Source organism: Pteropus vampyrus, unplaced genomic scaffold (assembly GCF_000151845.1).
Source record: "Pteropus vampyrus isolate Shadow unplaced genomic scaffold, Pvam_2.0 Scaffold129, whole genome shotgun sequence".
NCBI lineage: Eukaryota > Metazoa > Chordata > Mammalia > Chiroptera > Pteropodidae > Pteropus > Pteropus vampyrus.
In genome coordinates, this window is record NW_011888910.1 from 4,428,940 (window position 1) to 4,501,028 (window position 72,089).

The following is a 72,089-nucleotide window of genomic DNA, read 5'->3' on the forward strand; positions in this document are numbered from 1 at the left end:
TTCTCTGTCCCTTGTGGTTAGGCATGGTTACTCTCAATCTATTGTTAGAGTTGACTGTGTTTTCATATCTCTACCTTCCTTTCAGACACAATGCTCTTAACTGCTGGAAATCATTAGCATATTTCAGCAAAAATTCCTACAGCAGATATATGCCACATGATGATAATTCTTTTCATCAGAAGAATGAAATTGGAAGTTTGGGACATTTCTGTTCATAAAGTTACATATCCATTGCTTCTCTCTTTGATGATTTTTTCCCATTAGTCCATAGTCCATATAGGCTAACTAAATCAAGGACAAGAAATATGTACATGAATTATATAAAGAGAACGTGAGATATTTGCTATGACAAATTTAATGCGTTGTTTTAAATTTACTAGAAAAATCCAAAACAGGGGTCTCTCAAGATATAAACTCAATCTGTGAGTTCATTACCATGGAGAAAGTGTCCCTTAAAATGAGTGAGAAAATTGGTGCAGAAATAAATGGTCCAACGTCTAAGCATGTAGGAGAACAACAACAACTTTATTTTCCACGTAGCATTCTACGAAAGGTATAGCTAGCATGGCTACCTCGTAAACATGAAACGGCTCTATAAAGAGCTCACATTGATCACAGTCAGGGATGTGGCAAATATTGCTTACATTATCCTACAAATTTCTTCTACTTTGAAAATTGAACCTTGTGGAATTAAAAATTGACATGAGCTTATCAGAGGTACCAGATGATCAACTTCTAGAATATCATCTTTACTTTACCTCAGTTCCAAACAGCCAGTAATTCATGAGCTCTTAGGCTAACAAATCTAAATTTTAAAAAGATAAATGAAAACCCTGACACCTGGTTACTTCTCAAGGCCCAAAGGGACTTTTTATCTTTTATAAAGAAGCAGCCAAAAGTACAGAATTCTCTGCTCATATTGGTATGGTATTATTCTCACTTGATTTACTATCTTAGCAATAAAAGCTGTTGAATGAATGACTGGTGTAAGAGTGGAAATGTGGGAAAAAAGGAACTTTTACAGGGAGGGAAAATGATGTTGATAAATGAAATTGAAAAGGTGAAAAAATTTTACACATATAAAAACATAACTGGTTAATTGGGTAAATAGTCACAGGTTTTGCACCTGAATTTAAAAGCAACACACTGCGGGGGAGGGAGAGAATGGAACCCTTCTCTCAAGATCACCAATAAAGTCACAGAAGCATTTCAGAGTTTCATTTCCTTAGGAAGTGTGCTCATGCATACCACGTTGTCATAGAGACTTTTAAAAAATGTTTTCTGGCCATTTTGTTGTTCCACTGAAGAACCTGGGGGACCCCCAAGTCCTGGATTAAGAGTTGATATGAAAGACCCCACCCACTTTTACCTTCCTCCTGCCCTGAATTAAAAGAAGTCTGTTATTCCTCTCTTTGTCATAAGAGTTCCCGAAAGTACCTTTTGCTTGAAAACACTGACTACTCCCCGCACCTAGGAGCCAATTCAGAGGAACAGTCCAGCTATTAAGGAATAAACCTTGTAGGAAGAAGAAGATGGGCAGGCAGTGAGAAGACAGTGCAAGCTTCCTATACAATGAAGTATCTCATTTAAGATACAGTAGTCCCCCTTATCCGTGGTTTCTCTTTCCATAGTTTCAGTTTCCTGGGGTCTACTTCAGTCCAAAAATATTAAATGAAAAATTGCAGAAATAAACAATTCATAGGTTTTAAGTCTGTTCATATCTCACTGTTGCCACTGTTCTGTGTATCAGGATGAAATCTCAAATTGCCTTGCTCTAACCTGCCCGAGACTGAGTAGTGTGATGAGATCTTGCATTATCCTGCTCTGTCCTGCCCAGGACGTGAACCATCCCTTTGTCCAGCATCTCCATGGCTACATACTCTCCCCAGCCATTAGTCACTTAGTAACGTTCTTGGTTATCAGGTCAACTGTTGCAGTATTGAGGACTTTTGTTCAAGTACTCCTTATTTTACTAACTAATGGCCCCAAAGTGCAAAAGTAGTGATGCTGGCAATTCGGATATGCCAAAGAGAAGCGTAAAGTGTTTCCTTTAAGTGCTTTCTTTAAGGTGAGTATAGTATAATAAGTTATTGAGAGAGAGAGAGAGAGAGGGAGAGAGAGAGAACATTCACTTAACTTCTATTACAGTATATTGTTATAATGGTTCTATTTTATTATTAGTTATTGTTGACAATATTTTACTGTGCCTTATTAATAAATTAAACTTCAGCATAGATATGTATGTATAAGAAAAAACATGGTACAGCAGATCCTCGAATGGTGTTGTTTTGTTCAACATTGTTTCATTATAACGTTGAAGAGAAAAAAAAATCAGTTCCAGTGGGGGACACAGTCTGTGTGGAGTGTGCACTCTTCCCCAAGTCTGTGTGGGTTTTTGAGGGGGACTCCAGTTTCTTTCCGCATCCAAGAGATGTGTACATGAGGTGAACTGGTGTGTCTACATTGTCCCATATGAGTGTGGATGTGTGTGTGAGTAGCCCTGAGACAGAAGGGCATCCTGTCCAGAGTGAGACAGGACCTTGCACCCTAAGCTGCCAGGATGGGCTTAGCCCCCCATGACCATGAATTTAAATAAGCAGGTTGGAAAATAATGATCTTATTGGTTTTTATTAATCTTTCTTAAAAGTATGTATAGCTCACATTTATTTCAATGTTTCATATTAAAAGTATTTTTGGTCTTTAGTTAGAAGTTTGGTGATATTTTTGTGAGAAATATGCTGTAGGAATTTAACTCTTATTTATAGCAATCAGCCTATGGTAAGATTGGTCTCATCATACGTCGTTTTGCTTAAAGTCAGAGTTCCCAAGAACCTATGGACAACATTAGGTGAGGATTTACTGTATGTATAGCGTTCGGTACTATCTGCAGTTTCAAACATCCACTGGGGATCTTAGTCATATCTCTCTTGGATAACAGGGGACAACTGTAATTTAAGATATGTACAAATATTTTTACCTACCTTATTAAATTACATATTTGTATGTAATAGTTAAATGATGTGAGAAATGCCCTAAATAATATGCTCAGATTTGTTTTCCCCGAATCCTATGATTTGCACAGGGTATTCCCAGATTCAGTGTCATTTCCCCTGGCCAAATACCCTTCCTCATTTCTTACAGCTCATGAGGTAAAATGAACAGCCAAAAAAATAAGGAAATGGAATCATTCAGCAATGCTTGGTTTTTATCCAATATCCTTAGCTATTAATTTCATTTTTTATTCATTGTTTGGAAGCCATTCAAACCCTTTTTGGAATGAAATAGGCACAATAAATAGTTGAACAGTCTGTAGTTGCGTTCTAGGAAGAATTACATTTCTTCTAACATGGGACTTAAAATCACTGAAATTAATTGGAAAACACTCTCTTCCATTTTCTTTCAATTTGAAAAATACTATGTGTCAAAACCTGTTTCCCTGAAAGTGACCAAAAGCACCAAAATTAATCACTGAGAACTACTATCATTGAATATAAAATTACCTAAAGGCCTCTGAAGATTAGACAATGCTTAAACACCCATGACCAGGGTGTGATCATGAGTGTGAAATATGTGGATATCATGCGAGTTTTGGCTGTTTGCCCAAAGCATACCCACACAGTCAAGTCAGGTACACCAGCTATCTGGGAGAGGCTGCCTTTAAGTAAAAGCATCTTACAATGTGGTCTGAGAAGGGGCTGTGTGGGCCTGTCACAGCAGCTTCTTTTGTGTTAAGTCTGTCTTTCAAATGCAATGGACTAGCAAACCAAGGAAACAATCTCCCTTACTGTCAGACTGGGATCTGCTGATGCTGAACTTGGAGTGGAATTTTAGGAGTATAATCAAAATCAAAGGAGATACCAGTCTACTGAACTTTAAAATAGGTTATTAACAAAAGCAAAATCTGCCAGAATAGTCTGCAATTGCCCAGCTTCTAAACTATAGCTGTAGCTCAAAGTCAGTCATCAGAACTAGTACTGGTTTTTTAGAATATATATATATATATATATATATATATATATATATATATATATATATTTATTTCCAGAATATTGCATCTCATATACATATAGGTGGTGGTGGAAAGAGAGTCCCTCAATCATAAACTTTCCATACATATACACTCCCCTCACTCAGAGGTTTAATAGAAGCATCATAAGCAATTTTTTTAAACATTTAAGTAAGGAAGTAGCAAACATTCTAGTTATTCTCAGCTCCATCTCAATCACCAGTGCAAATTGGATGTTTTTGGAAAGCAGTGCTTTCTCTATCTCTTTAAAAAAGTTTTTATTTATTGTTTCAATCTTATGACTTCTGCTCTGGACTAACTAAGGCCAGGTTATTTTGACTGTTTGAGTTAAAGAGCCCTAGGGAAAAGGAACTTCAATTATTTTCCTGTCTGGATAAGTGTCAGAACAATTCATCATAAGAACTAATACAAATATATTTATTTCCTCATATTTACTTCTATAAACATCAATTCCTTGAACCCCCTGGCATTTGTGCTGTTGCCTTGAGCTTCTTTTCTGGTTTTGGCTCACTAAACCCTTTATGTCTGGGCAGAATTTAAGCCCCATTGATGAAGTAGTCACAGTCATGTGACAATGTACAGCAGAAATTTAACAATTAGCTGAACTATTTGGGGTGCGCAGACAAGCAAGTTAAGTAATTTGGGCTGCTACTTGGAAATAAATATTCAAACCAACTAGGGAGAAGAAGAGTTGGGTAAAATTAGAGGCTTTTATTCATTAATTTGGCCATAACCTGCATTGAACAAAACTGGGGGTGAAAATATAAATAGACATGAGAGCCAAAAAGGAAACCAGGTTGTAATTATTTGCTTTAGAAAAGAGAGTCAACTAGGACTCTAATTTAAAGTTCTCTTGACTTGTAGTAATATCTCTTCAAACATTATCTTGTGGTAAACTTTTCCTCATTTCCTCTTTTCCACAAGAAGAACTAGAACTGTTGTGTCAAGATGCCAAAGAGAAATAAACAGGGGTTTCCCATTCCAAAATGATGTTCTTGAGATTCCAAGAAGAAAGCCACACTGGGAAAGGAAGAACCTAAGCCACCTGGGGGGTATGATAGGGAACATGTGGCAGAGGTGCTTTGCTGTAGGAAGATAGAGGAGTTGTTCTTCTCGTCCTCTCTGGGCCAGCACCCTCATGGACACCTGCTTGCACACAGCCTGTGGACAAGATGCCCAGCTCTCCAACCACCTGCATCATATTTCCTCCCTTGAGCAGGCAGAACTATGTAATTCCCTCCAAACATAGAGCTGCTCTTTGCTGTTCAGCAATACCGTTGGGGTCACCTGCATGTAGGTGAAGTTGAGTGGAAAAATACACCCTCAGTTCAAATGAGCAGGAGCTCATTCTACTCAAATGGACAGAAATTTAGTCAATCCACGTCTTTTCAGAAGCATAACCTTGATATTCTTAACCAAGAATTCTTAACTCAGGCTAAGTGGCTGATGATGTGATTAGACTGAGGGTGCACAAGACATTGGTCATATAGATATCAAATGAAGTAAACATCAACCCAAATCTCCCCCAACAATTTCTTGAATGAATGTAAAGTACCTCAATCTCTTTTTCATTCACTCATAAATTAAAATGTTTACTGGGTACCAATCTAGAGTCTCTTTGTTATGTGGTACAAGTACATTCAGGACAGTATCTTTACCCTCAGGAGCGTTAATAATTTTACAATCAACATTCAGTACAGTTAAATTATCATTAAAGTCCTTTTGAGCTAGCATATGAATTGATTCTATTAAAGCTTAATTGACTATCTAACTTGGGGGAATTGGGGTATAACATGCAATATTCTGGACTTAATTGGTTGGGGCTTGTGTCCCATGATAACAGTGATGTGCAACAAGCCTGGCATCTCAGGACTAAGGAGCCTTTAAAAATGGCTGTCATACCCCCCTGAACAAGCCTGATCCTGTCTGATCTCGGAAGCTAAGCAGAGTCAGGCCTGGTTAGTAATTGGATGGGAAACCACCTAGGAAGACCAGGTGCTGTAGGCATAAAAAATAAAAATAAAAAAAGGGATCATAAGCTGACAAGGTCCTTGCAATCTGTGAGGTCAACCAAGAGTTACTTCACCTAAAAAAAAAAAAAAAAGGCTGTCACCACATTCTTTATCATCTCATGTCTAACTCTACAAATTACCCACAAAATGCAGTACCAATTGATTTTGCTTTTTCCTTGACTTTTAATTCAGTGAATAGTAACCAGTTTGGGACTAATTTTAATGTGCTTGATAACAATCCTTAGCCACTGTTGCTTATACAGAATGTGAGAATATCAACAGAAATAATGGTTTCTCAAAGCAGAAAACAGTACTTTTAATTTCTCTTTTTGTTAATTTATAGCTTATTCATTTGAAATCACTTTTAGATTATCTGAGTACTATAAAGGAGTAGGAATAAAAATGTTATAAAGCTACTATAAAGAAGTAGAAATAAAATATTAACACTTTGCTATATTCACTGTATCTATTTATCATGGAGCCAATTGAAAGACAGTTTTTAACATTATGACACTTTTTTACTAAGGACTTTGTCATACAAAGCTTAAAAACAAGGATAATTTCACTACAAAATACTATTACATTTAAGAAAACAGAAAATATCTGAAATACTATTTACTACCTTGTTTGTAGTTTTTCTCAATGGTCTAAGAATTATTCTTTATGCTTATTATATGTCTTTATTTTTATGTACTGGGAATGACTTATCAATACTTGATGTCAGTCTACTGTCAGAAAGCATGGCTTAAGAAACTGTTCTAATACCAAAATTCTCATTTTTGGTAAATGTCCTCCCAAACTCAGTCATTTAAACAAAGTCAGCCTGGTGGGATCACCAGAAATCTCTGTTGGTTATTTGTCTATATGCATAGACATGCAGCAGACAAATTAGTAAATGTTTTTTGGAAACTTTCCCAGACCCAAATCACCATGGACCAACTTTTGGGCGGACTACACTGGGGTCTTGACTGTTCTTTTGTTCATGTAGTAGAGTAGCTCCCAGGCTGTGGGAAATTTTAGTTGCAGATTCTCCTGCAGCATCACCAGGTAGAGCTGGATGGTCCTCAGACATGGTCGTGGTGAAGGTTAATCAGATTCAGACAAAAGTTCTGTTTTGTTGATTAAGGGCATATTCATGTGCTTAAAAAAAAAATTCCAACTGAGCACTCAGAATGTAGAATGAAAGTTCTTTCATGCAAAAATACTTGCACTTTGGCCTTAGCCAGAGCCTAGAACCTTAGTCACTTGCTGCTCTCATAGAGTTTACGTGCTAGTGAGGGGACAGATCACTCAATAGTATAATGTTGTGTGCTGTGAAGACAAATAGAACATGAGGAGGAGTTAGTGATGGGCAGAAGTGTGTTCCCTTAGGAAGGGTGGTGGAGAGGGCCTCTCTGATAAGGTGGTGAATTGAGCAGAGACCAGGGAGGGAGGGAGCTATTGGGAGGACACAGGGCAGCTTCAGGACAAAGCATCGGTAACCACAAAGCCCTGTGATGGGTCCTGTCTGTCATATCTGAAGAGTAGACTGAGAGCTTGGGAGAGTGGTAGGGGATGAGATGTGAGCTGGGGTGATAGGATGATGGAGCAGGTCACATAGATGTCTAGGAGGCCAAGTTGAGGTTTTAGAGTTTAACTCTGTGGTGGTAAGTCATGGGAGGTAAGTCATTTGCAATCCACACTTAGTAACTGAATAAGGTTCAATGGCCCACATAGCTGTATGCTAATTTTCCTCTGCTCTTTTTCTACTATATTTCCCTAGGCCTTTGATTTTAACATATGCATTTTTATTGTATATATATTTTGGCAAGTCATCTTAGCTTTTTTGTGGAATCATATAAGACATTTATGTCTTCATATCTATCCATGCAGTAAAAATTTTAAATTATATTACTTGTTTTGGGCTAACATTGCTGGTTAATATTAGAAGCTATGTTAGCTCAAAACAGGTAATAATGAAGTTCAGGCATGGAAATATTATTTATGTTCAAAATATAAGGAAATGTAGAATCCTAGTAGTAACAATGATTCTTTATCTAATCTAAACATATGAAGAAGCCTGATGTTTTTCTTAATATAATAGGTAGTCCTCGTATAAATATTATGAGCAGGCACTATATCTCAAGCTGTAATATTGATCTCTAACGATTTCAATTTTGATCTTTAAATTTTCCTGATTTTTCCTATATAGCTTCCACATATGAGCTAGCTAACTCAGCTCGTAGAAGCCTATAAAAGCAGATTGCGTGGATATTTCAATGAGCTAATAAATGTGAAAATGATATTTAGGTTCAAACCAAAAAATTATGTTAAATCATTTCATATCTTCATAAATTCACACTACAGAAAAAAATGAAGTTGGTGTGGGGAGGAGGTATAAATGCTTTGTCCACAGGCTGTTTGCTGAACACTCTCAGAATATTTACTGAATGCCAATAACTGAAAAGCATAAAACCCTAGAAGCCCTTCCAAGTGGGATTATTTAGTGCTGTGACTAACACTGATAATCTTAAACAGTCTTTGGTTCTTACTGATTTTTCAGTGTCATGTTCAAAACATGCTGACCTAAATTTATGCAAATGCATCAGCTGCAGCTAAGGGTGAAGTCTGTTACCTAGGCTTTAAATAACAAAGTTCCATCCTCAGAAAAGGGGCAGTATGAAACAATATTCAGGTTGGCAGGAATGTGCAGAGAAGAGGTCTGGAGGAATGGTGGTAGGATTCCTTGGGAATAACAAGGATGAGAAGAAACACTTGGATAAAAAGACAGATTCAGACAGAATTCATGTCTAAGTGAATTCAGTGGTCATCTGGAGCCCAACCTTACTTTGTAGTCAGGAAACTGAGACACTGGGAGCACAAATGATTAACTACATAGCTAGTTGAGCATCTGCAGTGACAAAGAAGTGACCATGTGGATAGTACAAGAATCTGCTGATATGAACTTTTATTTATTTATTTTTAATTTTTTTTTCCTGAGGCTAAAATTTTATTCTTTTTTTAAAAATTTATTTATTTTAATTAGTTTCAAGTATACAGTACATTGGTTAGACAGCTATATAGTTCATAAAATGATTCCCCTGATTGCTCTCTCGCCTGACCCTCCACCTAGCCAATGTATTAATACTAACTACATTCCCTATGCCGTGCTCCCCATCCCCATAACCATTCATCAGCTACTAATTTTTACTTCTTTAACCCTTCACCCTGTTCTCCCAGCTACCCAACGCCCCCTCCCTTCTGTCCGTCACCAAATTGTCCAGTATATTTGTGATTCTGTTTATCATTATTTTGTTCTTTTTATTTCTTAGATTCCACATATAAGTAAATCATATAGTGTTTATCTTTCTCCATCTGACTTAAATACCTTCTAGGTCCATCAAAGCAATATCTTTTCCATCTCCTTCCTTTTAGTCTGTGTATGTCTTTTGATCTGAAGTGAGTCTCTTATAGGCAACATGTAGGGATCTTGTTTTCCTTTCCATTCATCCATTCTATCTTTTAGTTGGAGCACTTAATTCTTTTCCATTTGAGTTACTTATTGATAAGAATATAGTTGTTACTATTCTTTATTCCTGTTTTTGATACATGTTTTTTCTTCTTGAAGCAGTCCCTCCAATATTTCCTGTAATACTGGCTTGGTGGTGATAAATTCCTTTATTTTTGTCTGGGAACCTCTCTATCTGTCCTTCAACTCTAAATGATAGCTTTGCTGGATAAAGCATCCTTGATTGTAGATCCTGGGTCTTCATCACGTTGAATATTTTGTCCCAAGCCCTTCTGTCCTGCATAGTCTCTCTTGAGAAATCAGCTGTCAGTCATGTGGGTATTCTCTTATATGTAATTATTTGTTTTTCTCTTGCTGCTTCTAAATTTTTTCTTTGTATTTAACCTTCGGCATGTTAATTATGATGTGTCTTGGTGTGGGCCTCTTTGGATCCCTGTTTTTTGGGATTCTCTGAGCTTCCTGGGGTTTTATGTCCATTTCCTTCACCAAGTTAGGAAAGTTTCCATCATTATTTCTTCAAACAGCTCTTCAATATCTTGATTTTCTTCACCTACACCGATCAGACAAATATTTGGAGCCTTAATATGCTTCTTAAATTATTTTTATAGTCCTGGCATATTTTTTCTTGCTATTTCAATTGAGTGTCCAACATCTTGTTTTCCTTCAGGTATGCTGATCAGATAGATATTTTTGACCATTAATAGTGTCCCATATACTCTTTAAATTATTTTTATAGTCTTGGCATCTTCTCTCTTGCCATTCTGATTGAGTGCCCTTGGCTTTCCTGTGCTCTAGATAAGGCATTTGATCCTTTTTTTCACTTACTTTGTTTATTCCTTTGTTTATTCCATTTGATATACTTCTCATCTCGGATAATGTGTTCTTCTTTTCAGAATGGTTCCCTTTTATAATTTCCATTTTTATTTTTATGTTTTTTATCTTTGTTGAAGTTCTCACTGACTTTATCTACACTTCCCAAAAGTTCATTGAGCATCTTTATAATCAGTGTTTTGAACTCTGCATCTGTTAGATTACTTGACTCTATTATATCTGGTTCTCTGTTCTGTTCTGTCATATGGTTTCTGCTTCTTTGTCTTCCCATTTTGGCTGCCTTTCCGTGTCTGTTTCTATGTACTAAGCAAAGCTCCTAAGTCTCCCAGTCTTATTAATGTGGCTTTGTGTAGTAGGTGTCCAGTGGCACAGTCCTGAGAGGGGTTCAGCTGCAGGCCAAACTTATCCCAAGCCTCTAGCCCTCTGGGGCCACCTGTTAAGATTCAGCAAGCAATCCACAGATGCTGTGCTTATAGTTGCCTCAAAGGCCACACTGGAAACCGAGGCCAGCTGCCCCCGATGTGAGTCTAGTCATTGCTCAGCAAGGAGCACCTGACTCGCTGAGGATATACCTGGATGTGGGGTGCAAGTTGGGGAAGGCGGGGTTTCAGGGAATCCTCTGGGCGGAGTGACCTCTGTTATCCAGTTTGATGATGTCAGGGCTGTGGCGGCACTATGTTCGCACACTGGAATGGAGGAGGGCTCAACAGGGAACAATGGATACAGCCGGCACTTCTGTAGAGTGAAAGTCTTGCCTAGGCACTCATTCTGACAATGTCTCCCTGTAAGTCCCTGGTGCCCTGCGCTCAGTCAAATCCGCACTGGTGCTCAGAGCAAGATCTGTCTCTACGAAAATCCGCTTGCAGACACGGCCCCTTAAAGAGGAGTCGGTCGCTGCCATAGCCTCCGTCTCACTCAGCCGCTGGAGACTGGGCAGCCCCACATCCTTGCCCAGTCCTACCTTCTGCCATTGCAGAGTGCTTTCTTGGATTTCTCCCTAGTTGTATGGCTTGTTCATCAAGATCTCAAGCGATTTTTCCTTGCTGCTTGCTCTTTGTTTCCATCACAACTTTGATTTGGTTGCCAGATGGATGAACAGAGCCTCTATCATGTATACCATATTTTTCCCCTCTGAGATGAACTTTTAATACTACTTTAGAATTTCTGCAACAATGCTTGCTTATTGCATTAAATTTAGAAAACACAAAAACTGCAGAAAAGAAAAGAAAAATGTAAATCCCATTCCCAAGAGACCATCACTATGAACATTTTGATCTGTCCCCTTTTAAGAGGGTTCATTGGCTGGCATTTGGGACTCCAGGAAAATCTAGATTTGATAATAGGTTATAAAATCTTCCCAAATGTTCAATTGTGGGAATTTGAAGGATGGCATCATTTTGGTGGAAAGAACAGTGTTGGCTCTCTGGCTCAGTCATTTATTCATTTTCTTCACACACTTATTAATTGAACAGATATTTGGAAAGCATTTCCATGTGCCAAGCACTCTTAGACATTGGCTATACAAACATGAATGAGATTTTTATTATCCCTGTCCTCACAGAGATTATATTCCAGCTGGGAAAACATAGTTAATGCTTAGTTACAATTATGAGCCAATGCAGACACTATGAAATTGTACAACAGTGTCTCCTGAGACTTTCCAGACTCATTTTGTCTGGTGTATGCTAAAATCAGCCTTGCTACTCAGAGCAGTCTGCAGACAATGAGGTCTGGGAACAGAAAAGCACTCTCAGGCTCCACCCAGATCTACCAAATCAAGATCTGCTTTTTAGTAAGCTCCCGGGGGATTCTTAGGAACATTAGGGTTTAAGAAGCACAGGCCAAAGGATGAGCAGGACTCGGGAGTGGGGGAAGGTAGTAGAGGGAGGGAGAACACCTGCCAGGCCTGGGACCAGGCTCTAAGTGGGAAGGCACTGGGGCTTCGAGATGGTGAAAGAGAGCCAAGTGCAGCTGGGAAAAAGGCCAGATGAGGCTGGTGGGGTCAGCAGGGAGGCCTTCAGTTTGGGGCTAGCCATGAGTTTGGGACAACTTCAGACCCTTTTAGAGCCCTTGGTTTCTTCATCTGCCACGGGGCAATTATCTTCCACCTCTCCATCCCAGAGGGCTGTTGTCAGGATCAAATCAGTTAATGTGTCTGAAAATGTTCATAGCTATGAGACCCCTTCACTGCTACTCTTTTGTAGAGAAATAGGGAAGAGCTGTAGTGTGTGGATGCTCACTGATTGCCTTACTGTGGATAGAACTGGTGAGGCAGAACTCAAAAGTCAATCATAGTGCTCCTATGAATAGTTCATCAAACTTATCCTAAGCACAGGTAGTGATGAAAAAAGACTCCTTAGCTCTAACTTTGCATATTGGGGGTGGTTACAAATTGTGGGACTTGTGGGGTTTCAGTCACCCTAGGGCCAGGATCACCTCCCCTATTCCAATCTCGCTTTGGTTTTTAGGCTGAGTGTTCAATCTTATTTTTCAGACTCTTGCAACCTCCAGCTTCCTACTGTGTTGTCAAGTCCAGAATGAGCAGAACACAGAGGGTGACCTGGAGGACTGACTACCAACTTTTGCACTGTCTTTCTCTTAACTTTGAGGGCTAAGGAGAAAAGATAAAACTTAAAAAAAAAAAAAAAAACCTAAGCCAAAACAAAACAACTGTAGAAGAAAAATAAACAGAAAAGTAAACATCCCCTTGAAAGTTAAGGCCTTGAATTTCATGAAGTCTTTTATTCCCCTTATTTACTCTTTATTAATCGGATTGAGGTATCTGGTTTCCAAAGCTCTTACCTACAACCAGGGCTCCTCCTTTGATACACCTGTGTAATTCTACACCAAGCTTGGAAGATAAACAGTGACCCAGAGAGCTCCTCTTTGTTCTCCATTTTCACATTTTATTATGTAGCCCGAGCCATTGAACTAGCTAATCAGCTTGACTTACAACTTGAAACTACTCTGGTGCCTCTGTATCTGTTCCTAACATTTATATAACACAGGTCCCCAAGGGTGTTTCGGCCATCTACCAGTTTATTTGTCCTCACAACAGTATGGGCTTTTAAATTTTTTGTTTTAAATTCCTAATTCATAGAAAGGCAAATCCTAGCAAAGAAAGTTCAGGTGAGCAGTTTGAAATTATATGACCGGAGTTAGTGACTGGGCAGAACCAGGAATCAGAAGTTCTAGTACCTATTTCAGAGATTTTCATCATTGCCATGAGAAAACATTTTTAAAATTACACAATATGTGCATTTATTTACTTCTGAAATGTATATAAGAAAGCAAAAGTCTCTCTTGACACCTCCCCATCTTGACTTGTTCACCAATCCAAAGGCACCTGTATGGTTTTGGCAGATATCTTTACAAATGTATTGTTTTGTCATATATATGTATGTGACATATATATACACATATACTTATATACACACGTACATACATGCATGCACACACACATGCACACACACACATATATACATATATAAAATCATGCTATATCCATCAGCCATTTCCACTGACATTTTTTCCATTGGCATTTTGTTCCTGAGATCTATCATACTTTTACAACAGATTCATTTTTGTGGCTGTATAGTATTCTATCATATTTATGTGTTACTAACTTATTCAAAACCCTTCTGATGAACAGTTAAATCATTTCCAATTCTTCACTCTGGCAAACACTGCAACAACAAATGTCTTGGTGCCTATGTGAACACGTTTCTCTAATATTGAATCTTAGAAAAGGAATTGTTGGGTCACAACTTACGCACATTATCAGTTTTAACAACTACTGCTAAACTGCCTTCCAAAGAGCCTTTCCAATTGATACACCCAAAATCAGTGTATGAGGGTTCATGTCTCTCCATAATCTTGCAAAAATTCTTGTTCTTGTCGGACTTGTCCATGTATTTTCAAAATTAAATATGACTCTCAAATATATTTCTACAAACACGGAATGTATGTGTCAAGAATTTATTCAGCTCATTAATTAATGAGAAACTTTGTAAGATCAAAAAGCTATTTCAAAGACCATTTGAGGAATTAGGTTAATATAGTCAACAAAATATGAAACAACTGCTAGGCTAGATACAAAAATGGTTAATGTACACAGTGCAATAAATCATAACTTTTGAGGTTATCTTTTCTTTGGGACAAAAATTATTTTATTTGCATCTCTACCAGGCACAAATTTACATCTTATAGAGTCTTAGCCGTTCATTAACAGTAAATAGCAACATCAAACAATTAAGAAGTAATCCTTGGGCTTTTAAATGATTCTTCAATATGACATTGAAAGGAGGACTATCCTCTTGGCCTTATATGCAGGTTTTGGATAATTTTTCTTAACAAATTTTTAAAAAATCTGTGTCAATGCAATGGATTTAAAAATGGCAGTTCATTGTGTTTTAATCTAAATTTCTGTAATTATCAGTGACTTAAGAGCATGTTTTTACTTTTTTTTAAATTTTACTTAAGTCCAGGTCTCTTTAAACAAATATCAGTGATATGAAAATACCTTCTTCTACTTACTGACTAGGAATGCCTGGCACACACTGAGGGGCAGTTTCATAAAGTTAGGCCTGTTAGGTAACTGGGGAATGAAGACCTAATTTTTCCTAGGAAAGATTTTACACAGCAAAGGGTGCCCCCGAAACTGGATGCATAAAAGCACTTTAATTCTGTCCTTGAAAGTCTTAGAGATGCTTCCTAGGCCAGAGGCAGTGAATGAAAAGGGGGGCGTATCCAGGGAAGATGAGTGGAGGGTGACTCAGTGCGGCTTTGTTGTGGAAGGCGGAACTAAGCTCTGCTCAGCATCCTCAGCCCCTCCCCTCTGATCCCTTCCAGCACAGGGCCACCTCCCTCAGTCAGTCTATCAATCACAATATTTACTGATTGTCCGCCAGGGACCAGGGCTTGGCAGATTTTTCACAGGGCAAATGGGGAGCATAATCAACACAGGAAGCTAAAGATGGACTTAGAGGGTGAACTTTGAAAACATAATATCCACAAGTCTGAATAAAACCTGGCAGTGGTGACGTGTGTGGGCGAGTGGGGGTGGGGTCGAGCATCTCGGTCTGGATTGAATCAAGTGACCAGCAACCTGCCCTCAGTCCTAGTTGGGCTTTTGAGCCTCTAAAACGCTGCAAAACGCTGTAGGGCCTTGCCCTGGCTCTCCCTCTCCTGCCAAGGGCTATGTGACACTTCTGGAACCAACTTCCAATTCTTAAACTATCGCTTCTAATTGTTTTCCAGTTACGAACAGCCTAAGGAACCGGAAGTTGTTAATCTCAGCTGCTGTGTATCCCAGTTTTCTCTCAATGTGGGCAGCTTCCCCAGGTTAACTTCCGAAATCCCTCCTTATCACTCGGGAACACCCTTTCCCACCACTGGTTTTTCGCACGTCTAGCAGAGGGGTCTCCTCCTCTTCTGAAGGGCGACCCCTTGGCTGCTGGCCAAGGTCCTAGGGGACGCCCCTTCTCTGGCTGGGGCCTGCCCCCTCGTGTGTCTTTCCGGCCGCGTCCCGGTCTGTCTGCAGCCAGCCTCCGGCCCTTGGCCCGGCTGTGGAACGCCTGGAATGCGCGCGGGGATGCGGGGCGGGGAGAGGACGCGGGGCGCCGGTTCCCTGGGTGGCTGGAGACGCGGAAATGAGGACGAGGCAAACAGTCCCAAAGGCCGGCGCATGGGTCCCGGGTGCGCGGTGTGCCCCGCTGCCTCCCTCTGCGCTCAGCTCAGCCCGGGCCCCCAGGCGGGGGGGCGGACCCGTGCTGTCCCATCCGCGTCGCAGAGACCCCGGGCCCGGAGAGTGGCCAAGGATCGAGAAGCGGAAAGAGAAAAAAGTCTCCCCCGGGAACTCCTGAGCGTAGGCCCGCCACCCCTCCTCTCCCAGTTTCTCGTCCAGTCACCCGCCGGCGGCTCCGGGACCGCGGGAGAAGGAAGCGGCGGGGACGGGGTCGGGGGCGGGCCGGGGGGCGGCGGGGAGCGCGGAGGCGGGGCCGAGCGCTCGAGTTTCTGCCCAGCGCCCGGCGGCCCGGGGTCCCAGAGGCCCCAGCCGCGCGGGCTCCGGGCGGGTGGGGTGGGGTGGGGTGTGGGCGGCGGGCCCGGCCACCCCTCCGCGCGCGTCCTGCGGCGCGTCCTCTCACCCGGAGGCGGAGGAAGGCGGACCTGCCGCGGCCTCGACGTCGACGACCGCGCCGCCCGCGGAGGGAAGTGCCTTATAAAGCCGCAGCTCTGCCGGACAGACAGACTCTCGCTGCGCAGTTTCGGGAGTGCGCTGAGGCGGGGGGGCGGATCCGGGACGGACCTCCGACGGACCCCGCTCCCAGGCTGACACCAGGCAGACCCCGGCCCGGGCCGGCGCGGACGCGCCTTCTGCCGGCGGGCGGCGGGGGCCGAGGGCGCCCCGGCGGCGGGGGCATGCGCGGCCCGCGGCATGGCCTCGGCGGTGTTTGAGGGCACCTCGCTTGTGAACATGTTCGTGCGTGGCTGCTGGGTGAACGGCATCCGCAGGCTCATCGTCAGCCGGCGCGGGGACGAGGAGGAGTTCTTCGAGATCCGCACCGAGTGGTCGGACCGCAGCGTGCTTTACCTGCACCGCAGCTTCGCCGACCTGGGCCGCCTGTGGCAGCGCCTCCGCGACGCCTTCCCTGAGGACCGGCCCGAGCTGGCGCGCGCGCCGCTGCGCCAAGGTGCGGGGGCCGCCTTGGATGGGGGTGTTGGAGTAAACGTGATTGCGGGGTCGTTTTAAAGTGCAGTTAAGGGAGGAGGGAAAGACAGAGGGAAGTTACTTAAACCGATATTGCGGCTTTTCCCTTCGTCACCGGCTGTGGACAAGGGACACTTCGACCTTCCGCCCTCAAATGAAGGGCGCCCTGGGCGCCTGTGGTCAGAGGCCGGGGAGTCGGCCTATGGAGCCCCGAGGCATTCCCAGCCGAGCTCAGCAGTTGGGCTGCCCTGACCGTCTCCGAGGGCGAGTCACCGACCAGTACCAGTGCAGCGGCCAATGTCGGGGTGGGTCCCAGGACACTCAGCCTCAGCCCGTGCTCCGGAGTGGCGGCCGCCTCCCTCCTCACCCTAGGGAGGGTTGACTGCAACCCTCTGGCTCGCCCTGACAGGAGTAGTAGGGGGCTAGAGAAACGTTTATGACGAGTTGACGACAGTGTCCAGTTGGGGTTCACGTCCTGTCTGGCAGCCACCCCTCAGAGTTCTCCCCTGGGTAGGGCCGCGCCTTTTCTCTAGTGACAGAGGAGCCTGAGTGCGAGGTGCCACGCAGCCTTCTGTCACTGCTTGGGAGGGGCCGCCCCATGGGCAGCTGCAGGGGAAAACTTCATTTTCCACCCCAGGGGTGGATCCACATTCGGGTTTGATTAACTGCGGTGGCCTCCTTCCCGGCCTTGTGACTCGTCCTAATTTGTGGGGACTCGCGTTTTCAGAGAACTGCTGTGGCTTCCTATTTTCTACTGCCTGGCTGACGCCCACCCCAGGACTGCCCTTTGGGGGCCAAGTAGAGAGGAGGTTGGAAGAGGGAAGAAAGTGCAGGAGAGGCTAAAGTTGAGATGAGAAGAAATGCTGCGGGAGAGAGAAGGGGCCAGGGAAGTCTGTAGGGCTTCTGTGAAATCCCCCTCCCCTTGTTCTCACTGTGTGATCACCTGCAGCTTGGTGACATATCGCCCAGAAGCCTTCCTTTCTGTTCTCTAAGCAGAGACCTGGTGGCTCCTTTGGGGGCATTTACTGAAGTTCACTGTGAGCTAGATAGAACAAGTCTCCTTAGCTGCAGGTCTGCCTGAGGTCTTAACCTCTACCTACGCCTGGTGATAGCCCCCCACCCTAGACTGTGAATTATATGGATCATTAGCTCAGTTCCCATGACACATCCTCTGGCAGACACATCGTTTGGAAAGGTTCCCAAAGCCAGCAAATTTGAAAGCCCCAAGCGAGACAGCCTGCCTTTCAGGCTTCTCTTTGCTTCCCAGATTCTCACATCTGTAGCCATTCTGGATATAAGTTTAGTATTATTTCAAGCATGGCAGCAGTGTTCTTTGGATTTGCTATCTGGATGTATATGTTATTATATTTTTTTAATTTGGCAAGTGAATGCCCAAGTCAAGAAAGCTTAATTGAAAGAACAGCAGTTTATTCAATGACTTACATCCTTTCTAAAACAAGGCGGGCCATAAACAAATTGGAGCCCTTAGGGGCTACAAACAAATTGGAGGCCCTTAGAGCTGCCAGAGCCCTGCCTTCCCCTCTGCCCTCCAGGTCTCACTCTGGTTAGGTGGTTCAGCTCAGCTGTTACCCCCGGTACCCCATTTGGCTCCTCCCCTATAACATAGTACCTATTGCCTACTTTTTGTGTATGTGAGGATTAAAATGCAGAATAGAGTGTCTAGCACCAGTAAGCCCTCTGTTAATGCTCGTTGTTCCCCTCAGTATCAGCTGCTTCTGGTGAGACTTGTAGATGGTGGGTGGGGAGGAAGGGTATGGCTTTAGCCACCTCAAGACTTGGAAGTGAAAAGTATTACCTGGAGCAGAATGGAGGTAATTTTGAGGCACTTGACTCACCTTGCACATGCCCCTGGCTCTGTTGCTTCTGTGCTCATTCGATTCGTGCTAGGTCATTTCTGGGTTTCTGAGCTGTAGACACACAGAGAGTACCTCTGAAGTGTGGACCACCTCAAGTGAAGAAAGGTTTAGGAAGAAGGTGATCACTGGGGAGAAAAGACTCAGAAGGGATATGATAGCTGCTTTCAATTATCTAAAAAGGAGAAAAATTCGAACTGGGTATTAGACATGGTGGTAGTGGTAGGGGCAGCAGGGATGGTGTAAATAAGGACCAGTAGCTGGGTGTAAGGGACTTTATAAATGGCCCACGATGGAACTGTTGGCACCTTTGGCTGGACTGCAAGGGCAGGCTCAGTGCTTCCTGGAGGGGAAATGGAGGCCTGGGACCAGAGGAGGTGTGACCTTAATTCTCCATCTAGACCTTGATTCTCTGCATGGAGGCAGGCTGGTCCTTCCCCACCCCCACTACCTGAGTTTTGTTATACAATCCAAGGAAAGTCCTTTTCCTTTCTCAGGAAAGGAAGATCATTTGCTAGTAAAATACATCACAGTAATGCAAAAGAAGAATCCACCTTATTTCCATGCAGGTTTATTATTTGCATAAAAAGATTGCCTGGATATACAAACAATACAAAAGGCAACGAGATGTGTGTGTTGTATTGGAAATACCAGTTGTTTTTTTTTTCAGTATAATTTCCCATCAGATTTCCTTGGTTTAAATTTATTGAAATATTTATTGTCTGGGTTAGTTTTGTGTTCTCTAGTTTCATTAAAAGTCTTTGTGAGGAAATCTGGATTTCAGAGCTCTTGTTGGCAGCATGCTGGTAGCTCTTGTAAATGTACGATTGAACACCCTCAGAGGGTGTGAAAGCCTTGACCCCTATTTACTTTGAATCTGCACACAGTTGAAGGGATGCAGGGCACTTTCTATTAATCCCTCAAGTATTGTAATGGGGGAGATATTTATTCTGCAGAGGGGAGAGAAGATGATTTTTCTCCCTTCTGCACATACACTGTGATGTTAGGCTTGGACGACTGTCAGTGGGCCTTGTATGCTGCATGGTGACACATGTGCAGAGATACTTAAACCGCTGTATGGAGTTGAGGCACAGTGCTCACTAGCTTACCTTCCTGGCCTTCTGTTTAGGTGAGTCTAGCCTCAGGACTTGTCCTGCTTCTGTTCTCCATCTTTTCTCCTTGGAATCTTGGTCTCTTGACTTGTCCTCTTCTTCATCTGAGTCTGATGTAGCCACCTGTTTCTTTCTTATGCCCTAACTTGAAGGGACAAAGATGGATACTTCCTGTTGGTTATTAGCTCTGGGTGACCAAGGTGTCCCTTTTCGCTTTTTCCATGCTCCGACACCAGAGATACTGAGTCTGTAACTGAAATCCCCTCTATGCAATACTTAATGTGGTTCAGTGTTTCCTGACCTGAGACCAAGGTCTCCTGCCTATTACATCTCTCACATCTGTCAAGGTTTACATTTTAAAACATAAACATGCAGAATTTCCCCGTTGTTTGGGACTCTTAGATTATTTTGATCCTTTTATATAGCGCTTATTTTAGGCCTTTTGAAGTCTGAGCTGACCTGGTCACCACTGCGGCAACAGATTCTAGTTCCAAAGTAGTCAGGTGATCTTTGATTCCTGATTACTGTAGAATTACCATTTTTGTTTTATATTCATTCATTCATTCATTCATTCATTCAGCAAGTATCTGCTGAATGCCTACCATGTGCCAGGCATCATCCTAGGTGCTAGGGACACAGCAGTGAACAAAATAGACAAAAAGTTTCCCACTCTCATGATTCATATATTATGGGAGAAATCCAATAAAAAACAAGATAAATAAATAAATATGTTAGTGATAAATGTTTAGAAGGAAAAGTGAGCAAGGAAAGGGGCTATAACTTGGGAGGGGAGGGATTAACTTTCAGGTAGGGTAATTGAGAAGGTCTCAAAGGAAGTGAGCTTTGAGTAGAGACCCAAAGGAATGGATGGAGCAATCCAGGTCAATACCTGGGGAGGAAAAAGCATTCCAGGCATGGGCAAGAACACGTGCAAAAGCCCTGAGGCCTGCGCATGCCTGGTGGCTTTGAGTAGTGAGGAGGCCATTGTGGCTAAGTAGAAAGAAAGACGCGGAGCGTAATAGGAGATCAGGGAGGCAGGGAGTGGGCAGATCATGCTCAGATTTGGGCTTCTATTCAGAAGTGGAGAGTTTTGAGCGAAGGAATGACTTAATCTGACATGCACCCCAGCTGCTGTGCTGAGAAAGACTAGGCAAGGCTGGGAGACTGGAGAGAACTACTGGGGCATTGTGCCAGGGATAGCAGAGTAGGTGTGGGAAGTGGTCAAGCACTGATATGTCTGGAAGGGAGAGGCACAGCATTGACTGAGAGACCAGATGTCGGGTGTAAAGGAGTATTAGGGCTGACAGCAGAGCTTTAAGCCTGAGAAGTATAATTGTCATTCACTGAGATGGCAAGCCTGCAGGAGATGCTGGTGTAGGGGTCCAGCTTTGGATGCAGTATTTTAGTATTTTCTCCAAATAAGGCCTGCCATGGAGAGCCTGTGTGGTGCAAGTGCACACATCTGTGCTCACCTGTATCACTGAGGACATTAATCTCCCTGAGCTTTTGTAGACTGTCTATTCTTAGATTTGAGACCTGAGGAATGGAAGTTAAGGCATCCAGGCTAATACTGGGAAGGTGTGGACACTCACTAGATACGCTCACTAGACTCTCACAGCTCTGATAGCTCTAGCAAGGCATGTACTTTGCTGCCAGGCCCTGAGCCTGGCCACTTATTCTCACAGGGGCAGAAGTGGGGAGAAACTCTGTGCTACCTCTGAACCAGCAGGGGTCCTGACACAGGGGCGAACTGCAGAGCCACCAAGTTTACTTTCTTAGTGAAAGTGGCTGAAAAAAGAGTGGAGGCCACATGGGTCCTGGGCGGCAGATCAGGGACACAAAGCCCAATCCCTGCCCAGCCTGTTGGGTGCTTGGGTGAGCCTGCCCCTCACTTTTGACACAGCCCCCACCCTCATGCATAGCTTCACTTTAGGGTATCCTGCCCCTCCTAACAGGGGCAGTTTTTATTTTTCTGGGGGATTTGGGGTATCCTTTCTGATTGACAGACCTATTTTGAATCTCTTCCACATATAGAGCTCCCAGACCGGGTGCTTTTCCCAGGCCCCGAGGGCAGCATGGGCAGCATGCTCTGCCAGGCCAGTCAGGTGCAGGACCATCCCTGTAACCTGCTTTCTCTCTCCCCCTTCTGTTTTATCTCTCTTTCTCAAATCTGTACCCTCTTGCTGCCCAGACTTCATTGTGGCTTCCTTGTTCCAGTGCTCCTAGTATTTTTTCCTTTCTCTGTAAGTGGTTACATGGCTGAGTTTGGTTTGTGGTCCTGTGATCGCATCCCATTTCAGATTGTGCCATGGGGCCCAGGTGACCTGAGCTAACCTCTTAGCTAGAGAAGGAGCCAGCCAGAAGTATACACAGGTGGTTCGTTAGTGGGCATCTAGGTCCTGGTACTTTCCACCAAATTTCAAAGGGGAAACTTGGTTCCGCTTCTAGATCAAACAGCATCATGCACCCACTAGTAGCATCCTGGGCCACCCTCAGGCTGGCCCCCAGGAAAATGGGTTCCCTTTCCTTTTTAAAACAAGTCTAGGGCTCATGTTTCTCTGCTCTCTGTTTTTGTGAACACTTTTCCAAAAGGTGAAAGTTATTTCTGCATTGTGAACAGTCAAGGTAAGGAAAGATTCAAGTGCCAGTTTAAGGTGATTGTGCCACACAAAACTAATAGAAGGTTAGGCATTTGATCGTTTTGCCACTTGTGGATAAAGCTCAGCTTGGAGTTGCATAATGCTCAGGGGATTCGGGAGGCTAAGAAGAAGCTCGTAGTGAATTATGAACCCAATATGCATTTTACCCCTCATGGTACCAGTAACAAATGCCCCAGGCAATGGCCTCCTCTGGGTGGGGCGTCCTAGGAAGTGCTGGACTCTGGGCAGTGGAGACAGTCAATAGGACAATACATCATCGTTATCAGTGAGTGGTTGGCATTCATGTCCCACTGAAATCCCTTTTTTATTGGTATTTTTGTTCACTTTTACTTTCTTGGGTGATGGTAGACATCCTCTGGTCACTTTTGGTTGTCACCACTAAAAAAGTTGTCCCCTTATCTCAGGACAGGCCCAAGAAGCTCCCCAGGACCCTTTGATCGGATCTCGTCCTTGGTGGGAGGGCAGGGAGGAAGCAGAGGCAAAGGGTCTGCTCTCCATTCTTTTCTGGTCCAGCTTTGGCCTCCCTGAAATGCAGGTGTCATGTGGGAGCACACACTCACGTGCTGGGATGTTACTCTCCAAACAGACACCTTCAATCCATCCTCCTCCTTACCTCACCCCCTAAACTGAGTCATGACAGTGGATACAACCACAGAGCTCTTTTCCTAACTTACGCTGGCAAGTTTTACTTCATGTTTGTTTTAAGAACAAGACACCTTAATCATCCTTTGCTGATATGTAACTTAGAATCAGTGGGAAAAACACGCTGAGCATCAGTTGGACAGAGGGAGGAGGGAAGGAATGAACGTGTAATTAAAACTTTTACATACTGTATCTTTAATCCCACCAGAAACCCGCCCTGTTTGCCTAGTGAGAAAATCGAGACCCCTGCAAGATTAGATGTCCTACCTGTGGACACAAGGTCATGGTGGGAGGGGTTCAGGCAAAGTGGCTGAAAGTACTGGCTTTGGAACCAGAAAGGTGGGGTTTCAGATTCTGGCTCTATCACCTGCCACTTGCCTAGAGACTTCAGGCAACCTGCTTATTCCCTCAAGCCCTGGATTCATGATTGATAAAAAGTCAGCAATGATACCGGCACGGTGGGGTTGTTGTGACATCCACAGAACACACAGCACCATGCTGGACACATAGCAGTTGGCTTTAGACTTAGGAACATGTGGCCCTGGAGCTTTTGCCCTTTGCTATCTGATACAGTGTGTCCTCAGCGAAAATCATCCAGATGGCGAATGCGGGCACCAGTGCCCTGCCCACTGCTCCTGACAGCACCTTCTCCAGGTGTGGCCCTCTGTCCTTCTGTCCTGGAGAGGCAGGGACAGTGATAGCCCCTGTCTGGGCCAAAGAAAGAACACGCAAAGGGATCCCCTCCATCATCTCAGTGAGGCCCCTGCAGACCAGGCCTGTGGCTTTGCTGGGTCAGAGACTAAGATTTGGTGCTTGGTATGGGTCAGGCCCAGGGACTGTGCTCCAGGGAGCAGTTTCACAAGGGACAGATTACTGTGGAATACCCAGGGCTGTTGTGCATATTACCATTTGCTATCTGGGCCTAGTTCTTGTGGCCAGAGACTTCATGGGAAGTCATGGCTGCCCTTTGCCATGGGCAAACCCCTTCACGTGGTTTGTAAGGTGCTGCTTGTCTCAGCCCTCCCCGCCCCTATTTTACCTTCCGGGCTCCTTAGGGCCTCCACATTTCCTGATCCCATGCCCTGTTCTGTTCCCGCTCTTGCTCACCTTCAGGCCTCCTACTCTGAGAAGGTAGGTCTCCTGCTGTGAGACTTCCTATCTTCCCTGGTGACACCCCGCTCACTCTGGCCAATGTTCACCTCACATCCATCCTCCTGGCTAACATGAAAGCACTGGGGAGGCAGGGGTCCTGCCCAGCTTGTTGGCCCCAGTACCTCCCATGCCTGGGAGGGTGGCTGGCATGGAGCAGAAGCACAGGCAGTCTTTGGCAGGAGTGGGTGATAACTGCTTCCTCTTTTGAGAGCCTAGAATGGGGAGATGTTCCCTAAATACTTCGATATTTTAAGACAGACTGGCTAAGTGAATCAAGTGATAAAATAACATTCACTCAAGGGAGTATCTCACATGTGCAGGAAGAAGCAGAGGAAAAAAGAACATCTCTCAACCCCTTTTCGGGCCCTAGAAAGTGTTTCGTCTCTGCCTCTTCCTTCTCCTCTTCCTACTGTCTCTGCCCTGCTTTTCGTTCTTGGAAAGATGGGAAGGAGAACTTAATCAGCATTCTAAACTCTTACAGTCGGGTGCGAGCATCACTGAGCCAGGGCAGCGATTGCGCAAAGGGTGAACCACCCAGACACCACTATGTGTGTAGCAGGTGGGAGCGAGGGACAGACAGGTTTCTTATCCTTTCATAAATGCTGCATGATACCTTGCAGATGGTAGCACAGGAGATGCAGAGTAGGCCTCAGGTTTCAAGAGAGTTGAGATTTCCATGGGATGCTTAAATATGCAAAGATTAACCAACTCCATTATGTTCTCTAGCTCATCATGTCTTACTCTCCATTTCTTAAATGTTGGCTACCTATTCAGAAAATAGGTACTTAGGAAATAAGCCTAAAAAGATTTCCTAGAAAATGTAAAGTATTTTGTTTTCAAAATTTGTATTACACTCAACCATGAAAGCAACAGTCCTCAACCATTTTGACACCAGTGACCAGTGCTCCTATGAGAATCTAATGTCTGGTAATCTGAGGTGGCGCTGAGGAGGCAATGCTAGCGCTGGGGAGCGGTTGCAAATACAGATGAAGCTTCACGGGCTTGCTAGCCACTCACCTCCTGCTGCGCACCCTCCCCCCGCCCCCGCAGGCCCGGGACCTTTATGGGTCTGAGGCCCAGGGGTTGGAGACGCCTGCTTCAAAGAATATATATCTCTCATGTAGATGATGCTGCATTCCTCGCCTCACCCACGTGGTCTGTTGACTGGATGTGAAAGTCCACTTTACAGAAAATTACACTGGGGCTCTATGGTGCAGTCTCCTCTTGTGTTATTTGGCCAATGAACACGCAGTCCTTCATGTACTTTGGAAAGAATAGTCTTCCTTCCAATTAACCCAAGAAGCTGCTTGTCTTTATTTCCAGAATTTTAGCAGTAGAAGGCACTCAGGTTAGGTTCAGATCTCCAGGGTCCATTCTTGGAGGAAGCCTGGGACAATTCCCAGAGGCGTTCTGTGCAAACCTGAAAAAGTGAGACTTTGGACTCAGGTTTCTGAGATGAGGAAACTGGTTTGTTTATGTTTGCTCTCACTGATGGATCTTTGTGCTGATATCAGCATGTTCAGTTTGGTTTCTAAGAATAAATCAGGTGTTTGTGTTTGCATAAAGAAGCTAATCCTGAAAGTGACAGAACACGTCTGCATTCTCAATTTTCAAGGCTAAACAAGTTTAGAAGGAAAGGGCACCCTGGCTGCTTTAGGCTGATTTTAGCCCTCAAATGTATATAAAATTGGCACACTGAAATTTATGTATAATTGTGTTATCTTTCAGTTTCAAATTTTTAACTGATTTGGGCTAAATCTGGATAAAAATTTCACATCATAAATTGTGTATAATGAAATCTTAAAAATTGAGGTTACATTAGTGATTATGCTTTTATAAGAAATTGGAAAATTTTCCAGGAACTGTGAAGTCTGCTGAGACATCTTCTTCCTGATGGAAGCTAAATGTGCCTGGTAGAGGATTGTTCCTTCCTGTGTCTTCACTGAGCTAAATCTCATGTTTTCTGTAGAGTGTTATCACTCCCTGCTGGCCATTCCTGGAATGCCAGTCTCGTAACCAAAAGGTTTGAGTTTCTCTGCTCAACTGTGCAAATTCACAACCATTTTCCCACCTGCAGTATTTATTATTATAATCTCAGATAGTAAAACTGAGTTAAACAAGATTTCCATAAAATCCTCATTCCATTGATAATATTTGGAACATGAAATCCAAAATTTTGTATAATACTAAATTATTATATTTAAGCATATTTTGGAAAGTAAAGTTTAAAATTATTTACTGTAAACAATTGATATTTGAAAAAGGCTGTACCAGCCATTAAAAGCCAAATCTATTGGTTCAGAAAGGAAAAATAGGATCAAAATACAACAGATAAGCTAGAAAGCAACCCAAATGCCTATAATTAGTTTGTTTGGGGTAGAAATACTTAGTGGGCTCATAGTTCTTATCTGTTCTTAAAAAATAGTTCAGTGTCCCAAATATGGGTTCTTCTCACAACTTTACCTTTCAGCTCTGTATCATTTTAGAATTTATAATAATTTTGGGTGTTTCCACCAATTGTGAAATTGAGAAACCTGAAGGAAGGAACCCCAGTGAGCATGAAACAATTCGAAATTTAAAAATGAAGATTATTTTATTTCTAAACTGTGGCCCCAGAGAGTAGTTTTGGGATTGTTTGCCTTTTAAAAATATTTTTCTAACACACTCAATGTACCCTTCATTTGATGGGAAATACTTAAAACAATTAAAGTAGGGTGATTTCCTGGGTCCAGGAGAGGACAGAGATGTGAACTTTGGAGTTTTAAGAGGACCAGGCTGTTGGAAGCCATTTGGACGGTGGTGACCCCTTCACATCCTCCTCATCTGGGGCTCTGCTAGAACAAGGAAGCCACTATGGGCCAGCCCTGCCAGTCTGTGCTCCTCACCACTGTGTTCCCAGCTCTGGTGGTGGTGACACAGCATCATTTAGCCCAGGTCTGCTGCTGTTAGGTGGGTTTTGGTAAGTTCAACTGAATCCATCACTTCATAAATCCACCTTTAATCAGCTGGGGCCCCTCCTGGTGGATAGACCAGTGCTCGTTGTCATTCACAAACATAAATTTTCTCAGAGAAATGAGGACAGCACCTTAAGAAAGCTGATCCAGATTGCCAATGTCACTGTTACCCAGGAAGCCATGATGGGGGAGTAAATGATTTAAAAAAATAAAAAGTGTCCCCAGCTAAAAGCCCAGAGCTTAAACAAAAATCATTTGTCATTTCTAGCAGAGAGAGATTCCAGCATCTTTTTTTTTCCTCCATTTAAATTTCCTCCGCCTTCCTTTGTTTTGAAGCATGATTCTGTTCCCAAGGAGTACCATTCGACTTCCATTCAGAAACAGAAAGACAGGAAAAAAGAAGCAATGTGGTTCTGCACACTTCCACAAATAAAATCTAATGAGGATGGCCCATGGCTTGGTACACTTAATGCCACCTTGCCCTCTTCAGGCAGCTCTCCTGTGATGCCCATGACTTGGTGCTGGCTGGCCAGTTGGTTCTGGCTGCTGTCTGGCTGTGTGTGATGTGGAGAAGTGTTAACTAAATTACCACCCCACGAGCAAGATGGAGCACACTCACAGGAGATAAGTAATACTTGACTTTTGTGCTCTCTTAGGCAACTTTATTGAGTCAATAAGCAGCTAGCAGACATTGAATCCCGTGCATGTGTCGGGCCCTGTCCTGGTTGCTGATAAAAGTGAGATGAACCAAAAGTACCTCCTCCCCTCAAGTTTGCAGGGCGGGCTTGGGGAGACTTGTAGGTGAAGGAGCAGTTATAGTGCAGCGTAGTGAATGCTGCAGAGGTCAGGAGAGAGTTCCCTGGGAGCCTAGAGGCACACCAAGTCTCATTCTCTAGTGTGGGGAAGGCTTCACAGAGCAGAGAGCATGTCTGCTCCCTTAAGGGATGGGTGGGATTTTCTCATACAGGAGCCTGGAGGTGGGGTAAGGTCAGCAGGAATGATTCCTCCAGCAGCAGTGCTGCATGAGAGTCAGGGGTTGTGTTTGGATAGAATGAACCTGTTCCTTGGAGGTTGGCGTTAGGGTGTGGGGGAGTCGCAGGGCACATGGCCAGTAAGGTGGGCTGGGGTCAGGTCGGGGTAGGTCTGTGCACTGAGTTAAAACACTGATACTGTTTCCAGAGGCCTGACCACATACTTCTTGCCTTTCTCTAGTTCATTCTAGAAAATGAGTTACCAAGAAGATAGGGTTGTCAGATAAAATACAGAACACCACATAAATAACAAATAATTTTTTAGAAGTCTATCCATCCTATTGCATTATTCATTGTTTATCTGCAATTCATCTTTAACTAGGCATCCCGTGATTTAGTTGCTAAATCTGGCCACCTTAAAAGATCAGTATAGAGCAGAATGTATTTACCTGAATCTTACCCCTGAAAGTTATTAACTCAGCCATGGGTTGAACATTACTTACATCTTAGATGTAACAAAACATGTTCCTAATGCATGATACAAGAATTATAAACCTCTATACTGATTTAAGATTATTAAAATGTACTTTACAACCTATAAAATGGGTGTAAATTTGCTGTATGTACTCACCATACAAGAGGCTAACCTTCCTACAAATGTACCACAGAACATAAAATACTATTACTGTCTCATAAACTTGATTGATTTAAAACTCGTATTCTAACTGTAATAAAAGTTGAAATATAATAATAGCTTCGCTTCTCTTGGAATAATGAAGCATTTTGTGGTAATGATTTACATAATTGTCCTCTCTTTCAAAACAGCTTCTCAGAGGATTTTGCACTGGCCCTCTTTCCTTCTGTAGAATTCCCTGTAGCAAGCAGATCAAAGCATTTTGGTGCAGCGTGTGTGTGTATGTGTGTGTGTTTGAAATTCTGTGCAAGGAATTCAGAGTCTGAAGAGGCATCCCGAGAGTCTGGCACTCTGGTATTTTCTTCCTTCTCCTCCCTACTTTCCCCACCATGCAGGGTGGTGGGGTGGTGGTGGCAACCTAGGGAAGAGGAAGAGGAGGTGGCCTGGTCCATTTTTGTGGTGACAGCTTAGGCAGTGTGCTCAAGTATGTGCATGAGCTGTGTGATAGAGGCCCGGGGTTTCCCAGTGGGCAAGCCACTGCCCACCCTGCCACTTCTGGGGCTCCTGTTCCCTGGACAGCTGCTAGCTGGCCATCTGGGCCAGTGTGGCTGAGGAGGGTAGGCAGAAACAAGCAAGGACACCGGCACCCAAAGTGGCCTATGCCTTAGGAAGTCAGGAGAATGACTCCTGGCCTTGACTCCAGCTGACATTTGGAGGATCCCCCTGCTGTAGCCCATGCTTTCAGAAATGCCCTCACCCTATGTCTGGTGTCTAAGCACCATATGTTCTGGACCTCTTCATTTCAATCATGTAGTTTAGGAAATTAATTTTATCACTTAGGCAGACTCTCAGTCAATGAGTTGCCTTGAAAAATGAACTACTTTTCTTCTATAAAACAAAATGGAACCAGAACTTCTGGAGAACTTAGATTCAGTAACTGGTAATAGTTCTGTGATTTCGGTCCCTGTGGTTTGGTCATAGCTCACAGGGACAGTCATCCTAGGTCATAGGAAGTACAGAGAAGAGGCCAGTTTCCTAAGGAATCTAATTCTACCCATCTATAGGAAGCCAGTGTATAGAAACTATAATGGGAAGATTTGTGTTCTGCACTCTGCATGGGGAGACAGAAACATACCCCGAATCTCCGTACTGCAAGCTATAGTATTTTAAAAACAAAATACTGTACTTTTTAACAGCCACTTGAGACTTCTGGTAACTGTAACAAGGATAGACAGATTCCTGAAGAGTGCTATGAGTCATGCCCACTTTGTTTTTCTCTGGGTAGAGGTCTGAATTTTTCCCTTCCAAACCCTGCATTTAAATGACTCGTCTAAATATGGGCTACATTTATATGGGCCCTGTGATCAGGTCATGGTGGCCAGCAAAGTGAGTCTTTCCTTTGTGATTTTGGGAGTGGGTGGATCTTGAGCAAACTTCCCTGGCTACAGCTACCACACTGGCAGAGGCTGAGTGGTCCCTGTCTGAGCACCGGCTGAGCGCTGACTGAGTCCAGGGCATTTATGGAGCTGAACCAGACTATCCTGCTCAGAGGGGTCTTGGATAGTCCCCTCATATGCCTGTCTGCTCTACTCATTCCACTGTCTCCAGCCTGCCAGACTTCTCCTTTTGAATGGGCAATGTCCACTCCAGTACACATGTAAATCATTGACTTTTGAAAGTTAACATGAGACATAGAGCAGGGGTTTCAGGGTAAGGAGGTATGTAAATGGGTGAGACTGAGCAGATATTCTCAGACATCTTTGGTGGACGATGACACTGGGGGATGGCATCCTCATCATAGGATGCCTACTGCCTGCATTTAATTTAGAAGTACATTTCCTGGTCTGTTTTTCTGACTTTAGGCATTTCTGTCTCAATTCTAGGACTGGTCGCCATAAAGGATGCTCATGATATAGAGACCAGGCTCAATGAGGTGGAGAAGCTGCTGAAGACCGTCATAAGCATGCCATGTAAAGTAAGTGCCATCAGGGCCAGGCTGGGTGGGAGGCTTCGGCACATCCTGCCAGCTTCTAGATAACCAACCTGCTTGCTCCCAGTGGTTGGAAGTATCAGGCTTGGGGAGGTGGATGGATATAACCGGGGAAAGGGAGACTTCTGTGGGCTCCAGCAGCTCTGTTTTTCTCCCAGAGGGAGAGGTGGAATTGAGGGGCCAAGGAGGTGTTAAGTAGGAAGGGACACGGTCCCTCCACCATGGTGGTGTTCGCTTTCTTGCCTCTGTAGAAACACACTGGTCTTACTGAGGTCATTCGAGAAGAGGGCCTGTGAGAGCCAAAGAGAATGTCAGCATTAACATTGGCAGGTGGCCTTTAAGCGAAGTTTGCAAGCTTTGTGTGCAGTAGTGATTAAGAACTTGGTCTTGAGTCGGGCAGACCGCCTAGGTGCTATAAGCTTCTGTTTCCTCCTCTGTGGATGGGGAGGGAGGGCATGCTCACAGTTTACTGAGAAATGAAGCGGGATGTGTGCAAAAAGCTGGCAGGAACCAAGCACTCAGAAAAACTAGCTATTTCTATTAAGCACATCCTACCTATCCTGGGGCCTTGCATTTTAGCCACCTGGGGCCATAAATAAACAAAACTTCAGTGATCGCCTTTTTGGTGTACTCAGTCCCACGGGCTCTCTGAACAACTCAGGGGCATTAGCATCAGATGGAGCCACCTTGCAGAGGATTAATTTTTAGTAATGAACATATTTCTTCCTAGTATTCTAGGTCAGAAGTCGTGCTCACCTTCTTTGAAAGATCTCCTCTGGATCAGGTGTTAAAAAATGACAATGTACATAAAATTCAACCCAGCTTTCAAAGTCCAGTGAAAATATCAGGTAAGAGCTGCAGGGAAGGCCAGGAGGGAAAGTGCTGCTGTGGACTGTGGAGTTTTCTAGAAATCCTCCCCGTGCATTGCCTGCATGATTGGGCACATCTTCCACCCTTGGGATCCAGAAGGACCGTCCAACAGAATGCTGATAATAGTGGGTGAGAGGCTGTTAACCACAACTTCATGTAAGCTGTTTTTTAAGTTTACATACACTCTCCCTACTTCAAAGGGAGTTATTTAGCATACAAATTGGAACTTACTTAAGAAATAATATAATGATGAAAACATTAACGAGGCAATTTGAAGCAAACTACTGGAATCAACAGTCTAGCTTGCTAAAATAAGATAGTTCGCATAATGTGGCATTGAATTTGGTTCTTGGTTTTAGGGCATCAAAGACCAAAGGGGACACAATTTAGATATCACTAGCATTGATAAATTAACTAAAAAATTTAACTAAAGAGGCAAAGTCAGCAGTAGTAAGAGGAAATCATCAGCTGAGCAGAGCTGCTGGTCAGCTCACCTGCGAGTCAGGTAGAAAGGAAAGGGGAGGCTGACTTCACCCCTTTTGGTAGCCTTCTAAGATCTGCATTGTATGTGTCATTAGAACACTATTATTTTTGCAGTACTGTTTTAGTGAAGGCTGCTAAGGAGCATTCTGGAGGGAAAAGAGCTCTGTCCCGGGTGGTCTCTGGTACTGGGCTTCCACAGGCAACAGGCAGTCAACTTGTTTTGGCCTAAAAGGTAGCATTTGAGTGAGGTCTTACAGGAGTCTGCTGGGTGGAAAGTGAGGGAAGGCAGATGTAAGAGGAGATGCAGCTCAGCTAAAGGTGAAAGCCTACAGAACATCTCGATCTGTAGAAAGGAGAGAAGAAAGGAGGCTGTATCTAGCACTCCATTTCTGAATGGAGGAGGAAGGAAAGAAGAGGAGGGAAGGAGGAGAAGGACTCAGAAGGGAGCTGATGGAGAAAGAGTCAGGAAATGAGAGGGGATCTGAGCCTAGAGCTGGTTCCTAAGAAGAAATTAGTCATGGTGATGGGGAGACAGAGAAGGACAAATTGGGAAGATGTCATTGGTATAAAAGTGTCCTTGTTGAGTTCTGCACCACAGCAGGGATGAGAATTCTAAATGTGTGCTGGGTGTGGTGGACAGGGTGGGCAAGTTCTGGGGACCTGGAATGGAAAAGGTGCTTCTAGATATGACTGTGTGTGAGCAGAATGGATTTGTCTCTCTGCTGCTTTTGATATCTACCCACAGTAGCTTACTGTGCATTCTAGAAAGAACAGAGGAGTTCAGGAACCCACCTCAGCTGGCACCTAGTATCCAGAATTTCCTTTGTAGGAGAGTGAAAATGGCCGTTATTTATCCTGTTGGATATCTGTGGACCCTAGTCTTATAGGCTCAGAGAGCCCTCTGGGACACTAATTGTCAGTCGTGTTGGATTTTGCATGCTGTCACCTGGAGTGAGGCAAGCATCTGTCCTTTAGTACACAGTGGAAGAGTCTCAAAACTGGTGTCTCTGTTTTGCTTTTTTGTTTTGAGCAAATGGGAGAGCAAAGAGCAGCACAATCCTTTCAAGGCCTGTGTTGGTAGCAGGAGCTGGACTGTTGCTTCAGGTTGAGCTCCAGAGTGTGAGGACAGACTCAAGCTGCGGGGAGTTGCCTCTGAGTATCATCTAGAGTGCAACAACCGGAACGTCCCCAGCCCTCTGTCTGGGCTTGGGCTTTATCAGTGACTTGAAGAAATGCATGACTGTGTGTATCCTAAAGGGCTGCGAGTAGAGATGAAGTTTAACAGGAGTAACTGTAAAGCCCCATGCTGAGGTTTGAAATAGGTTCTCCATGTCTTTTTGCGAGGACTGAACATGGGCCTCAGTGAGGCCTTGTATCCATGACTAGGGGCACAGCATCCAGGTCTAGGAAGGCACGGATGTTGACGTTCTTATGCCAGCCAAGAATTAAGTTATCTGTGCAGCATGCTCTACCTCTGGGACATAGCAGTGGGTGGAAGTGACTATTGCCAATTTTGGCTCATCATAGAACACTTGGCAACAAATAGGGCTGCCTAACATTGGAGTTTGTAAACATCTATTGCAGGTCTGTCCCCAAAAGCTTCAAGTCAGGGAGCCTGTCTGAGGTGTCCGTGCAGGAGGAGGCAGGCTGGGGGAGCTCCTCTCCCACCCTTGCAGAGCTAAGATTCTCTGACTCCAGGAGGTTTTCTCTTCTTCCTGCTCAAATCCACTGGGCAGCAAGTCTGGGGATCCTCCCTTTGAAACTTTCCAACCTTTCCTTCTTTGCTCCTGGACTAGCTGGACCTCATCGTGTCTGAGCGAATACTTTCCAAGATAAGTTGGTATGTAGGCATGCAGGCATGAGGGGATGGTCCCATGGGATGTAAGATGCGCTCTCATTATTCACTGAGTGAGGAAATAAGTACAGTCAGACAACGAACTATGGTAAATTCAAAAATACCTTTTAATGAAACCATTATTGCAGTAGCACCGATGTCTCCTTGAAGAACTAGTCCACACATGGGCAGGCCATGTCATTCAGTCTTGCTCCCATATATAATGTGTTGCTGGGTCTGGGGATCCCCAGGCTCTGAGCCTCAGGACCTGGAGATCGCTGGCACCCCTGAGGACATCCACATATCTCTCTCTGTCAGCCTCACCTTTCCCCAGGATACGCCCTGGCACTGACATCGGTCATCCCAGAACTCTGAGTTCCTGGGCCCTTTAATTTTCTCAAAACCTTAATTAAGCTCACAATAAAGCCTCTCCCCCCTCATCCTTCTAGGCACGTCAGAGTCTGGCTCACTTTAGCTTTCTGATTTCGTCACCGTAGAACCCTCCATTGCAGACCCTTAGCTTCCTCCTACCTTGGCTTTCTGTGTGTTATAGCCGTCCATCTCCTCTCTGTTCACACAAAGCCTGCTTGTCCACTCCTATCCTGCTAAATTCCATTCACTTGTGAAAACGCCTGGACCTGCCATGACTCACTCCAACCCCTCCTCTCCCCACAGATTCTTAATGCCTTCTCATGCCACTAATGTGACATTTAGGGGGTACTGGCCTCCCTGGCTGTCAGAGGCTTCTCTTCACACTCATGACTTGCATCCAGCCTCTGAATGCTCAGCTTCTTCTCTCAAATGTTGAGACTGTGTAGTAGTCAGGGGCTCCACTAGGTGGCACCAGGCGCTATTGGTGTGACAACTAAGTGATGTCCTGGACCCACAGCAAGGACAGTCAGGGAGCACTGTGGTCTCTCCGGTGATGGTTTGGGTCAATACAACCTTAAACATTCTTCATCCCATGTTAATCTAAATGCTTATAAAATATAATAAAACTTAAATTTACCTTTTCACAGTGTAGCTGTGTCTGTGCAGCCTTAAAGGAAACGTAAACCTCAGCCTTGATCTGGGGGTTGAACTAATCAAATATCAGTCACAGAAATCGAATTATTCAAGTTTGGGGGGCCTGGAAATGAATTATAATAATTTTTTTATTAACCAGCTATCTGTATAACTTCAGCCTTACTTTTCACTGTACAGGGATAGCCCAGTTAGCCGATTAATAAAAAGGCATTGCCTTAGGTTTCATTCTGTTGCTGGAGTATGTTGAAAATATAATGAGAGAGAGGACTTGAAAGGGAGGAAAGCTACACTATGAATGCTGTAAAGGTCGAGACTAAATGCTGAAAAAAAAGGAGTATATCAATTAATGAAATGAAGAACTGATGGCATATAGGACATATGAAAATATGGCTGTAGTTAAAAAAAAAAAAAAAAGGAAAATCACCACTAGGCAAACACCACAGAAGTAATTGTTGCAGAAAAGATCCATTGGTAGATGCTGTGATTAGTGGGCAAAAGTTTGAGGAGAAATAGGATTTACAGATTCTCAGTGCATCTCCCCAAAGATATTTCTTAACTACCAAGAGAAAGATAGTGACCTTATTTTGGAGAAAGTGGCAGAAACCTCTTTACCCAAGTGATCCAGGCTGATGTCCCAGGAGTAAGGCCTGTTGACATCACACGCCCTCAGATATGATGTGCAGAGGAGAACACAGCATCACTCTGCATGACTCCTGCCCGGAATGCACCACCTCAGTCAAAGTTCATGAAACATCAGGCGAATTGAAGGACAGTCAATAAAATAACTCATCAGTCCTCTTCAAAAGTGTTGTGGTAATGAGAGGTGAAAATAGACTGAGGCACTAATTGTCAGAGGTCATAGGAAACTAAGACAACAACTTGATGCAACAAGGGATCCTAGATTGGATCTGGAACAGAAAACAAAAAAGGACATCAGTAGAAAAGCCAGTGAAACTCAAGTGAGGAAGATGTTTAGTTAATTTCTTAAATTTGATCATTATACCATAGTTACCTAAAATATTAGCATTAGAAACTAGTGATGGTATGTGAGTACTCTTATTGTTTTTACAACTTTTCTGTAATTCTCAAATTAGCTCAGAATAAAACATTTTTAAAAAGAAGAAATGCCAAAGCAGGATTCTACTTCATGTGAAAAAATTGTTAATACAAAAAATCGTAGCTTGAAAATGAACTCTTTCATGGAATTAGTCATATATGTGATTAAAATTATTAAATCAACCAGTGATTTTTGCCGTAGGTACTAAATTGATTTCTAAAAAATTCATATTTTAAGTATATTCAAAGATAGATTTCAGATGCTATAATTTATCTGTAATCATCATATTTCCTTTTCATTTGCACAACAGAACAGATATGAAAACATTAACAGTAGTAATAACGACCATTTATCGAGCTCCAGACACTTGATAAATTCTTTACAAATACCCTCTCATTTAATCTACACCTGTGCCTTTTGGGATGGATACTGTTGTTCCTGTTTTACTGACGACGAAACCGAGCAAGAAGTAACCTGCTCCCCAGGCATAAGTAGCAGATCTAGAGTTTCCTCAAGGGCCCAGATGGCCTTGCAAAAAATTAAAACACATTTCTGTGCACAAAGGCTTAGCATAGGCAACCAAGGAATGATTTGTTACAGATCTGTTTTCAGAGACTTATAAAGATTCCACTTTGTAGAGCTCTGAATTTCACCTTTAAGAAAGAATAGGAAGCTCCTATACAAGGTATCTCTTTATAACGGTTCAGAAATGTTTTGAGGCACTAACATTTGTTGTCACTTGTAGGGTTCCCCCCACCAAATTCCCTTGGTAAAAGGTTGGGAGAAAGGGGCTGGGAACTGTCTGACGACTGTACTGAGGTCATTTTGAGGTTTTATATGCTTCAAGACAGATTTGAATCAGAGTTAAAGCAATAAAGAAAATGGTTCCTTTATTATTATTATTATTATTTATTACTGCTGCCATATGTCTAAAATTGAAAGATGAAAGAAACTTAATCTTTCTTGTTAAGATTTACTCATCTTCAGAGTCACTCAGACTTTGGTAAACATCTTTTTACTCTTCTTGCGTCTAGAAATGTAGTTGACCCTAGAGGTTCCAAGCACCGACTTTTCATTAGCTTTCGGTGCTTTTTCTGATGACTTGCAGGCTGTCCATGCTGGTTCTAGAACAGGGAAAGCAGGTGGGCTCCAGGAGGGCAGGGAGCTGTGCTGATGTCACTTGGAGTGTGACTAACTGAGCTGGTGTTGCAGAAAACCAGTGAAACAAGAGCTGTCATTTCTCCAGAAAGTCAAGTGGAAATTTTAGCAATTACCTGGCAGATATGATTGATGAATAGTCATTTAAATCCTGTGGGAGTGAGCAGGAAATCTTCTATTTTTCTTCCTTCATTTTTGTATATTTTCCCTAATACTCTTCATATGGAGAGAAATTCAGAGAACTGAGAACCAAATACCTATAAAGATTAAAAATAAACGTGGAGTTACAATTTCACTTATAAAAAAAAAACAAATCTATATATGGGAATAAAATAATCTAAATTATGGCGAGATGTAAGGAAAAAAATAAAACGATCTCTCAATCAATAGCATCAGATACCCAATGAGATTGGGCAATAGGCGTGTTCTTATTGTCTGTGCCATGCCAGGAAAGAGGAAGGGCTATTTTGAGCTACATGTTTCCTTGTATTAGGCCCTAAATGGGAAGATGACTGAGTCTCAAGATTGTGTAGCTCATTGTTGGGCTGAGGTGCAGTGTCCAAGCTCCAGCCTGTACTATTTCAGCTGCCACACCCTCAGGCATCCCCATTCCTACCTCTTCTAGCACATGACAAATACCAGACCTGCGTCCTCAAAAAGCTAACACCATACAGCCAATATAGACATGTGAAGATGTTTTCTTTGCTGGCCTTTTTAAATTGTCAAAATTTTACTTGTTGGCAAAAAAATCAATTTATATACAGAATTATATAAAGTAAAAAAACGAAGTCACCCATTTGTTTTAAAATGCACGCTGATCTCATTTGATCCTCGTGGCACCCCAGGGTGGTAGATGATGTTATCCTACCTCAGACACAGGTGATTGCTTAGAAAGATCAGGAAACCTATATGAAGACCTCCAGCAGTGTGCGATGGACCTGAAAGAGCAAGCTCAGTGTTCTTTCTGCCCCGGCTTTAAACCCACGAGGAAGGACATATGGGGAGGGTGCTCAGACAACCAGCCTCTCTCTGGGAGTGAGAGATGGCTCTCCACTTGCTTAGGGTCAGCAGGTGTGGCTCCTGTGGAGGTTGGTGTCAGTCTCTGAATCTGTGTGGCGGAGCTCCAGAATGGGCTGCTGGGGCACAGAGTATTCTCTTAATGGGTCAGGGAGATGGCAGTAGGTGGAGGGGGAAGTATGGAGATTGGTATACATCCCAAACTTCAAAACCTGACCCTTCCTGAATGTTTACCTTATTGCTTTATTTTCAGAAATCATGAGGTCCAATGGATTTTGTCTAGCAAATACAGAAACTATTGTTATTGACCACAGTATACCAAACGGAAAAGAGCAACACCTGGGTGTGGATTCACCAGAACATTTGTAAGTCCACTGATTTGAATTTAGTTTTACAGATGGGATCTCTGAGCTGTTGGCTAGTGCCAGAGGCTGGGGTTCACTGCCATACAGAGCTCCATAGGCAGGAAGTAGATGTGGCCAGAAATGCCGAGCCATGCTGCCTATATTTGAACATTTATTTAAAGAGTTTGCCTTTTCTAGAGAACAGTGAGACCTTGATTCACAAACCTTGTGGGAACAGAGTTCCTTTGCTCAAGTGGCTGGCTGTGAGGGACCATCAGGGAGAAGTTGCCAGGCTTCAGTTCAGGGTTTGGTCCATGTTGGGCCCTGAGAGGGTACCGGGGCCACAAGTCTTGCTCATAAGGCCTGGCCTCCTGGGATGGGGAGAAGTGTCACCTGCATATTGGCCTCACTTCGTAGGGCAGGAGGTTCTCCAGATTCCTAGGTGGCTGGGGCCTGGCCCAGTGGGCCCAGTCTGAAGGGAGCGAGCCTGTGTCTGATTAGCAAAGGTGGGGCAGCCAAACACACCACTTCTTCCTTCTCCTTTCTTCTGGTAACAACTTTGACCATGGCAAGTGCTCTAGGAAAGCACAGCCACCTCTATCCTTGGTATGCTTCCGGCCATCTCCTTGGGAATTATGGGGCAGCAGTTTGACAGGGCATCACAACTTGGCTTCTGTTGACTGTCAAGGTCAAGCCCAGGGCTCTTATTGATTTTGTGAGTGTCCAGAAGTTATTTAACCTCTCCCAGCTTCTCTTAACCATCGGGACCCTTATGATCTCACAAGGTCAGGTGTTGTGAAGACCTCAGAGACGGAGTTTGAAATGCCTGGCTCAGGAGCTCCCAGAGGTAGCTCTGCATGCACAGTCTCCCTGTGGGCACACGAGAAGCACAACCCATGGGTGGAGGGGCCTCTTGGTGTCCCAGATCCTGGCCTATCCACTCAGCCAAAAATAAAAATGGGCTAGGACAGACTCACACACACACCTGGGTCCTAGCTCTGGCTCCACAATGTTCCTGGAGCAACCTTTTCTATCTCTAGAGGCCTTCTGCACCCTGGCATGAAGCCAGATTTTAGAAGTAAGTTCAGCTGTGAAGAGTTTTGCTGAGGAGAAGCACAGAGAGAAAGCAAGAGTGGTAACGTGACTTTCCCAGCTATCTCGGATCTTCGAGTGGACGGGGTTGACACAGCCTCAGCGTATGGCCACCTGTTCCAGGACACCTGGCCAGCAGGGAGAGAGAGCAAGGGAAACCTGTTATCCTAGGAAAGCTCAACAAGGAAATGTCCGTCCCCAAGCAGCTCAGGGGAGCCCTTAGAGGGAATTTCTGCCTGGGGCTTGCCAGGTACCTAATCTAGGGCAGCACAGCTAAGTTGATGGTCTGCCGCTGTCTGTCTCTTGGGAGTGGTCTGTTTTCACACTGCACAGGGCTGTCAGGCAGGTGGTGTGTCTGGGGATGGGAGGTCAGAAGAGATGGCATTTGAGTAACTGGAGGCTTTACCTCCTGGCTACAGCTGTTGTCAGTGGTGCTTCAGGACGATCATTTGGCCCCAGGGCTGTGAATTCAATGCTGTCCAGCCTGCTCATTAGGACTTGTGCCATGGAGCCAAGTAGGTAGCTCCCACCTGTCCCCTGGGGAGAGCAGGTATCAGTACCCAGGACCAGAGACCCCACTGCACTCAGGGAATGAGTGTGTGTGCCTGATGGAGATTCGAGTCAGCAGGACAGCTGAGCCTCTGCTGGAGCGGTTGCCAGACTTCTAGAAAATTCTCCCCCAGACTGAGGTGGCCCTCATCTGTCCTCAGGTTAGGAGCCCAGGTGTTTGCCAGGCCTGCCCAGGGCTGAGGTGATGCATTCATCCCAGTTCTCCTTCCCTCAGGGTCATCTGACATGAGGGCAGGAAGTGAAAGGAGGGTAGGAAGCTGAGCAGGGCTGCATCTTGGCCTTCGCTGTGGTGACCTTGTCTCTCTCCTGGCTTGAGCATTTCCCTGTACCCAAGAGTTCCCTTTTGGTTAATTGCAATGCTGATTTGAAGGAAGAGATATACCATCTTATAATAAAGCTTGAGAGGTGGCCATGCCTTTGTGAGACACGCTGCCTCACAGACCACACTCACTTTTCTGCTAAACTCCATCTCTTTCTCTTTGCGAGCAGCCTGCACTCCCAGGCAGGGCATGAGGAGGAGGAGGAGCTGGGCCCTAAGTCCTTCTCCTGCATCTCTGTACACCTCTTACTATGAAGTTGAAGAAAAACCCAGCTCTGTGGCTGCCCTTGGAGCCCCATGTTTGAAGCTAGCATGATTCTGCATTATGTACTCTTTTTTATTTTTATTTTTTCGGTAACAGCAGCAGTGGCTTGAATGCATTGTGTGCTCTTGATGCAAAGGTAGGGCCCACATCTCTGTAACAGTTTAGCTCCCCAGCCAGTGTAACCAAGTCAGACACTCATTATTGTGTAGTTTGGTCAGTTTGTGTTCTTCCCAGTCTTCCAAAGTTTTCCAGGTATAGTTGAGCTTCTATAAGGGTCTACTAGTTAGTGACGCCCTGAAGCGCTAGGAACCAATGCAGAGACAGGGTGTGCACTGTGGCTCATCCTTCCCACTTTCCTGTGAGAGCCAGGAAAGAGCTGCCCCACCCTCCTCTGCCAGGTCCTATCGTGCTTAGACTGATTCTTAGTTGAGGAAAATGTTTCTGAAAAAGCATAAGCAGCATCTCAGTATTCTTTCTTGGGGAGAATATATTTCCTGTACAATTATTTTTTAAAGATTAGAGTCTTATTGTTTTTCTGGTTTAGGAAGCCATGTCTGGATTAGACAAGGAGAGAAAATGGTTTCAATTCATAGGGGAATCAGTATGAAGAAGGTATTTATGTCATCTCACATTTGGGATACATGTACCTCCTCTCCCCTCAAATGAAGGCTTCCCTTGAGAGCAACAGTCCTCAACCTTTTTGGTACCAGGGACCGGTGCTTCTATGAGAATCGAATGCCTGATGATCTGAGGTGGAGCTGAGGCGGTAATGCCAGCACTGGGGAGCAGCTGCAAACACAGATGAAATTTTGCTGGCTCACCCCCTGCTCACCTCCTGCTGTGCGGCCTGGTTCCTAACAGGCCACAGACTGGTACTAGGCTGTGGCCCCGGTGTTGAGGATCCCTGCTCTAAAGGGAGCCCTCCCTCTGCTGATGTCACCACCCTCACCCAGCACCTCTGTGGGCTCCTCCTGCTTCCCAGTCTCCTTCTTCATGTGTGCATGTGACCCGAGGTTACAGTTAAATTGTGAGCCTGTGACCACGATGGCTTTTATCACTCATCATTGCTGTTATCTGCAGGGCCTTGCACATGGTAGGCTCCTGTTCCCAAAGACAGGCCACCTGTTCTGTTCACTGCCGTGTTCCCAGAGCTTGATAGAGAATAGTCTCTAAATGGAGAAAAATCATTACTCTGTGAATGAATGAATGAATGAATGCCTCAATAACTATTGGCTAATAAATATAGGTAGCAGTCTCTAAGGCAGTAAAAACCAGAGCCGTAACAGTCTTTAAAATAGGCTCTATTTAACCTAACTAATTTGTAACCATGGTTTTGTCCACATTTCCTCAACGTGCATTGAAAAGGCTATGCCCACTGGTCCGATGACCTGTGCACTAAGAGCATCGTGGAAAGCCCTCCGTACTTTTTGACATTGATCCCTAAGTGCCCCCCTGCAAGCGACCTTCTGCCCTTTCTCCATTTCTTCGGGGCGGGGGGCAGTGAGCCAGCCTAACCCCTTACTTCTGTCCTTCCCATTTCAGATTTGAGAATGGTGGTGAGTTTACCTCAGAGCTGGAGGATGGCGAGGACCCAGCAGCTTATGTCACCAACCTGTCTTATTACCACCTGGTCCCCTTCGAGACAGACATTTTGGACTGAGTCTCCTTTGGATCCCCTCCTCCCTCAGCACTTGACTGCTGGTTCTGCTGGTGTCCACTGCACAAGCTTCAAGCCGGGGTTAGGCCATGCCCGCGGTGACCAGGCATGGCTGCCAGGCCCCACCCAGCAGCCTTCACCAGTGAGGCCTGGTGTCCTGTGAGTGAGGCATCCAGGGTTTCCTGGGTTAAGGCTGACCCCAGGGTCTCCAACAACCAGAAGTCAGATTTTGATTGCCCTGTGGAGCCTGCTGCTGCTGCTGAGGGGTCTTCTCTCTCCATTCCGTACTGCCAGCCTGTTTCTGCATTCCTAGGGCTCGCTCCCCACCTGTGTGTGGAGGAGCCACAAGTGCCTGCAAGACATTGATATACAAGGGCAGGACATCCATATGCAAGGGCAAGACATCCAGGGCTTTGCTGGGTTCTTCCTCTGCTGTTACTGCTTCCTGGAAAGGAAATCTTCCTCTTGGTACAGTGGCTAGGGGCCACCCGGCCCTCTTTACCCTCACCACCCATCACATGACAAGCGCACAAAACAATCCGTGTGAGATTTTATTGAGTTGCCAAGTTCTGGACAACATAGGCATGGTATGTTAAGTAATCAGGATTTCCCTGGGAACCAGGATGTGCGGCTTTCATTTCTGTTTTTCATCTTCTATCAGGAAACTGTGGCTTTGTGTCAGCAAAGGGGCTGTTTATAGAAGTTTAATTGTGAATAGGAACAGGCACAGGGGAAATCATTGACAGTCAGGTGCCTGTATGAGTTGGGACTGGGTTAATGATTCTCCCCAAGAAGAAAAGAAATCCTGCCTGCCCTGCCAGCATCTCTTCAGGGTGACAGTTTAACCACCCTGGGCATCTGAGGTTCACCTCTCCTGCTGTTTACCCAGCTCTCATTGTTGTAATTGCCATATTAACATGAAAGGGTGGGAATGAGAGGAAAGCAGTGAGTCTCCCCATCTCCCTTTGCGCTTGGGGAGGGGCTGGGTTCTTCGTGCTTATCTCACAGTGTCTACTAATGACCAACATTTGCTAATGTAAATAATAGTAAATTATTGAGAATCCTAATTCTTTTACAGTCTGTTTTTTAATCTATTTTAATTAAACAAAATATATTATTCTACTTTTATGGATTTAATGTGTTTGTGTATAAAGGTGTGACTCTTTTTAATCCCTGACAGGGAAGGGGTAGAAACCAAACACTGCCCCTGAGCACTGTCCTCTCTTTGTTATTTAGGAATGTGTTTTGTTCTCACCAGAGGGAGTAATCTGTCCAAATGAAAAGTGAACAAACAGATTTTCTCTTTGTTTAGGGTTTTCCCCTTCTCCTTGTTTCTTTTTGGCTGTACAGGAAACCTCTCCTGTGACCCAGCTGCACAGCATATGGGATTTCCGTGGATTTTCCGTTTCCCTTCTGCCTTCCAGCTGTGTTCATTTTCATGCATCTTGCTTTCAAATTCACTGTTAGTTTGCTGATGTGGGTTGACCAGGCCACATTTCTTCTCTTGAGGGGTAAAATTCAGTTCTGCTCAAGGATAGGGCTACTTGCTTAGCAGTTAAGGTTAAACTCAATCACCATGTTTGGTTAATTATCATCCAAGTTTCAATAACCGATTCCTGGAATTTCTTCATTACCCACGTGCCATGGGGAACTGCTCCCCAGCTGTCTGGCCTGTGCGATGGCAGCTCCCTGAGCTCGTCTGCTTATTTGGATTGTATTTCCCATCGGGGCCCGTGGTTGGTTCCCCAAGCTCTCTCTCAGTTTTCACTTGAGAAGTTTCACTGTTTCCGGTTAGTACACAATGAGTTCTTTAAAATAGGGGTCAAATGTTTGGATATTTGTTTTCTTATAAAACACAACAGTACATTATCTGGTTAACATTTTGTTCTGGAAAACACGATCTTCTAGGCCCGTTCTTCATGTTTCCACATTGGAAAGTGCCAGAAACACAGATAAATATTTAAGTGCAGCGATAAATGGTTACCAGCACTCAGCATCACTGTGGGCAGGGCCATATGGAGTGGTGAGGACGCATTCACTATGTAAAGGGAGCGGTTACTACTGGATAGTATGGGTCTAATGCAGCCATTTCTCCGAGTTTTTCAATAGAAGCTGGAAATCTGAATTTTTCATGCGAAATATCTCAATTTTATAGTGTTGCAAAAAACAACAGTAACAATAAATTTAACCAAGTATAAGAATCGGAAAATTTCAGGCTTCAAACTTTCAGTTCAGAGAAATACCAGAGGAGTGCAGGTTCTTCATGCATGATGCTGCATCTTACCCAGACATTTCTCCAGAGACAGCTTTAGAACGATCTGCTTATCTTGTTATTTGCTCTGTGACATGTCCCTCATGCTGTCCTGATAACCAGAAGACCCTTGGCAGCAGTGGCCTGGGCACTCCCCGTTATCACTAACAATTGTGAAAACTAGTGTTGTGAAATTTACTGCATTAGATAGGCTAAGTGACAGAACTTAAACACAAACTTTGGCAAATCAAATCATTTAAATCACCTAAGTTTGCTATTTGAAATGAACTTTCAGCAAATTCTATTTATAGGCAGAGAAATCATGTCCTCTTTTTTATAAATAGATACTGGATTTCACAGATGACCTTTGCTTGACATGTAGGATGCACAATGTGGACGTGATCTAGGTCTGCCTTGTGATGATGCTGGCAGAATTGACATGCTGGGCATTACTTGTCCTTATGGGACAGTAGACAAGTTTAAGATACCTGCTAATCGAGCAGACTGGGGGCTCATTAATAAAAACAGCTCTCATGGATATAACATTCATTAATAGGAATATATGCAGGGGTGTTGGCAACCAAACTGCTGCGAGTGATAGATATGTCCTAATCCTCACCACTTCCTCCCCTGGGGATCAAAAGCATTCTTGGTCTTCATTTAAGAGGGCATTCTCTCAAATTACAAGCATTTTTATTGCAAGTGAAATTTCTGTCCCTTGTCAGTTGTGCTAATATACCTCCTGCAGACCAATATTCTACTCTAAGCTCATACAGTTTTAAAATGTAGATTTTACTATCATATGAGTATGGCAAGGCCAACAAATCAGAAAGATTGCCATTGAAAAGATGGTTTGTTACTCACAGATCCCAAGAAAAGTGGATCACACTACACTGCAGCACCACCACACTGGGGAGCTGCAGGGCTGTCAGGAGACAAAAGGGGGTGAGAGAGCTGTGGGCAAGAGCCTTCACTGTGGCTTCTACAAGGAGGAACAGGTGAAGCAGGGGAAGCAGGTTTAAGATTGGCCAGACTGAATAATTTCAGTGGGCTCTGGGGCACAGGAGCTGTAACTAGTTTGGTACCTGGCCCTGGGGTGAGTAGGGCAGGTGGACAATGGTTCAGTTTGAGTGCCTCACAGAGGAGGTTGGGGGGTGAGGGCTCTGAATTGGTTGGTTTGCATTTGAAAAGCATGCTCAAAGGCAAGTTGTTTACTATCTCTAGGAATTGGCTTATCCTGAGAGGGGCAAGATCCCAAGATGTCTAAGCTTCAAATACAGAAACTAGAAAATGGAATTATGACACATATTATCCCTATGAATCCTTGGTCTGTGGAAGGATCTGATTTTATCCCCTGCAGAGGGTATAGAGAACACCAAAAGTGTGGCATGTCTTTATGCCTCATGCAAAAAAAAAATTCCAACAGGAACAAGGCTCTACATAGATATAGATGTTACTTTTTTTAAATCTGAATGTGTAATATGTTCCTGTAGTCCCAAAATCAAAATGATTTAAAAGGTTTTCCACAGAAAGTACCATTCCCTTTCCTGTCCCCATTCTATTTCTAACATTGATTAGTTTTAGTATATCCTTCTATTTCTTTATACAAATACCAAACAAATATGAGCATACACTTTTTAGAGAATAACTAAAAGAATTCCTCTACATAATTTAGCATTCATGGTCAATAATAATGTGTCTTGAAGCATTTTAGAAATAGATGATCTACTCAAACCTGGTAAGGTTTGCTTCTAAGCAAAAAGTGAATGAGTAAAGGGCTGGCTGATGTGCAGTGTATCAAATCTTAGACATACTTAACTTCATTAAGTTTCTGGGCAAAGTGTTAGAATTTCTATCACTTGCTCCTGTCTGTCTTGGGGCTTGAGGTGAGAATAGAGGTTTTGGGAGCTGGCAGAGGGTTGTGATTTTGCCGTAAGCTAGGGGACGCTCTTGGGCTACCATTAGTAAATTCTGAGAGCAAATCTTTCTCCTGTGGATGTATTCACACTAAACGACCTTGAGGCAGATGTCCAAACACCATAATGCCTGGCCATTTATTTATTTACAATCGAAACAACTGACCCAGAAATCAGAATACTTAGAAGTTGTGGCTGGCCAGTGCATTCACTTCCAGTGAAGAATTTCAAGTGAGAGAAGTCAAATAATCTAAAGCTGGCTCCGGGAATATGAAAATTGGAAAAGAGAATTCATTAAATACCTGGAAATACCATTGGTACCAAGACTTCTGAGTTTTAATGGAAAGCATTATACACCACAAAAAGTCAACAAAGTAACAGTTTAAAAAAGTGATATTTCCAAGAAAATATATCCACATATCTGGGGCGGGAAAGTGACTATTCTGTGTTTTTTTTTCTCATTTCTCTGCAGACAGGTGAAGATTTATTATAGACAGGCAATGAGTTTACTGGAAACCCAAGTTGAATGAAGAGACAGGAGAGTCGACCACACCAATGGAAATCCAAACACTAACATGTCCAAAGGCAGGGCTGGGTGTGGTGGGGAGTACCCTCTTCTTGGTCTTGTAGCATCCTTGCTCAACAGGTAAATACTTTTCCAAGAAGAGTGTCTTTGAAGGGGGATGGGGCACATGTTTCCCTTTTCTAACTACGTCCTTTTAGATGGAACAATTATGGCTTGCTACTGTACTAAGCACTCAAAGTTGGTTGGGTTGGTAAGCTTCTCCACAGAGTGGTGCTTGGTAGACACTGAACAAGTTTGCAATGCTACTGTGGCTGACTGGCCTTTACCTAGACACATTATTTCTTCGGAGACTTGAATACATTCAGACATGTCTTACAGTTAAGTCTTGGGATCCATTCTTCCCATTTAAAGAGAATTTGCATGTTTCAGTTCTAATCAGTTAAGAGTTAAGTTTGGAGTATAACTCACAATGACAATCTTGTTATTTTATTTTTTGAGTAGGTATTGTTTGCATATGTTACAACATTTTTTAAAACACAAAGGGATGCTCTTTGAAAAGCAAGTGCCTGCCCACGCTTGTCCTCTAGCTATCCAGTTCCCCGACCCAATCATTAGAAGCAGTTTCTTTAGTACACTTCAGAAGCATATATGAATATAACTTTTCTAAATATATGCACCTAGCTTTCTCACTTAATGATTTAGCTTGGAGAAATTCACGGAACTGTCTCTCTTTTTTTTTTTTTTACCTAAATGCATTTATTTAGATAAGTAACTTTTTTCCTTTTTCTTTTATTTCCTTAAATCCTCTTTTTCTGTTTCTCTTTCAATTTTATTTTGTATATGGATAAACCATTCACATATTTCAAAATATCAATCTGTACTCACTATTTATTCAAGAAATACTTATTGAACACCTACTACATGCCACCGTCCTAGATACAAGGGAAATAGTAGCAAACAATGAAGCTTATTTCTAATGGAGGGAGCCAGCAATAGACAGAATAAGTGAATTATATAGAATATTAGAAGGTAAATGGGATGACGTGGAGAAAAAATAAACATTAGTGAAGAGTCTGAGAATGGTTGAAGGTGGTTATGCGGGTGCACTTAAGGTGAAATTCGAATAAAGGTGAGGGAGCAGGCCGTGTGGACCTTGCAGGCCATTGTAAGGCATTGGTTTTACTCTGAGATGGGAACCACTGGAGGTTTTAAACAGAGGAGTACCAGGATGTGACGTATATACGGGTCGTTCTGGCTGCTGGGTGGACAATAGGTTTGAGGGGCCAGAGTGGAAGCAGGGAGACTAGTTAAAGGGTATTGTAGGGATCCAGGCAGGAGATGGTGGTAGATTGCGGTGGTAACACTGCAAGTAGTAAACAGTGGTCAGATTTGTGTGGGGTGTGAGAGAAGAGGACACAAGGGTGACTACAAGATTTTGGGCCTGAGCACCAGATCATTTGGTCTCTCTGAACTGAAATTCTGAAGGCAGAGCAGATTTTGGAAAGGAGAGCAGAAAATCTGTTTTGGAGATGTTAAATTTTAGGTGACTATTACTGTTATTTGGGTTTGGAGTTCAGGAGAGAGAGCCAATCTAAAGGTGGAGATTTTGGAATTATCAAAATAAAAGAGAAACTATTGAAAGCTGTGAGACTGGATTTGATCATCACAAGAACAGGCATTGACAAAAAAGAGTTCCCAGGATTGAGCCTCAGGGCTCTCTAGCATGAAGAGAGGAGAGAAGGAACCAGCAAAGGAGAGTGAGAAGGGCCAGTGAGGTAAGAAAGGAACCTAGAGAATGTAAAGTCCAGGAAGCTAAACCGAGAAGGAGTTTCAAAGAACAGAAAGGTATCAAGCGTGTCCAGTACTCCTGATAATTAAGTGTGATGAAGGTGGAGAAAAGAACATTGCATTTTAACATAACAGAAGTCACTGTTGACCTTGACAAGAGCAATTTTGATGGACTGATGAGGGCAAAGACTTGAATTTGATTGGAATAAAAGATATACAGTAAAATTTTTCCTTCTTGATGCTCCTGTCAACCATATGTCATTTTCCCGAGCACCCTCCACAACCAAGTATCACTTTTCTTTTTTTATCTGTAGATCAAGTTTTTATGCTCATACACATATATATGTTTATATATTTTTTCTTTATCCTCCATTTTTTTTAACATAAAAGTTAGCATACTATGCACACCTTGCTTTTTTACTTAACATATCCTGAGGCTCTTTATTCTGAAAGAGATTCCTCATTCTTGATTGGTATCTGCGCAACATTTCATTGTGGAATGTTCTCTGACCAGTAGTCCTCTGTTAATAGACATGTGGGTTGTTTCTAATCTTTTCTTATTGCAAACAATCTTGTAGAGAATAATCTTTTCACAACACCCATGTAAGTTGTAGGTTTATCTGTAAGACAATACCCCCAAAGTGAGGTTGCTAGGTTGAAGGGTAAGTTAATTTCTAATTTGGTAGATATTGCCATATTGCCTTCCAGAGGAGTTATACAGGTCTATATGCCCTACAACAATGCATGTGAATATAGATAGGCCTCTCTTCATAGAAAATAAGATTGTTTCAAATATTTTATCACTGTAAAATAAGCAGAGGATATACCTGAACATATAAAATTTCTCATGAATAAGGATATATTTGTGGAATCAGGCGCTTATTGATTAATAGGAGATTTTTTTTTTTAATGTGTGAAAGGTATGTAGAAGTTCTTTTTATGAAGGACATTAACCTTTGTATCACTGAGCTTTTGCTGCATAACACAAGCTCCAAACTTAGTGACTGAATGGCTATTATTTAGCTTCCAGTTCTGTGGGTCAGCAGTGTGGATCAGGCTTAACTGGGTCATTCTACTAGTTGGCACTGGCTGATCTTGGCTGGGCTCACTGGGGGAGAGCTGGTATAGGAAAGCTCAGTGGATGGTTCATTGTCTCTATTCTATACGCTATCTTCTGTTCCACCTGGCTAGCCTGGGCTTCTTCACACTGCAGCTCACAAATCCAAGGGCAGAAAGACAACAAGACTCAGTAGCAAATGCTTTTCAAATCTGTTTCCATAACATCTGTTACTGTCCCAGGCACTGTGCAAGACACTGAGAGTACAGAGATATATAAAGTGTTGTCTCAGTCCTGAGTAGACATTGGCCTGTATGTGGAAAAAATAAACAAACAAACAAACAACAGCGAAAAAATATGTGAAAGGGAACAAGGAGAAGGAAAAAGAGATAGGTAAAAAGGAAAAGCAGGAAAAGAAAGAAAAAGCAATTACAGTAAGGTAAGGATAGAGAGAAGGGGTGGTAAAGACAAACTATCTGAAAGGGCATTTAAAGGTTTTCTTTAACCATTATAGAAAGAACTGACTATCTCAGTCTCTGGTTAGCTTCAAGATAGCAGTCAACTCACAGAACAGTTTGAGCTTTAAATTCACTCCTAATCATAGAGCAGGATGCTCAGGCCCATGTGGCCTTTATCCTTGAGTCTGTCTGCGCTCCCAGCGCAGATTTGGAAGTTAAAATTCTGTGGCCCAGGAGCTTCTTTTTTTAGAGCTAGACTCCACTGGTATGTGATTAGCATCCAGACAAGAACTGAGCAGTTTCAGAGTCCCAGGAACTCCTTCCAGGCCCCTTGGATCTGATTAAATGAGGTCAGAGACCTAGTGTGTCCTGCTCACCACCATCACTCCAGCCCTCGAAAGATGCCTTATACATGCAAGGATGTATTGAGAGAGCATGTCACCATGGCCAGAATAGATTAATATCTTTTCCCAAAACACCTTCAGTGCCCCCAGGGAATATTTACTTTCCCTGAGAATCTGGCTCAACTTGATATTCAGTCCCAGTGGGATGGGGGTGTGTAGTTTGTATCTGTCCCTCACTGAAAATAATTTTTCTTCCCACTCACCAGAAAGAAAATTCAAAAAGGGTGAAGAAGTGTAAATGATGCTTTTTCTGTGTCTGGCTCACGTGCTAAAGAAAAACAGTAAAATAATAAAGGAGTAAAATTGCATAATTTAGCCAACAGGTAAGTAGTTGCCTGATCTGGCTCCCTGTGGGACTGGCTACCTAGATGAGTGTTTCCTATTCTGTCATAGAAGCTTTGTCAAAGAATTCTTGATTTCTCTGTCATACTGTATGAAAAAGCCAAATGGCTGTATGATTTCCCAGTGATAGGTCTCAACTGAGCCTTAATTATTCATATGTGCTGGGTTAATTATTCAAGATGATAAATTGGTGTGCAGTGTGGGTTTACTAGTAAACAAGAGACTGTGTGAACACCATTTGGCAGAAGAGACAAGGCCTCGCTATCTTGTTGATGGGCAGAGGGATTCATTCATTGATGGTTTACATTGGCTCAAGATGCATCTCTCTGCTAGTGTGAAGAGTGATTTTGCCAGTACCTTTAGGGCAGGGAGATGAAGACATGGGGCCAGATTATATTTGATCTCAAATTGGTGGAAGCTTTGCCAAGATTTCTTATGTGTTTGTATTCTTCTTCGTTTGTTGTGAAATGTGTTCATTTAATAGTTGTGAAACAGATCTTTGGCACAAATTCTTGTCCCAGTGTTCAATGTGTGATATTGAAAATTGACAGAGCTAAGGAAAGGGAACTCAATCCCAAGACGAATGTGGAACCCTTCTGCTGACAAGTAGATGGGACTTTCTTATATATCCCAACAGGATGATCAAAGCAGTCTCTCTGGGTCCCTGTGCCTGTCTCCTGCCCTCCTGCCCAACATCACCCCTTACCCTAACAAAGCCTTGGCCCTGCCCCAGGACTCAACATTTTTTTGCACCCCTTTCAGTGGAGGGTGCTCGTTTTTGGATAGCCTATGTACTCCAAGGTTTGCATGTTACCTCTGGCAGACCATAAGCTCTCCCCGCTTGTAAACAAGGCTGGTACTGCTCTACCACATGATCATTTCTGTCCTTCAGGGCCATCAGTATTCCTCACCATCCCTTTTCTCAGTCACAGAGATGTTAATTAACAGTGTGATCTCTTTCCCTCCAATAACATTTTGTTCTCCTCCCTTTCAGCCACCCACTCCCGTGGTCACACCTTCGACTCTAATTATCTGAAACTGTACCAGCTCCAAATAGTTAAACCAAAGATACCACCCTCTGGATGCAACTTCCAGTTCTTACAAGCTCATTCGCATATTGATTCTAACAGTACATAAGTAAATAAATAAATAAATATTGTGGTAAAATATACACAACATAAAATTTACCATTTTAACCATTTTTACGTGTGAGTTCAGTGGCATTAAGTATGTTCACATTGTTGTATAACCATCACCCTAACCATCTCCAGAACTTTTCAATGTCTCAAATGGAAATTCTACCCACTGAATGCTAAATCTCCATTCTCCCAACTCCAAAACCTGGTAACCACCATTCTACTGTGTCTCTATAAGTTTGACTACCCTAGGAACCTCGTACAAGTAGAATCATACAGTGTTTGTACTTTCGTGACTGGCTTATTTTACTTAGCACAGTGTCCTCAAGATTCATTCATGTTGACTGCCAGTCAAGATGGTAGAGTAGAAAAACACTGAGCTTGCTTCCTGTCATTACTACATCAAAATTACAACCAAATTATAGAACAACCACCCTTGAGAACCATCTGAAGACTAGCTGAACAGAACTCCTATAATGAAGGATATAAAGAAGAAGCCATGTAGAGACTGGTAGGAGAGGCAAAGACACAGAAGGAAGGGATGGTTCTACACCCACACACGGCAATTAAGAATCCAGAGGAATATCTTTGATGCCGAGGTTCCCACTGAGGAGTGAAGGGTTCCAGCCCCACACTGGGCTCCCCAGCCCAGAGTACCAGCACCAGGAAGGAGTCCCCCCACCAGATGGCTGTGAAAATCAGCAAGGACTCAGTCCAGGTGAGAGAGAAGGGGCAGCTGGAGTCCCAAGTGTCCTCTTAAAGAGCTTGTGCATGAACTGCCTTGCTGATGGACTCACTCACCCCTAACTTCAGTGAAGGGACAGTAGTTCAAAAAAGCTCCAGGAACATACAGGGAAGAACTAAATCATCTGGCTTCAGGGCAAGGGCTGGAGAGAGAGGCAGCTCTCTCCAGTGCTTTCCTATGTTTCTTTGTGGAGCATTGCCTTTTCCAGCATACAGGCACAGGCAGGCACCAAGGCTCCATTAACTTGGCTAACACCACTCTTTCTCCACTCTGGTGAATCTCTGAGACCCTGCCCCACTCAACTCATGTACCCAGCAAGAACATTTCTAAGGCTAACTTACACAGAGGCCAGCTTGGTCCTGAGCTGCAGACTTTCCTAAAATCCCTCAAAGTTCCACAAACCCCAAACTAGAAGCAATTGGCCTTGGCGTGCTTCGTACCTCTTACTCGGTAGCCCCAAGCCTGGCACCAGTGGTAGCCAGGCTCAGTTCACAACATAACAACTCCCAGAAGCCTACAGGCCAAGCATAGGCAGCTACCAAAAGCAGGTCATTTTGTAGCTTTTGCCAGGTGGCCCAGGCTGGACACAGGCAGCAGCTGATCTTGGCCTGCACCAGAGACCTTCCCGAGAGGTCCCAGAACCAATACACCCAGTGGCTGGCTTCAGACTATACCAGAGCACCACCCAATTAGTGCCACAAATGACATACTCAAATAATAGACTCAGCAGGCACCTGAGACTCGCTAAAGTGAAATTCGATCTGCAAATCAGACACCACACAACAGCTTGTCTGTTGAAGTCATGGCCAGTCCTCACAACCAAGTCAACCCCACACACTGACATGCCAGCAGCGATCAAGGCTCAACTACACCATGAGAGCACACAACCCACACAAGGGATACTCCCAGAGCATCTGGCTCAGGTGATTAAGGAGACTGTGCCACTGAGCCCCACAGGACACCTATTACATAAGGCCACCCTGCCAAGACTGAGCAATGTAGCAGATTTACTTAATACATAGACACAAATACAAGGAGGCAGCCACAATGAGAGACAAAGAAACATGTCCTAAATGAAAAACTAGGACAAAACTTTAGAAAAAGAACTAAACAAAATGGAGACAAGCAATCTACCTGACACAGAATTCAAAACACTGGTTAGAAAGATGCTCAATGAACTTAGAGGAAGAATAGATAATCTCAGTGAGAACTTCAACAAAGAGATAGGAAATGTAAAAAAGGAGATAGAAAACATTAAAAAAAAGAACCAGTCAGAAATGAAGAATACAATAACTTAAATGAAGAATACATTAAAAGGAGATTAGATGAAGCAGAGGATTGAATCAGTTATTTGAAAGATAAGGTAGCAGAAAGCACCAAATTAGAACACCAAGAAGAGAAAAATCCAAAAAATGAGATTGGTTTAAGGGGCCCATGTGATAACAACAAGGTAAACAACATTCTCATCATAGGGGTACCAGAAGAAGAAGAGAAAGAGCAAGGAATTGAAAACCAATTTGAAGAAATAATGATGGAAAACTTCCCTAACCCGGTGAAGACATAAGCTCAGGAAGCACAGAAAGTCCCAAATAAGTTGAACCCAAAGAGGCTCACATCAAGATACATAATAATTAAAATGCCAAAGGTTAAAGACAAAGAGAGAATCTTAAAAGCAGCAGGAGAAAGGCAACTAGTTACCTATAAGAAAAGACCCATAAGACCATCAATTGATTTTTCAACAGAAACTTTTCAGGCCAGAAGGGATTGGCATGAAATATTCAAAGTGATGAAAAGGAAGGACCTAAAACTAAAATTGCTCTACTCAGCAAGGCTATCATTTAGAATCGAAAGAGAGAAAAAGAGCTTCCCCAAGATAAAGCTGAAGGAGTTCATCATAACCAAATCTATATTACAAGAAATGTTAAAGGAACTTCTTTAAGAAGAAATAAAAAAATTAAAAATATGAATAAGAAAATATTACAAAATAAAAATGTTCTCACTGACAAAGGCAAACAAAATAAAAGCATTGATCAGCCAACACTAGTAAAGCTAATATGAAGGTTAAAAATTAAAAGTAGACAATTGTGTAATTAAAATATTAAATTAAGGAGTACACACCAACACACACATTAAAAGAAAAGATAATGACAAAAATGTATACATGGAGGAGGTGAGTGAAAATGGTACTGATTATAGAATGTGTTTAAACTTAAGTGACCATCAACTTAAAATAGACTGCTATAAATATAATTTGGCATACAAAAAGCACAAACCAAGAAGTATACAAGAGATACACAATAAATAAAGAAAAAGGAATCCAAACATAATGCTACAGAGAGTTAACATACAGAAGAAGAGAACAAGAAAATAAGAAAGGAGCTGCAAATAACTACAAAAACAATCAGAAGACAATTAATAAAATGGTAATAGCTATATACTTGTCAATAATTACTTTAAATGTAAATGGAATAAGTGCTATAATCAAAGACAAATGGATAAAGAAGAAGTGGTACATACATACAGTGAAATATTGCTAGGCCAAAAAAAATGAAGTCTTACCATTTGCAAAAACATAGATGGACCTAGAGAGTATTGTGCTAAGTGAAATAGTTGGACAGAGAAAAACAAATACCAAATTATTTCACTTATATGTGGAATCTAAAAAAAACAAAAAAACAAAATAAATGAACAACTAAGACAAAAGCAAACTCATAGATGCAGAGAACAAACTGATGGTTACCAGATGGGAGGCGATTCGGGGGGCTGGGTGAAAAAGGTGAAGGAATTAAGTGGCAGTTACAAAATAGTTATGGAGATAAAAAGTACAACTTAGGGAATATGGTCAATAATATTGTAATAACTATACATGGTGTCAGGTGGGTGCAAGACTTACTGGAGGGACCATTTTGTAATTTATATAAATATCTAACCATTATGCTGTACACCTGAAACTAATATAATATTGAATGTCAACTGTAATTGAAAATAAAATTTTAAATTAAAAAAACAGTTTATTCATATTGTGTCAGAATTCCTTCCTTTTTAAGGCTGAATAATATTCATTGTATGCATGCACCACATTTGGTTTATCCATTCATCAGTTGACGGACACTTGAGTTTTTCCCACCTTTTGGCTACTGTGAATAACAGTGCTATAAACATGAATGTAAAAGTATCTTGCTTTCAATTCTTATGGGTATATATTTAGGAGTAGAATTGCTGAATCACATAGTCACGCTATGCTTAACTTTTTGAGGAACCACTAAAATGTTTTCCACAGTGGCTGCACCACTTACATTCCCACCAATAATGCATAAAGTTTCCAATTTCTCTATATCCTCACAAACACTTGTTATTTTTCTCCCTTTTTTCTTCCTTCTTTCCTTCCTTCTTTCCATATTATTCATTCATTCATTCATTCATTTATTCATTCATTCATAATAGCCACCCTAAAGGGTTTGAAATGGTCTCTCACTCTGGTTTTGATTTCCATTTCCCTAATGGCTAATGAGATTGAGCATTTTTTTATGTGCTTACTGAACATTTGTTTGTATATCTTTTTTGGAGAAAGACCTATCCAAGTCCTTTGTCTTTTTTCAGCCCTACTTTATATATGACTTTTGTTGTATCTTTAAGATATCGCACATAAGTCTGAGGAATCATCCAACAGCTTGTTTCCGTAGTTGGACAATTTAGATCTTATTCATCAGCCTGCTGAACAGTTTCTTTTTCAGAAACATAGATACTATCCAAAATTTTTCTATCTTTGTTTTTAATTTTTGTGGCTTCTTGAATCAAAACAGCTGAATTTGATACAAGTTCAATGTCATTTCCTTAAAGAATTAACTCATCTTTCTGGGCCTGAGATATTGAACAAGCAATGTCTAACTTCATCTGAACCCTGCAGATGTATTTTTCACCCACGAAATTTTGGCTTTCAACAGGAGAACCATTCTCCTGAATAATGACTTTGAGGGGGAAATGAGCATACACAGACCTCATCTTATAACCGAAGCCCAGTGTAATACCCTTGATCATGTTCTGTACATGACTACAGATAGTGCGAACAGTAGCCATTTCCTTTCTATTTCCCTACCATCTGTCAACCTGGAGCCTCTTCTTTTTCTTTCCAAAGAGACTGAGTTCTACACTGATGTAATTAAAGCTCCCTTGCAAGGTGCCCTTGGGGCCCTTCACAATAACTGAGTGTCCCTTCAGAGTGATGTCAACATTTTCTGGAATATTGACAATCTGATTGCTAAGAATGGCCTTCATTCTCACAGTAGATGCAGTAAAGAACCCTTTGCCCATATTTCAGTTGGGTTGTCTTTTTTGTTGTTGGGTTGAGGGATATATATATATATATATATATATATATATATATATATATATATATATATAACTTTTGTACATCAAAGAATGCAATCAACAGAGTGAAAAAGCAGTCCACAGAATGAAAGAAAATACTTGAAGTAATATCTCTGATAAAGGATTGGTATATATAGTCTGGATACTTTTGTATGTAAATATCCAATTTTCCCAAAACCATTTGTTGATAAACTGTCCTTTTCCCTTTGAATGGCCTTGGCATGTTTGCCAAAAATTATTTGACCATATATGCGAGGATTCTACTACATCAATCTATATATCTGTCTTTATGCCACTATCATAGTACATTGATTACTGCAGCTTTCTAAGTTTTGAAATCAGAGAGTGTGAAACCTCCAACTTTGTTCTTCTCTTTCAAGGTTGTCTTTGCTATCCAGGATTCCTTAAGATTCCATATAAATTTTAAGATGGGTTTTTCTATTTGCAAAATTTTTCGACTTATAGAGTTCTTCCAATCTATTAACCTTCTTCTTCAAGTTCTTTTCCGTGGTCCATTATTATTACTGCTTTCTTGCAAGTATTTTCAACTCTCTTGTTCCTTTCTCTTTTTTTCACACAAGCGTGGGTACCAAATCAACTTCCTTTTCTTCTCCGTCTACCTGAACTAATGCACTACTACAACAACAATTATTGCTACCCTTGTCGCTGCTATCATTATGATAATAATAACAATTGATACACACTGAGTGCTTGCGATGAGCCTGACACAGTTATAAATGAGTGAGCACATTTAATCTTCTTATTTCAGTAGAATATTTCAGAAAAAAAATGGCACACTGGTGCCACTACAAATTTATAATCATTATCACAAATGAATACTCATAACTGCCCTATAAGCCTACAGTTTTTTCCAGTAGCTGACTTTCCACTCTCCAAAATGATTATTTCTTACCTTCTTCATGTTTTCCAAAACATCACTTCTCCACATTCTTTTCCAGCTGATGACTTTGTTTCATACTCCATTGAAGAAACAAACCATCATAAGGAAGCTCCTGCTACCAAATGCACAGACCTATTTACATCTACCCTTCTCTTCTTCTCCATTCTTTGTGGGCTAGAGTCTCTCAACTATGATCCTTCTACATTGATCAAGGGAAACTTAGCTAGGAAAATCATATGGAAAGTGAGCCTGAGCTGGATCTGGAGGGATAGGTAGATGTTAGATAGACTGAGAGGAAGAATAATTCCAAGTGCAAGGCCTGCATGAGTGAGCACTGAAGAAGTAGGTGTTCCCTGATCTCTCTATCTCATCCATGGGTCTCAGCTTAAATGCCATGTCTCTAGCCTTTCTTAACCTCTCCATCAGACCAGTTCCTCTTGTTCTGATGCCAATTCTTTGACACCGAGTGTCCTGCAATACTGACACTAATTACCTGGAATTAGTGTCAAATCCCACACATTAGAGGACACAATCTCACTTTATATGGCAGCTGCTCTTTGGGGATCCCCAAGCTACCCACACTTCTGTCTGAATTAGCTACAGATTCAGGGGTTTCTACCACCTCTCTTTAGGTTTAATAATTTGCTAGAGTGATTCACAAAACTCAGGAAAGTGCTACACTAATGATTACAATTTTATTATAAAGGATACATATCAGAATGTGCCAAATGAAGAGATGCATACGGAAAGTACAGGGTGAAGAGGGGAGACACAGAGCTTCCATACCCTATTCTCGTGGAATCTGGGCGCATCGCACCCCCCAGCTCATCAATGTGTTCATCAACCAGGAAGCTCCACTGAGTCTTGTTGTTTCAGTGTCCAGGGTTTTTACTGGAGTTTCATTACATGGGCATGGCTGATTAAATGATTGGCCAGACAATTGAACTCAATTTCTAATCCTCCTCCCTTCTCTGGAGGTTGAGCAGCTGAAAATTCCAGATGCTTAATTACCTGGTTGGTGTTTCTGGTGACCACTACCCCCCATTCTAAAGCTATCTAGGGATCCACTAAGAATCACCTCATTAGTGTAACAAAAAGACTCCTGTCACTAAAGGAAATTCCAAGGTTTTTTGAAACTCTGTGCCAGGAATTGAGACAAAGACCAAGTATAGTTTTATTATGTCACATTTCTTACAGCACTGTGCATGACTGAAATTATTCAACTTAATGTTTAATGTTTATTTCTCCCATTAGATTATAGCTTCATGAAGGAAGGGATTTAGTTGTTCCTATTCCACTGTAATCTTAGCATGTAGGTCAATGCCTGGCATCTAGAATCACTTAATAGATATTTACAAAGTAAATAAGTAATGGAGGAAATACTACTACAAAGCTATATTGGGACCAGATTGTAGAAGGTCTTAAATGCTGTATGGCTTTAAATATTTTGAGCATTTCTCACATTTCATTTCGGTAAGTTCTGGAAAAACATTGCTGGGAAGGATTGTAAAACCATTCAGGCCTGCTTTGGCTCCATCGAAGCTCATTTGCAATATGAATATTATAAAGTCTGGGAAGAAGGGGGTGAGAGGAATGTATGACTCAACAATGAATTGCAATAAGGAGTGTGAACTTATCTCTAAGACAAGGAAAAGGGGCCAAAAATACAAAACATGGTATTTCATGTTTACCATTCTGAAAAGAGATTAAAAAATAATAATAATGCTTGGCCCATTAGATGAGAAGTGGGGAGACAAACTCTGGTTCCTACTGAGGAACTGGACGCTCAAGCCTTAGTGAGTGTCATTGGACATTGAAAGGGATGGAGAGACTCTGAGAAGAGGAATCTAGGTTCTCTAGTAGGAATTGATGGATGCCTTAAAGGTTCAATTCACATACTTTCATCATCCCCTGCTAATGGCCAAGCCAAAGGCAAAAAATTTTAAAATGATGTTTATTCATGAAAGTAGCAAATAGTGAAATGGGAGATTGATGATGTCATGGTATAGAGATGGGCTACCTGTCTAAACTAAACCATCCAATGCACCTGCCTCTTTCCAGAGCAGAATTTGAGGGCCTTTAAATATTCAGGTAAAGGTCTCTGTTCTTCACTTTATCTGCATGGTCTTAGCTTCGTTCTCTAGAAATTATATAATCATTGAATATTAGATTTAGAAGAAACCTCAGAAGCCATCATTTGTAACCCTAGTATATTGATTGCCAGGGCCCCTCAGGCTCAGTCTCTGCATGGAATAGAATTCATAAGCCTAGAGGAATAATGAAGAACTTTGCAATAGGCTTGTTGTTGTTTTTAAATGAGTGTCCCCACCCCGCCTCCGCCAAGGGTTTTTCCCAGTGTACCATGGAGTAAGCCTCTCAGAAACTTTCTCTCAATGTTATTCCTGTCCAAAGTTCATATTAGGGACAGCTACGATATCTCTCTCCTCTTTCCCCATCCCTTGGTTTATCATTGCCACACTGTTTTTCTATTTACTTCTTTCTTTCCTTCCATCTCACCTTCTAACTCACCCCTGCTGAAGACAACCATCCAGACTTCTGCTACTTGCTCTCTTGTGGGTGCTCCTTGAGGTGTGTATGACTTCATTAGCACTGAAAACTTTCCTTCAAGAAATTCTTTTTCAATATTTCTGCTGAACAATACTAAACAGCTGGTTATTTTCATAAGAGCCTGTCCCAATGCTGCAGGCACTACTTAAACCCTGGCCAAATGAAGAACTTAAAGATTTTTCTTATAAGATTCCTTTATGCCAAAGTAATCAGGAAAATGCATCTCCTGGACCCATGGAATTACTTATTTTATTCCAGAGACGAAAGACAAGCCATCTCATGAACCTGGGGTCCCGGTTTGATCTTCTTGATTCTTTTCTCTTTAAGCCCTGTCTGCATTGTGGGTCCATTCTTAGCTGGAGTTAGGTGAAGACCAGATATCTGTGTATAGGCATGTCTTCTTTTTTGGAGGTGAGGGGAGGGTGGAAATACCCTCTCTAGATTCCATGGATGTTGAAGAGCCTGCCTCAAGAATCCTTAGTAAAGAGGGGAATTCTGTGCAACGCTCAATCCTCCCAAGCTGCTGGTGCTAATGAGAGAAGATTGGACTTTCCACTGCTTCTTTTCTCAATTCTGTTTTCCTCAGTGTGAGCAAACAAAATTGTACAGTTAAAGAGCAGAACCTTTTCCATGACCGAGTAGATGGCAAACTCTTCTTTCTACTCGGGCTTTCTGGTCTGTGCTGTTGGTTGTCTTTGTTATAGCTGCAAGTTCACAAAACCAACTTGCATGAAATTGCTCATTTTCTGTAATGTTTTGTCTGCTCTTACAGTATGCCCCCACCAGGAGAATGGTGAGAAGGCTTTGACTAAGGGTGCATTGTGCAAAAGCAACGTGCAGTTAAATACGTTCAGTTCAATCATATTTTTATTACAAACTAGAAACAGAAGCTTTTAGTACAATAATTAAATATGAACATTTTTATGCTGTGAAATGAAAATATAGCAATGAATTTAGAGCAAGATTTTAAAAGTTTTGAATACTAATATACAAACAGTTTATTTAAAAACTCTACATTATCATCTATAACTCAGTAATTACCAAGCAGTTTAATTATATTTTCTCATGGTATCTCTGCCCTTGAAGAGCTCTTCCAAATCACTTAGCTCTAGCTTCCCATGAATGTGCTTCTCTCTTTTTTTTCCCCTCCTTTATTGCTTCTTTCTTTCCTACTCCCCACCTGGCTTGTGTGAGGTGATGAAACTTTCAGAAGTTCATCACACACCTAGACTTTCTTGTTCCGTATTAACACTCGAAACAAAAGAGTCTAAATCCCACAGCTCTCTCGTTCACCCTATATTAATTGTGCTTTTCCCTTGGTAACTCCTCACCGTGTTCCCTAGCTCAAGAAGGAACTGTCCTGCTTGAGTAGCTGCAGGAAGAGGAAGATGACAATCACAGTGTACTTTTACCAGCATCCTGAACCCCTATAATTAGCTTCTTCTCTACTATACGTCTCTTCACAACTACAAACTCTGCCTCCATTAAAAAAAAATCTTAGTGTAAGATAATTTTAGATTTACAGAAATGTTTCAAAAATAATTTAGAGAATTAGGGGAACTTAAATTCCCTAATGTTCACATCTTATAGAACTAGAGTTCATTGCTTACAACTAAGAAATTAGCATTAATATAATATAATACTAAACTAAACTGTATTTATATTTTCCTACTATTGTCCTTTTTTCTAGTCTATGATCCTATCCAAGATCCCACCTCACATTTGTCATCATGTCTCCTTGGTCTCCTTCACTTCCTGATGGTTCCTCAGTCTTTCTTTGTCTTTCATAACCTTGCATTTTTTAAGAATATTAGTCAGTTATTTTTGTAGCATGCCCCCTGAGTCTGGGTGTGCCTAATGTTTCCTTATAATTAGATTACTGTAATACATTTTTGACAAGAATATCACAGAAGTGATGTTCCCTTTTAAATGCATCATATTAAGGTGTATGTTATGTCACTATGTCTTATTATTGCTATCAACCTTGATCACTTGGTGAAAGGGTGGAGTCTGCTGGGTTTTTCCATTCTAAAGTTACTAGGTTTCCCTTTGTACATAATAAGATCTTAAGCGAGATATTTTGAGACTGCAAATATCCCATTTCTCCTCAAACTTTGAGTCACTAATGTTGGTATTCATCAGATGATCTTATCTGCAATTATTACTGTGCTGTTTTAATGGTGGTTTTTAAATTTTCCTTCTTCCTTATATATTTCCCAATTGGAATTCTTTTGTAAAGAAGAATTGTCCTTTCTCCCTATAATATCTATTTATTCAATTATGTATTTATGAATATAGTCTCATGAAAATTGACTTGATTTTGTGAGTTATAACCAATACTAACATTACTTAGTTGCTAAAATTGTTTCAGCATTGGCTATTGGTTGTTCCTTTAGGCTGATTTCTGTGCTCTTTTGACAATTTCCATTCTTTTTTAATATTTTCTTTCTGTCACTGCAAGATGTTTCAGGCATGTTTCATCATATTTTTCCTTCCCCAGTGCTAGAATCAACCACTTCTCCATGAATACTTGGTTCCTTTTATTGAAGAGTGCTATTTAGAAACAAAGATCTGTGTTCATTACTTTGAGGGTATCATTGCTTTTAAGCCCTTAATGCAGACAGAAATAGGAAATAAATGTATGTACACTAACCCATGCATATTCACATCTATCTATCATATATCATTTATCTATCTTTATCTATCTATCTATCTATCTATCTATCTATCTATCTATCTATCTATCTATCTATCTATCGTCTATCATCTATCTGTCTATCATCTTTATATTGAAAGACTATGAGTTTATACCAATACCTTCTATAAATCCATACCACAGGGTTTATCTTCACCTTCTCCCTTTCCTTATTTGTAAACTTTTTTTTTATATTATTATAACTGATCTATGATCCATGTTACCTCTCCTTCCTGTTTAGTAGTTTAACTTTGTGTAGTATTGGTTATATATGCCTTGGCAGGCATCAGATTACCTTTACCCTATTCTTTACCCTATTTTTTAAGGGCTTAGAGTTGCAAAATTATAGAAGTCAGGTTTTTAAGCACATAAACTTAAAGACACATTTTAAAGATCATAAAGTATAAAGAGTATATCAAAGTAATTTCTTCACAACCTCTTTGGTGGATATTTGGTCATAAATTCACTTTTTATAACAAAATGATGAAGAGGATGGGAAAAATAAATCAATATAACATGTTGATTATTTCTTTCTCTGATCCACACTATGTCTCGCTTCCAATAGTGGCAACCACAAGGAGTAATTTGATGGGACTTTAAATCCCCCTTATGACCTCCCAAAGCCAACTTAGATAAACATGTTTTTCTAAGTGAAAACATTGTTCTTGGGATTCAAAGTCAAGATGGCAAACTAAACTTGCTGCGAGAAACCTCTTTTTTTATTCCATAAACTTATCCTTGAAAAATTTTAAGGCTGAAAGCAAGTAAAAAAAAAGCCAAGTTCTAGAAAAATATTAAAAATCTACTCCAATGAGTAAAAGTCAAAATTGTGTGGCACCTAAAGTAACTAAACTGAAAACATATTGCAGAGGCCGGGAGTTTTAGGAACACTTGGAACTTGGCTCTTTCACAAAGCCTGGAGCCAGGGAAGTGTTATTTTGTGCGTGAACTAAGTCTAATAGAACTGCCCATGCCCTACAGACATGAACAGGAATCAGGTCTCTGCCCCTGGGCTGTGGGTGGAAATAAAATCAGTTGAGAGAAACAAAAATCCATAACTTATAATGTGCGTTGATGTCCAGACAGAATTCTTAACACTACTCATGCAGGGTCAAAATTTCTAAAAGTTTTGAAATAGTTTTGAAAGCAATTGGGAAACATTTCCATAGGAACCCCTCAGGAAACCAAGGTATTTACCTGCTATAGGGTATTCCCATTGAACATGAACTCTCAGACAAAAATTACAAAGAAGATAAGAAATCCAATCAAATGATTATAATACTATTGACTAAACTGTACAATAAATGGGAGAAGTATGCAAAGAACTATAGATAACAGCGATCTAATGATATGTCTTTTTAGAATCACATTTATTTTTTTTATTGAAATACAATTGACATACATTATATTAGTTTCAGATGTATAACAATAATTCAATATTTGTATATGTTGCAAAATGATTAAGTCTAGTTAACATTTATCACCATATATAGTTACAAAATTTTTTCTTGTGATGAGAGCCTTTAAGCTTTACTCTCTTAGCAACTTTCAAATATGCAATACAGTATTAACTATAGTCACCATACTATATACATTATATCCCCATGACATTTATTTTATAGCTAAAGTTTGTACCTTTTGACTCCCTTCACCCATTTTGCCCATCCCCCACCCCCACCTCTGCAACCACCAATCTTTTCTTTGTTTTTATGAGCTTGGTTTATTTGTTTGTTTGTTTTAATGATAGCTTTTAATTAAGGAAGTAATAGAACATATAAAGCAGTAATAGGATCTTATTTTAAAATATAAAAAGAACATTGGACTTGGAAATTAACAAAACAGAAATTTTAGAAGGGAAAAATGTGGTCATTGGAATAATAATCTTTACTAGATAGCTTAAACAATACATGACTAACAGGAAGATATAGCTGAAGAAATCATCCAAAATAGAGTATATTTGTGATGTAAATACAATGTAAAATACAGAAATGTAGATGAAAGACATAGTAGAATGGAAAGCCCTGATATAGATCTATAAGATTCTAGGAGATGAGAAAAGATAAAAATGGGAGGGACTACAGTCAAATAGAAAATAGATGAGATTCTAGAATTGAAGACAGAGCTTTTTATATTGAAACTATGCCAAATCTGAAGAAAAACAAACACCAAACAAAATAACACAGATGCAGTTATAAAAAGCCAAGGCAAAGAGATATCTTAATTATTATTGAATAAGTTCTACTCAAGATGACAGAGTAAGTGAACACTGTGCTTGCCTCCTCTCAAGACCACATCAAAATTACAACCAAACTAAAGAACAACCATCACTGAGAATCACCTAGCTGAACAAAAGTCCTATAACTAAGGATGTACAGAAGAACTCACACTGAAACTGGTAAGAAGGGTGGAGATATAGAGGAGGCTTGTGCCACATCAATGTGTGACAATTAAAAATCAGAAGTGATATCTTGACTGTGTAGGTTCCCCCCTGAGGAGTAAGGGGTACTCCTTACTCCTCACACCAGGCTCCAGAGTTTCAGTGCCAGGAATAGAAGTCCCCACACTTTCTTACTGTGAAAATCAGTGGAGATTTGTGACTGAGATGAAAGGCTGTGAGATGCCCAGGTATCTTCTTAAAGGGCCTGCCTACAGACTTACCTGATGATGGACTCACTAGCTCTGAGTGCCAGCACTGGGGCAGCAGCTTGAAAGGTGCCAGAAACATACAGAGAGGAACTGAATTGTATGGCTTCAGGGAAAGGGCTAGAGGAGCAGCTTTCTCCCAGACATAAGTGCTGGCAGAAGACATTGTTCATTTACGAGCCTCCCCACTTCCAGTGTGAAGATATAGGCAGGCACCATATCTGATTCTCCATCAACCTGGCTAACACTGTTCTCCCTGTCCTGGTAATTCCTTTGGACTTTGCTCTACCCAACTCATGGGTCCACCCAAGCCACTTCCAGTGGCTTTTCTGTACCAACGGCCTGTCTTGGTTCATGCTGCAGACTTTTCTTAAATCTCGCAAAGGTTCACAAACCCCAAACAAGCAGTATCCGGCCTCAGCATGCCCTATACCTCTTGCTAAGCAGTCCCAAGCCTGGCACTAGTGGCAGCCATTCTCTGTTCACAGCTTAACCTCTTCCAGGCACCTCTGAACCCAAGACAAGTGGCAACCATGTGCAAATCACTTTGTAGCTCATACCAAGTGCACCTAAGCAGGGCACAGGCAGTGGCTAAGCTTGGCCTGCAATAGAGCTCCTCCCAAGAGGTCCTAGAACTAATACATCTGGTGGCCAGCTTCAGACCACACCAGAGCACCACCCAACCACCTTTACAAAAGACACACACAAAAGGCATACTGGGGAGACATCAGAGCCCCCTAAAAGCAAATCCTGCTCCATAGGGTCAGCCCCTACACAGCAGCTCCTCCACTATAAGTCACAGCCAGTCTTCACAACCAATCAGCCTGACCCTCCCACTGACATGCAAACAGCAACCAATATTCAACTATAGCAAGAGAGCACACACAACACACACAAGGAAAACACTTACTACATAAGGTCACCTTGCTAAGACTAGGGGACATAGAAGATCTACCTAATAAATAGAAACAAACATAAGGAGACAGCCAAAATGGGGAGACAAAGAAATATGTCACAAATGAAAGAACAGAACAAAGATTCAGAAAAAAAAACTAAAAAAAAGTAGACAAGCAGTCTAACAGATGCAGAGTTCAAAATACTGATTATAAGGATGCTCAGTGAACTCGGTGTGAACTTCAACAAAGAGATAGGAAATATAAAAACGGAGATTGAAACATAAAAAGAACCAGTCAGAAATGAAGAATGCAATAACTGAAATTAAGAATACAATAAAGGGAATCAGTAGTAGATTAGATGAAGCAGACACTTGAATAAGTGATTTGGGAGATAAGGTAGCAAAAAACACCCAATGAGAACACCAAAAACAAAAAGAATCTGAAAAAATTAAGATAGTTTAAGGGACTTCAGGGGCAGCATCAAGCATATCGACACTCTTATAATAGGGGTACCAGAAGGAGAAGAGAGAGAGCAAGGGATTGAGAAACTATTTGAAGAAATAGTGACAGAAAACTTTCATAACGTGGCAAAGGAAATAGACATATAAGCCCAGGAAGTGCAGAGAATCCCAAACAAGATGAACCCAAAGGCCCTGCACCAAGATACATAATAATTAAAATGCCACAGGTTAAAGACAAAGAAAGACTCTTAAAGGCAGCAAGAGAAAAGCAATCAGTAACCTACAAGGGAGCTCTCATAAGACTTTTAGATGAGTTCTCAACAGAAACGTTGCAGGCCGCAAGCGATTGGCACAAAATATTCAAAGTGATGAAAACCAAGGACCTAAACCAAGATTACTCTAGCCAACAAGGCAATCGCTTACAACTGAAGGTGAGGTAAAGAGCTTCCCTGATAGGAAAAGGCTTAAGGAGTTTATCACTACCAAACCTGTATTGTAAGAAATCTTAAAGGAAGTTCTTTAAATAGAATAAGAAAAAAAAAGATTAAAAATAAGAATAATAAAATGGCAATAACTACATATCTTTAAATATAAATGGATTAAATGTCCTAATCAAAAGACGTAGGGTGGCTGAATGCATAAGAAATCAAAATCCTTGCATATACTGCTTACAAGAGACTCACTTCAGATCAAAAGTTACACATAGACTGAAAGTAAAGAGCTAGGAAAAAAATACTTTGTAAAAATGGAAACAAGCAAACAAAAAGCTGGGGTAGCAATACTTGTACCAGACAAAATAGACTTTAAAACAAGGCTATAACAAGAAACAAAGAACCCAAAAAACTTCTGGGTATTTTTCTGAAAAAAACCAAAACACTATTTGAAAAGGACATGTGCATTCATATATTAATTGCAACATTATTTACAATAGCCAAGTTATGGAGATAACCTGGGTGTCCATCAATGAGTGAATGGATCAAAAAGAGGTGGTACATATATATAATGAAATATTACTCAGCTATAAAAAAGACTGAAATCTTGCCATCTGCAACAACATGGATGGACCTAAAGGGTACTGAGCTGAGTGGAGTAAGTCGGACAGAGAAAGACAAATGTCATATGGTTTCACTTATATGTGGAATCTAGAGAACAGGATAAATGAACAAACAAAACAGAAACAAATTTATAGATATAGATTGCATTTTGATGGTTGCCAGATTGAGGGGAGGGTTGGGAGGATGGGTAAAGTGTGCAAGGGATTAAGAGTTACAAATTGGTAGTTACAAAATAGTCATGGGGATTTAGAGTATAGCATGAGGAATAGGGTCACTAGTATTGTAATAACTGTGTATGATGTCAGATGGGTACTGGATTTATTGGGGAGATCACTTTGTAAATTATATAAATGTCAAATTGTTGTGTTGTACACCTGAAACTAATATAATACAGTAAGTCAACTGTAATTGAAAAAGAAAAAATATGTAATTGTTTTCTAGGAGCCAAGAAGAAAAATTACTGAAGAAAAAATATAGATTATTTATGAAGAAACGACAACCAGATTTCTCACTAATAATGACAAGCAACAGAATGATATCTTCAAAGTGATAAGAGAGATTAATTGAAAACCTAGACTTTTCTAACTAGCAAATCTATCATTCAGAAGACAGGGTAAAATGAATACATGGTCAAATGAAAAAAAATCTAAGAGGTTTTACTGCCTACTGATCTCTTACTCAAAGAACCACTAAAGGATGCACTTTATCAAGAAGAAAACCAAATCCAGAAAACTGTAGTAAAGTGCAGAAAGCAATGTTGCACAAAGGCCTTAGAATGACCTGCTGGTAGATTTACATAAAAATTGGCCCTTCAAATTTTAATCATAACTCACTCTGGAAAGAAGTTTAAAAACATAAAATTTTACTACAACAAGAATAGAAGATAGAAGAGGTGTTAGATGTCTTTGCGTTTTTTGGGGGAAAAGACAAGCATTAATTAGTATTTTTGCTTTATTTAAAATATAAATTATGAATGTGCGTCAAAAATTAGATAACAAAAAAATCAAAATTAATTGTTCAACTTCAAAAATTATAGAAGAAAAAAAGGAATAAAAAATCCTTAATCCAAGAGAAGGCAGAAAAGGAGAACAAAATAAGAAAAGGAATAAAGCACAGTAAAAAGAAAACAAAAGAAGATGATCAAATAAGTCCAAATATATCAGTAACCCAATCAATATAAATGGATCAAACTCATTTATTTCAAAACAGAGACTCTCAAATTAGATAAAAAAAACAAAATTCAGTAATTGATTTTACAAGAAAGATATCTAAAATTTAATAATCCAAAATGACTATTGCTAAGAGAAAGGAAATATAGCAAAATTAGTATCAGAAAAAATAGGATATAAGAGCACTAATAGTGATAAGGAAAATTATTAATGATAAAAAAATGCTCTAAGAATATATAAAAGCGGTGAATTTGTATGCCTTTTAATATAGCTTCAAAGTGTACAAAGCAAAAGATGAAAGAACTACCAGGAGAAATTGACAAACTCTCAATGATAGCTGGAAATTTTAATGAACATGTCAGACATTGTTAGTTGTCCTTTTCTTACTTGCGAACAGAACATCATTTTAAGGTTGCAGAGGAATCTGGAAGGCTGGCATTTAGAAGTTCCTACCTAGATTTCTTGAGACATATTTTTAAATTTATACATGGCAAAGATTGTTTCTTAATGAGCCTGTTCTACATGGCCTGTGTTGATCTCTTTCTTTCCTTATAATATGAAATAAACAGGCAGAGAGAGAGAAGCACTTGGAGTTCTGCTCAGAGGTTGTAATGACCTCCACTGGCTGAATGTTTTTCTTTTGAGAGCCTCAAAATGCTGGTTTCACATTGTTCAAAGCAGCTCTGGGAAGAAGATAGAGAGATAATGTCTATGACACTGAGAGGTCAACTGACTTAGCTGAAACTACAGACCACACCAGTAACCAAACACTGGACCAAATTAATTTAAGGGAGCTGGTCTGGGACCAGTTCCTTTTCATGTCTCCTCACCCTTTACTCCACTCACCATCTCTTACTCCTTCTCCATTTCCCACTCCATCCCAGCCTCTTATTCACATTTGTTTTTTATAACACGTGGATGTTCTGAGTGGTTTCTGTAAAGATTCTAATTTTTAAAAGTTTCTATTATATTCCTGAGAAGCCATGCATAACCTCTTTTTGAGGCTCTTTCATTAGACTTTATTGCATAATTTAAAATTGACCAGGTTCATTTGTGAAAACAAAGACAGTTTTTCTGTTCTTTGTTCCAAGTCTCCTAAATTTTGTTTTTCACACTGCATTTGTGCTTGAGTGAAATTTACCTCTGAACTGTTGCCATGGTAACTAAGGAACTGTCCGAGTGAAAAAAATCTGTGACATGTAAATAAATACATGGAGATGAATATGATGTATAGCAACTATATTCATCCTATCACTAACCAGAAATTTGTCATATTAAAAGCCACTGTGATATTTTAATGTTTTCAGCAGATTTAGTCACATTAAATTTCATTCAAACAGAATACACCCCAGAATCAGGTACAATGTCTAAGTAAATACATCTGTTCAGAGTTATCTCTTGTGTTAGCTACCTTCCAAGATGGCACCCATCTGGGCATTTATACCCTTATGCGGTCCCTTTCCTCATTTACTTGGTCTGGATGTCCAATGCAATATATCAGAGGTAAACAGTGCTAGATCCTACAAGGGTTGTGGTCATAAGACATGGAGAAGAGCTCTTACTCTGGACTAACGAGTTGAGTGCCCTTGGACAATCTTTTGGCTTTTTCAAGCCTTGGAGGAGAAAACATTAAAAGTTGCGACCAGGTTTTACCTCTGGGATAGAATGTCCCTTTTTTATGCAAAAAAAAAAAAAAAGAAAAGAAAGAAAAAAGAAAAAAAGAAAGAAAAAGAAAAAAAGGAAAAAAGAAAAAAGATGTTTATATTGCAAAGCACACATGGATTATCTCTGTTCTGGAAGGTTCTGATCCTGGAGGTGGCCCCAGTTTTCCCAACTGTGCTACATAGTCCTGCCCCTCTGGCCATGACTGACTTTTGTGAGGTGGGTCTTGGCACAGGCTGAGCCAATCATATGATGTCTCATGGGAATTTGAATTAGAAAT

General features: G+C 41.8%; 1 protein-coding gene and 1 pseudogene across 2 annotated transcripts; one reads left to right on the forward strand and one right to left on the reverse strand.

The window, feature by feature from the left end:
- Nucleotides 1-16,693: 16,693 nt before the first annotated feature.
- PXDC1 (PX domain containing 1) lies at nt 16,694-43,890 on the forward strand. Of its 2 annotated transcripts, XM_011367056.2 has the most exons (5): nt 16,694-17,070; nt 30,970-31,061; nt 31,807-31,924; nt 38,775-38,886; nt 42,654-43,890. In XM_011367056.2, the coding sequence occupies exons 1-5, from the start codon at nt 16,815-16,817 to the stop codon at nt 42,769-42,771; spliced, it is 696 nt and encodes a 231-aa protein (XP_011365358.1). In that variant the 5' UTR covers nt 16,694-16,814; the 3' UTR covers nt 42,772-43,890. The 2 variants fall into 2 exon arrangements, with proteins under 2 accessions (XP_011365358.1, XP_011365357.1); XM_011367055.2 differs by lacking the exon at nt 38,775-38,886 and having other exon boundaries at nt 16,790-17,070.
- Nucleotides 43,891-57,090: 13,200 nt separating this feature from the next.
- LOC105296773 lies at nt 57,091-57,666 on the reverse strand (annotated as a pseudogene).
- Between the last annotated feature and the right edge of the window lie 14,423 nt (nt 57,667-72,089).

What these genes read in the sequence shown, in the direction of transcription:
- PXDC1 (XM_011367055.2), top strand. Translation starts at nt 16,815, where the DNA reads ATGGCCTCGGCGGTGTTTGAGGGCACCTCGCTTGTGAACATGTTCGTG. An exon ending in GCGCGCGCCGCTGCGCCAAG is followed by an intron (nt 17,071 to 30,969) that starts GTGCGGGGGCCG and finishes TCTCAATTCTAG; the next exon opens with GACTGGTCGCCATAAAGGAT. An exon ending in TCATAAGCATGCCATGTAAA is followed by an intron (nt 31,062 to 31,806) that starts GTAAGTGCCATC and finishes ATTTCTTCCTAG; the next exon opens with TATTCTAGGTCAGAAGTCGT.